Source organism: Tiliqua scincoides, chromosome 3 (genome assembly GCF_035046505.1).
Source record: "Tiliqua scincoides isolate rTilSci1 chromosome 3, rTilSci1.hap2, whole genome shotgun sequence".
NCBI lineage: Eukaryota > Metazoa > Chordata > Lepidosauria > Squamata > Scincidae > Tiliqua > Tiliqua scincoides.
In genome coordinates, this window is record NC_089823.1 from 90,054,697 (window position 1) to 90,115,644 (window position 60,948).

General features: G+C 42.8%; 1 protein-coding gene across 1 annotated transcript; it reads right to left on the bottom strand.

Moving 5' to 3' along the window:
- Positions 1-11,801: 11,801 nt before the first annotated feature.
- TSGA10 (testis specific 10) lies at positions 11,802-60,432 on the bottom strand. The gene is made up of 18 exons (XM_066620804.1): positions 60,228-60,432; positions 57,499-57,564; positions 48,723-48,884; positions 45,671-45,826; positions 44,146-44,319; positions 43,917-43,994; positions 41,220-41,371; positions 39,411-39,526; positions 34,444-34,598; positions 32,329-32,384; positions 30,595-30,763; positions 30,099-30,209; positions 26,886-27,071; positions 25,008-25,217; positions 23,788-23,990; positions 23,080-23,184; positions 18,816-18,950; positions 11,802-12,001 (listed from the first exon to the last, which is right to left on the bottom strand). Exons 1-18 carry the CDS (start codon positions 60,393-60,395, stop codon positions 11,977-11,979), a joined length of 2,427 nt encoding a protein of 808 aa, XP_066476901.1. The 5' UTR covers positions 60,396-60,432; the 3' UTR covers positions 11,802-11,976.
- Positions 60,433-60,948: the final 516 nt, after the last annotated feature.

Sequence of the window (60,948 nt, forward strand, 5' to 3'; positions counted from 1 at the left end):
CTTGAATTGGAGTCTGCTCCTGTGCGTGTCTACTCAGAAGTAAGCCCCATTAGAGTCAATGAGGCTTACTCCTAGAAAAGAGTGGCTGGGATTGCAGCCTTAGAGCCCACTTCTGTGGGTGGGGCTTTTTAAAAATATATATTTTCTTGTTTCAGAAAATGAGCAGTGGCATGGTCTTGCAGCCACCCCCTCCCTGACAATAGTTCTTTACCCAGCATGTAATTAGTCTGTGGAAACCTTTGCCACAGGAAGCAGTGATGACAACTTGCCTAGATGCCTTTAAGAAGGGATTGGACAAATTTCTAGAGGAAACGTTCATTAAGGGTTACAAGTAATAGTGGGTAAAAGATGTTAATGTACGAGTTGTTTTTTCTAAACTAAAACCTCAATATTCAGGTTAAATTGCCGTGTTGGCACCTTGTGATAAAATAGTGGGTTTTGGGTTGCAGTTTGGGCACTCGGTCTCTGAAAGGTTAGCCATCACTGGTCTAGCATATCATTTGGCATAAAGTGGAGCTTGGCTGTGAGAGGTTATGTATGACTGGGGAAATAATATGCTGCATTGTTTCATAATATGAAGCCATGGTTTGTTATTTTGTGCACAAGCAGGCACAAGTCTTGGGCTTGCGTGCGCCCCTTCACACACAAGGGAAAGAAAGTTTAACATTTCTGCTCATGGCTTATAATAATCTACAATGTCTCCTTTACATCCAAATACAGAAAATGTGGTTTGTACAAATACAGTTAATTAGCAAACCAGGATATCAAACAAGGTCTGTAGGAGAGGGCATGCCTGAGGCACACACCTGTTCATGCTCATAATCACAGTTTGCCATTAAATCCAAATCAGATCAGTATTTAGTTTTCCATGAACTTCACAAATAGCTTATTTCCTGATGAAGATTGACGCATCTAAATTGGTTAATTATCAAAGGATTTCAGTTTAACTGGTTTGAGGATCACAAGTGCTATCTGCAGAATATGAAACCTACAAGAATCCAAGGACATTCAAAATACAGTATGTTCCCTGAAAGAAAATAACATTGTTTCAAACTAGTTAATTAGACCAGCTTCATATATATAACAACTTCATTAAAATCTATTCATTTACAAGCTTAGTAAACTGATCCTATAAGTTTACAGAACATTGTAGTATTAACTTTGTGCTTTTTGCCATTTCAAACACATTTCTAGTGTATCTAATTTCACTTTTTCTTCCCTTAAATTGGGATAAAAGAAAATTGTGTTTGCCATCTTTATGCCTCCAGTGGTCAAGAAAGTAGTTGATATGCAAGTTTTATTCTTCCACACAAGGAAGAAAGAAGGTTATGCAATTTTATTTAGGTCTTTCTGAAACACATAAGCTTTAAAAAAAAAAAATCAGACAAGCACCAAACAATTTTAATCCCTGACTAAAAAACTCCCTTGAGGGAATCTGATTGTAGAATACTAGACAGACCCAACTGTAACATCAATCTGCCTTCCATAATGAATGAAGATAAAACCCCCATCATATGAACATAAGAGGTTTATATGATCAATCAGCAATGCAAAAAGCCTAACCATACATAGAACTTCAGCAGTTTACTGCAGAAATAAATCTTGCCAGAATGTTTGAGAGGTAGAAATTATTCACACCATACTTTTTCTCTCTTTGAGAGCAATTACAGGTATTCTTCAGATATTTAATTGGACATACAGTAAGGATAAAGATATGAACTTGGTGACCACAGATATAAGCAATTCCCAATAAATACATGGTTTCTCAATAAATGGTGCATGTCCACTTTAATACAAGAATTACATATCCACAGGTCAGCCAGACACATAGAATCTGAAATTCACCATGAAAATTGACAAGCTGATCCCCTAAAAGCAACCAAAATGGCATGCTTGGGGAGAAAGAGACAGAGCAAAGGACAGAGAAACTGGAAAGAAGAAAGAGATTGCATAATAGAAAAAGAAAAAGTAAAGGCAAAAGAATAGAAAAAGAAAAGTGCAGAAAGGTACAAAAGTGGCCTGGGAGCCCCACAAGGAGAATGCCCAGAGCTGATGAAGATGTGAGGCCTGAGAATGGTAGGCATAACAGCATGGTACTACTACTTCAAGGGCTAAACAGTCTACTCCTCTTCAGGGGTATATCCACCAGCTGAGGCAGGTTCAAAGGGAAGCTCAACTGACCCCCTCCCTGCATGGTTGCCTCAACAGAGGCTAACATAAGCAACACATTTGAATCCAGGACAGACCCTATGTCACCTCACCTCATGGGCTCTCTGGTACTCTTAGAGAGTGTACCCAGTGACAGAAGTAGGGAGAAGAACAACTATGCAAGTCCCAAGGTGATAGAGAACAACTATGCAGGTACCAAGTTGAGAGGCATCTGAACATCACAGGGTGAAATAATCCAAGGGGACAGTGAGAGGTAACACCTCTGTTTTACTGAGTCCTATCTGGCAATAAAGATTGGGCACAAAACCACTCAATGCCTAATTTGTGGTGTTAGGCATCTGGGCATTACATTCAAAAATCCCTTTGATGTGGAGCTTCCCCTCAATAATGATGTAAACCAGGGCCTTCTAAACTCCAGCCTGGGGGCTGGGTTCGGAGTTTGACCAAACTCATCTGCCCTGTGAGCGGATCTTACTGTTCTGCCGGGTTGCCACATGTCTTCCTCATTCAGGGGACAGGGACACTCTGGGCAGTTTGCAGCATCCTGGGATGCAGGGCAACAGACATTATTGCCCAGAGTGCTCCTGTCCTCCAAAGGAGGAGACAATAAGACATGTGGCGACCCGGTAAGATGCGGAACGGTAAGATGTGGTCCGAACGGTGACCGCATTTTTGTAACACAACAGTCACAAGTTTGGCGATCACTGATGTGAACTAATAATTCAAATATGCACACCACATTCACAATTGATACTCCTATTTGTAAATTAAGTAGGTTCTTTTGTATTCAATTTCAAAACGTAATGTGTGATTTAGCCCTTATCTGACTGTAGAAGTAGAGCACAAGAAGCACCTCCCAGGTCTACCAGACATGTTTGCAAAAGTTCACCGTAGTAGACTTCTCAGAAAAAGAGGGAGTGAACCATCCTGTCTTTCCTCCCAGATCCCCAAAGAGCAACCAAGGGGTTTTATATATATACTTCACAACAAATGCTAAACAGCTCTTCCCCATATCTGTTAACCACATTGCAATAAGAAGCCAATCGAATAATCAAATCTCACATTGAACAATATACACTAAAATAGAAACAAACTGAAGGTATATAGCCAGTGAGTAGTCCAATTTCACTTGAGAGGCTTTTATAATGTCTTCAGTTGAAAAATATCTTTAATGAAAAGTAACTTACAACTTTCTATAGTGTTTTGTTGTAAACATAAAATTGATTTCCCAACAATACAAGGAAGGGAAATGTCTACAGTTCAGTATAAAAATGCCTTCTTCCCTCTTGATAAGCCTACAAAGATGACAAGCAGTCTATCAAGGATTACAAAACCAGAAGGCAAGTGCATAGAAGAATATGAAGCTTTTATCTAATCTTTGCCCTGCAAACACTGCTGATAGAGAGTTCCACTCCAGAATTTACATAAAAACCAACTAATGTAGCTCTGTGAAGGTCAAAAAGCTTATCTGCAATCCAATGAGTTCTGTAGCAAATATTTGGACACAGTAAACTGCATTACAGTGCTGTATATTGTTTTCTTAGAAAGTAGATACTATTGGTAGTTAAACTCCAAAGACACAGCAAACACATACACACAAAATTATATTTCCATTATTTTGCAATTAATTTTTATACTGCAAGTCATGTTCAAAGACACTACTAACCAAGGTGTGATGTGACCTTTGAACCACAGTAAATCCTGGATAAACATGAGAATGGTTTTCTGCCTCATTATAATGAGCATTAGTATTGTAAGTATCTTGCACCATTTAATGGATGCTTGATGAAGATGTGAACTTGATGAATCATGCCATATTTTATTTAACATGTCACTTATTATATTTAATACAGACAATAAAGCTGTTACTTCTGAGTAAACATCTATAGGGATTGCTCTGTAACATAAATGGGACTACTACTTCTCCCAGTTATAATTTCCTGACATAACACACTCTTAAATCCTAACATAACACACTCTTAAATCCCATTAATATTGTGCAGTTGAGTGTTAAGTACGGTCACATAATTATGCTAGCATCCACATAATAGTGGGATACAAAATTAAGGGACCAAAATTAAATAATGATGATTCTTCTAATTAAGAAATATATGAACAAGTTTTGTGTATAGCTATATGAGGATATATTTTAAATATACAAATAATGCTGCAGAACCTTTTAAAACCTTGCCAGGTGTATTTCAGACTGCAGTCCTTCACACACTTACTTAGAAGTGACACTGAAAACCACCAAGTTAACTTCTAAGTAAATTGCACGAAGGAATGGGACATTAATCCTGGGTCATAATAATACTATAACCATAGATATAGCAAGGAAAAACAGTCAGTGAAATCATTATTAATGAACAAAAAGTGTACAAGAAATAAGAACATTCCTATAAATTAATTACTATCTCACCACAATAGGTCAAATGGGACTTACTTTCAGTTACAATACAATCCAGTGCGTGTTTATTCAAAAGTCAGATCTACTGTGTTCCGTGAGATTTGCTCCCAAGCAAGTATTAAAGAACTGCATTCTTAAGTGTGTTTAATGTACATCAAGGTGTACATTATTTCACCCCTTCTGCACCTCTCTGGCTATGTGCAAGTTTATTTTAGATTTCCTTTCAACAAATGAGGTGGGCACTTCTATTTTTAGTTAAAACTACGGTAACTGCCACTCTCTGAATACACGCACATAGAATACAAGATTATATAAGATCTGAATACAAGATCATAGTATACAGATTAGTTACTCCCTTGACATCTACTTACAATCAACATGGACAAAAAACATTTTTAAAAAGTTGAATTTTTCACTCACACTTTCATGTGCTGGCAGGAGGGGATTTTAAATATCCAGGTAAATTATCAGGAGTATGGATCAGTAGTGTTTGCTGTGCAGTTTACTCACTCCTGTACTGTACATGTTTACTCAGAAGTAAACCTGTGCACCACAGGAAAATGCTCAGTTCTGTGAACCCTTCAAAAGGTGCAAACACCTCTTGGTCACCCTCATTAAATGTAACACACTGTTCATTTTATTCAGCAGAGTTTACTCTCAGGTTGACAGTTTTGCAGCCTCAGAGTAAACATTTATGATTTCAGTACACAGTGCCTGGTTCCTTTTACGCAATGATTTACGCCAGATCAGGCCATCATCTCCACTTTGCACACAAGCATGTGTTTTGGAAGCGGAAAGAACAGCAACAACCCCATTACTCCTCCACCACTCAGACTGGTTAATACAAAAGGGGATTTCCAGGGTAACTAATCTGGATTACAGGATCTTGAGTGTACAACCTGAGCAAGCACCTGGCCTTACCTTTCTGGGGGAAAGAAGAAGCTGCCTTTCTCCAGCTGCTCTGCTGCTACTCCTTGGGGAGGGGGGTGGAAGAGGAGGGAGGATCATCTCACACAGCAGCTTCCTGGTAATGGGAGAGCTGAACGCCTCAGCACCCAAAGCAAGCGAGTGCCAGCCTGAGGAGGCCTTGCAGAAAGTGGGCTGCAAGAGTTCCTTGGACCCAGAGAGTTGGGAGTGCGCAGCAGCTGCTGCTGCTGCTGCTCACACTGGCCTGCCTGCTCACCTGGGCTCTGAAGGGCGCCCACACTCCAGGCAGGCTCCTCCTCCCCCCTGGGCAGAGGAGGCAGGTGCGTTGCCACGCCAGGGAGCACTTGCATGGGAAGCCTTCCGCAACTCCAGCCAGCCGAGTCCCTCAGAGCTGGCCCGCCTCTGCGTGCCGAGACCCGGCTTTGGCCAGAGCCAGGCACCTGGCGGCAGGGCGAGGAGGAGGAGCGCACCCCCTTCCTTGGCTGCTGCCAGGAGAGGCCCTCTGGCACTGGGCTCTGCGGGGAGGGAACGTGCCAGGCTTCCTCCCGTCGGCCCCGCCTGTCTTGGGAGCCCTGGAGACGGAGTTCAGCTCGCTGGGAGGCAAAGGGCTCCAGGCTCATGGGGGTGAATACCCTCCGCTGTGCTGGGGGAAAGATAAAGCCCCCCCCCACTGCACCTGCTGCTCCTCTAGCAGTCAGTCTGCAAAGTTGGAGAAGGAAAACTCCCTCCACAACCATGGAAGGACAAGCCCAAGTTTCCCCACCCCCCACAGGCGCTTTCCTGAGCCCAGACCAGGCAGTTTCCACTTTGAAGGACATCAAGGAGCAACCAGGGAACATCATGCGCAGGGATAAAGGGCCCGATCCTATCCAATTTTCCAGTGCCAGTGGGGCATGCGCTGCACCCTGTGGTGGGAGGGCAGTCACAGAGGCCTCCTCAAGGTGTGGGGACACTTGTTCCCTCACCTCAGGGTTGCATTGCGGCCGCACTGCATCGGTACTGGAAAGTGGGATAGGATTGGGCCCTAAATGGGCTCTGGCTTGTAGGGCTTGTGTCCTAATAAACTGGTTGAGGCTTAGCCACGAACACCTAGTTAAAACCCATTTTTGCCCAGCCCACAGGTGTACACATTTGATCCCTGTTGCGTATATGCAACGTTAGGCAGAAATGGATTTCTTGCATCTTGTTGTTGGCATCCTTCAGTCTCGGAAAACTATGGTATCGCTCTGAATAGTGGGTCTGGAAGTGTCCTCTCCAGTGTGCAAAGCCTGGGTAGAGTAGATATGGAGGATAGTTACCCATGCAGCAAATCCCCCCTTTCCACGTCACTGGAATGGTCCACTGGAAAGGCAGAGGCCAATACGGTTGGTTCCAGCGGCGTCGCAGGAGTTGCCAGAACGTGACTGTGTTCAGCCATGAACTGCCTCAGGGACTCCGGCTCCGGATTTTGCCTCAAGGTTGACTCCTGAAGCCTTTTCCATAATTGGATGTAGCCACAAGGCAGTGGAGGTTTGGGATCAGAGTTTTCCTTCTCTCAGATGAGCTGCCTTCCCAGGCTAACGACGAGTCCCATCCATCTATTGTTTCTTGCATCTATCTTTTTGGCATTTACACGGCATATTTCTGACAGCATTTTTAGCCTGCTTTTTCCCAGTGAAGAGAGAGAGGGAGCAAGGAGGGCCTGTGGTGTACTCTGCTACCTTTCAGCAGGAGAAGTCAAGGATTGTGCACAAGGACCTTCTCTATGCTGAGCATGTGGTTAAGTTATGGCTAGAGGTGTTTGTTTTTGTTAAGCCATTTCTGCCCAATGTTGCATATACGCAACAGGGATCAGAAATCCGTGGGCTGGGCAGAAATGGTTTTAAAGACACATATAAACACAAAACACCACATTTTATGTTTAAAATATCCAAATAAAAACACAAAACACCACATTTTATGTTTAAAATATCCAAATAAAAACACAAAACACCACACTTTAGTGTTTAAGATATTTTCCAGAAATTAAAATATACATTTCCAGTTAGAAATAATACTGTGACTCCATCTTCTGAGACTATATCACCTAATACACTTTGGAAGTGTTTAAAATGAATAAAAATAAGAACGTGGATTAAAAACACATAGCACCACTTTCTGCCTTTTTCATTTTTTTTTCAAATCACAAAACCTGCAAAAAAATAAAACTATTTTCAAACACCCCTCATTATGATCTTGCCCCACTTGAGACTAGACTTAAGCCTCAGAAGGAGGGAGTAGTTTCAAGGGTGGATTAAATATTTCTGCGTAGTAGTTGGACACAGTTCTGAAACAAGGGAACTCCCATGTTTAAAGCAGGGGTTATTTCCTCAAAACAAAGAACATCAACATTACTCAAGAGCAACTTCTTTTTAGCCAGAAGGGGGAATGTGTGATCCTTGAAACGACTGGAGCTAGCTCAATTGCATGCAAGCTAATTGCCCATAAAGTCAGAAGAAAGTTGCCCCCCAAATACACAAACACTATCTCGCCTATATCACAATTGTTTTTCTAATAAAGTTGACATGTCTCATTATCACATATTTATTTACATTGGCCAAAACAAAGATGTAGGACTGCATGGAGAACAGTAGTTCCCTACCTTTAGGAGCCCATGGACCACTGAGACAAAAACCAAAATCATCGTATACCACATGCAACACCCCCCACTCTCACCCCATACAAAAAAAATTACATTTTTGATAGATTTATTATTTATAGAGAAGATTTGTGGGTTGCTGCTTTTGTTGCCGGCTGTAGATGATCTGTTCTCTGCCCACTCTGGTCTTCTGTGGGGGAACATTCATTCAGCAAGATGCTGGAAGTGATTAAAAGCTTTTTCCCCCCCCCTGAAACCTCATAAACCACTTCACAGGGTCTTGTGGTCCACCTGTGATCCACAGATCACAGGCTGGGAACCAGTGATATAGAAGGTCTTTTTTTTAATGCTACCAAAGAGCCCTCATCCAATGTAGTACATAAGCTAACAGATAAGGGAGAAGGCTGTGCTAAACGTTTCTGATATAGCACTTAGGGTTTTTCACACATGGGAGAGGATGACTTCCCCATTTACAGTCTGAATGTTCAGAATTCAACCAACATTTGGTGTGGAGTTGCCAGGTTGGATATATCCCAAAAAACCATGAGATTTTTGAAGCATGGCTGGATAATGACACAAACTACGAACCCTTGAGGAAGGGGGCGTAATCTGGGTACAGGTTAGAAGTGGAGCACAGTAGCAAGGCTGTAACCAGTGAACTCTTATGTAGGTTCATTCATTCAAACATCCAAAGGTATATTATCACACCACAGCAACTGGTCTGCTGATTTTCACACGTATTAAAAACACTTGCATTTCCTGTGTAATATAAATGAAACATACATAACTGCTAAATTGTATATTCACTTTTAAAGTATTATCTGCTGCTTTTGATACCATGTTGGCATTCATACAAATAGTGTGAAAGAGATTTATAACTCAATCCTATTGAGCTGGTCCTATTGGGTGGGTGTTCTTCTGGTGCTGGCTACTGTAAAGTAGCCATGAAGTGCTTGCTTTCAGTATCAGAACTACAAGGCAGGGGAATGGTTCAGCTTGTCTTATCCAGATTCACCTTGTTTTGAAAAAGTATACTTCACCCTCTGATTTAGACATTAATGAGGCACTTAAAGAACAAAAGTGACTGCCTTTTTCACATCCCGGTTGGCTCTGCTGTGCTGTTTGGTCCATATTTTAAAAGGAGACAAGTTATTATTATTATTATTTATTATTATTATTAACAGTATTTATATACCGCTTTTCAACTAAAAGTTTTGAACACAGGACTATGAACCAAAAAAGAATTGCATGTACTTCAGCTCATTAAAATTGCTGGATTGTGCACCAAGGAAATCTTTCATTCATTGGAAACACTGTTTACCATACACCTATACATAAATTGTTAGTTGCTATATAAGGTACTGCAATTTTAAAAAGGGATTAAGGTAAACTATTTAAACACAATGCAAAAATCACAGGCCTAAAAAGCTGAAGGTATTTGTATTATCTGTACCTAGACTTGTCTGTGATTGTTTTTTAGATTGTAAACTTATAGCCAGACCAGTGTGTGCTTAATGTGTGATTAACTTGTTATGAAGCAAGTTATGAAGACTGTCGGTCATCCATGAACATTTGCAACTTGTGTTAGTAGAAATAGGGCCTTCTGAGTAAGGGCACTAATGTTATGGAACTCCTTCCCCCTTGATTTATGAACTGCTCCCTCCCTGGAAACGTTCCAGCATGGCCTGAAAACATTTCTTTTTAGACAAGCCTTCTGAGTTTTTGGCCTTTTTAGCAGCTTTTAACATTTTTTTAAACATCTGGTTTTTACAGGCTTGGGGTTTATAAAATTGCTGCTGAAGCTCTTTTTATTGTATCAATGTCCAATTGCTGTTTTTTAAGATGCTTTTAATTGTGATGGTTTTAATGTTTTCATTTGTTTTAATTGTGATTTTTGCTTTTGTACTTAAGCTATGCTGTAAGCCGCCTTCGGTCCCTTCAGGGAGACAGGCAGGATAGAAATACAAATCTTGGCTTAAAACAAGCCAGAATTTACTGTGGCATCCAAACCCAGCAAATCTTGACTTGTTTCAGCCAGAATCTGAAAACATGCCAGGATACAACATTTTTGATTTGGCTTCTGTTAATTTGGGATCTCTTAATTATGGGTTTCATGTAACATATAGGTTTGTTCTAATGTTGTACATATACTTTTATGGATAAGAGCCTACTTCATGAAATGTATATACTGCATTCTCAGTACTGAATAGCAGCTTCTTTGGCTGTTCCTAACCCACAGAGCAGTAACAGTGGCTATCTTACTCTCTCTCTCTCATACACACATATGCGTACACACACAGAGAGAAACTACAAAGATCTATAGATAAAATAAAAAAGACAGGTTCTATGAGCAGTAAGCAAAAGGACACAAGATGTATTGATTTAATGAAGATTAACTTAACAACACTTGATTTTTTAAAATGTTTAATTAGTAGTAATTTAGATATCACAGGGGATATAGGGAACAGAAAAAAAATGAGAAGGGCATAAGAATTCCTTTGGTCATCCTTTCAAAAACGATATGCTACGAACATATGAAGCTCATTTACACTGCATTTCTCCAACTAAGTCCATACTATCTACACTGACTGACAGTACCCTTCAGGTTTTAAACAGGAGTCTTTTCCAGCCCCATCTGAAGTTGTTAAGGATCGTCCGCATGCAAAACGTAGCATCAAGACAGCAGCTATGGCCATTCCCCAGATACTAAATAAAACATAATTAGAAATCACTATTAAAAACAAAAGAAAGATCCATTGAAAAACAATCTTTATTTTAAATTAAAAATTGCGATTAAAAAAATACAAGATCCACTGAAAAACAATTTTTATTTAAAATTAGAAATTGCTATTAAAAAATACAAGATCCACAGAAAACAGTCTTTATTTAAAAAAGGAAATGTTTTAAAACAAAAGGCTTCTAGTAAGAAAGAAAAAATGAACCAGTTCATGGTTGACAATATGAAACAATATAATAAAATTTGCAGTGTCTGAACTTATGAATAAATATATGAACAATACATGATTTGGTTATGCATTACCTGTAAATATGTCTTTGAACATATATGATTATAATTATGTGACTATAATACTTATAAACGTCATTTGTAAAAGGCATTACAAAACATTATATTAGAAAGTATTCATAACTACACGATATTGCCCAATTAATGGTCTATTTCATAAAACCAGACTTCCCAGCAAATAAGTGCGTGGGATGGATAGTTCAACTGCATAATTGGGACAACATAGCTGCTGTTATATAAACATTTGCAGCCCAACACTGCTATTTCTAGATAGACGGTTGGTTTATTAACTGGTGTTAGTATCAAATAGCAATTTAATTTCAAATTTTTATTCAAAATCAAGCCATATATTTTAAGACGGTATTCTTCATTTTAAAGATGTTTATTCCCTCAAATAAAAATGTTAGAAAATATGCAAATTACAGTAGATGGAACAAGAAGTAAAGGCAAACTTTTAATTATTTTCCTTGTTCTCTTTACACTGTTTAAATGATATTCCTTTGACTGTGTGGTAACAACTATACTTATCTTTGTCATTATGACATTTTTAAAAAATGGATATTAATTTTATAAAATAACATACCAAAATTGCTTTTATTCAGGAGGTCCAAATAAAGTATTTGTCAGTCAAATAAAGTGTGCGCTTGTGTGTGTGTGTGTGTGTGTGTGTGTGTGTGTGTACACGTGAAAGTTTCCTGAGTTAATAAGTACTTTGAACATTATCCAGTATCAATTGGATTAAAGTAACTGTTTTAATAAATCCTGAGTTCAGTTTGGCAGAAGAACTTGCATTTTTCTAATAGTTGTCAGACTTTTTCATATCTTCCTCGATCAGAAGTCCTTCGAAATAGAATTTCTAAAAAAGAGGGAAAATTGTGGTGTTTAACTGTTTCATCCAATGATGGTAACTGCCCCTAAAATCAATAAGTACGTCCAAGTCCCCTCCCTTGACTCCACCAATAATGTCCTCAACAAATGACTTTTCAGGCAATATGCTCATATCATACCCTGACAAGTCCATCCATACATAGGTTTTCTCACAACTCTTACCAGAAGAAAGCCCATCATAATTCTCATGCAATGCAACCAAATGCATATTTAACACAGAATTTCCATTGTGTTCAATGGGGCTTACCCTCAGATAAGTGTATTCAGAAGTGCAGCCTAAAGGATGCACACAAAAATAAACTCAAGCAAAGTAACTCCCCAAATCTACCCATATGAAGAGGATCCAGTCTAATGTTAGGGAACTGGCCTAGTCCCTGGCTCACTTTATATGTGACAGGCCCAAATCCTAACCCACTTTCCAGCACTGGCATCGCTGTGCCAATGGGATGTGTGCTGCATCCTGCAGTTGGGGGACACTCATGGAGGCCACCTCAAAGCAAGGGAATGTTTGTTTCCTTACCTAGGAGCTGCATTGCCCTTATGTCCGTGCTGGAACATGGGTTAGGTTTGTGCCCTGTGGCAAACTCATCTCACTTTGATCTTTGAGGGCACAAGCCTAGCCAGGTCTACTCAGAAGTAAGTCCTATTTTGTTCAATGGGACTTACTCTTAGGAAAGTATGGTTAGGATTGCAGCCTGAGTGACTTAACCCAGTGCTATTTTATATGTGCCTAGCTTAAACAAATTCTGAAGTGTCAGGAGTTTTTCTATCGTTTTTCATACCTGCTTCTTCTTCTCTATACCAGGAATTCAAGATAGTAAAATTGGCTAGGATTGCTTCATAAGTTTACTTAACTTGTCTAATGTATTAACGGAAACCAGATACAATAAGTTGGTAAATTAATTTTATTGTCTAGGATGCATGGGGCATTTTTCTTCTCGAGCTAGGGACAAAGTTAGGGAGAAAGTATGGCAGAGACATCATCATGATTCTGATATCATGGCGGAAGAACGTGGTGTTCATATGGAAATGTTCACCTAATACAAAATTACATTAACAGGAATTCTGTGTACAGACATTACATGAACTTCTAATAGCTTGACACTTCAAAAATATTGAAAATCAATACAGTTACTTTAGTTAAAGGCAACTCAATGCCTTTTATTAACATTGAGTTTTGAGTAGGGTGACCTGATGTCCCAGTTTGCCCAGGACAGGCCCAGGTTCTGTGTGCTATCCCAGTGTCACAGAAGTGGGTTTTCCTTCTCTGTTACACCCTTTCTGAGGGGTGAGTGGAAAATGGTTAAAGCCATTGTGAAAAGAAAAGCCTTGGCTCTTTGGGGTAACAATGTTACACCGGGCATTGTCCTAGAGTTGAGGCCAAGTCACCAAGTGTTGCACCAGATTGGTGCCTGGCTTAAAGGAGTTGAGCGCTTTTTCAACCCAGAGCAGCAGTGCTTCCTTGGTCTTATGACTTTCAGCCAGCATCCGGTGTCTGGAGCATGCCAGTGCATTCCTTTTGTTACAGTTTTGGCAGAGGCTTTGGGCTTCTTTGTTTTTGCCTCACTTCAGGCCATTGCCAGTTGAAGTGGGGCAGTTTTCTTTGTCTCCTTATTGAAGGAGGAGAGTTTGCAGTTTTCTTGCACTTTTTGCAGTTCATCCCCCTTCTCTTTTTCAGTGTTTTGTATCTTCAGTACAAAAGTTCTCCCACTTGGTTGGTTGTCTTGTAACACTTCGGTGTTGCTGTCTGCTTCCACATAAAGGAAATTCCTCCCCCTTTTAAATTCTGTCTTTTTTCTGTTGTGTCTCTGGTCTGATTGATCTCCCCTTTAGGTTATCTTATTACATTGGTATCTGGTACATCACTGTCTTACTTTTCATAAAGGGAATTTATTTGGTACTTAATTTAAAATACTACGTTGGTTAAGCTTGTCTATCTTATTTGGAAGGTTGTAAGGTTTACCAATAAATATTTAAATTAGTTTAAAGTATGCTAATATATATCAAGAATAATTATCCTGCTTATATTATTTTTTAATGTTAATATAATCAATATAAAGATTTTTTAAAGACCAATTTGTTGGTGAATAAATACTTCAAAAATCATATAATTTTAATTATTTAATTAGCTCCCCCTTTCAATCTCAAAAGTGTACTAGTCTGGAGAATAAATTATATGGTCACCCTAGTTATGAGCGTCTTCCAGTCTGTGCACTGGAATTTTATGTTCTGTGCACATTAATTTAAAGTTTACAAAGAAACTAGGATACTTCTCAGGCAAAGTTATCAACCACCTACTTAGATATGGTGCAGCTACTTAATGGAACTTGGACAGGAATTCTTAAAAAGATGTGTTGAATGCAATGGCTAAAAGTTGCTTTTCTGACTCCAGATTTCATAGTCAATCCACAGCAGTTTTTAAAGAAATGAGGTTCCTATCTTAAGCATGGAAGCAAGTCCCAAAATTCTTAGGGCCTTACAACGTAAAATTCCTGTAGTAATGGAGTAGAAGTTATATGTTAAGTCCTTAGTTGTGGAATTATTTTAGAAAGAATGTTATGACAAAGGCAGATGAAGAAGATTCTTTAGCTTAAGTCAACCACAATTCACCTTGGGAAAGAGATCTAGGATGCAATCCTATACACCTGAGGTGTTCAATCTGTGCGTCCCACCTCCCTAGTGAGGTGTGGCTAGCTTCCAGGGGCATCACCAGGCATCTTGGGGAGAGAGGTGTCCGGCAGCTGCTCTGCTGCTGAGCTCTGCTCAGCTCAGCTGCACTGGCTTGCTGCTTTTTGAGGCTGAGAATGAGGTGGGTGGGGCAGTGTGAAACATGATGGGGGGAGGTGGGAGAGAAGGCTGGCTGGGCAGGGAGAGGTGCCGCATCTCATCATGGAGTTCTCTCCATGTGCAACCTCGCCCCAGGGACTACATTTCCCAGTGTGCCCCTTGCCCTGGGCATCCTGGGATTGGTCAAGGCTGGAGGAGAGAAGAGTTTGGAGGTGCTGCATCTCATCAGCACAGGGGCACTCCTGGCAGTCTTTAAAATGGGAGGGAAGAGTAAGTACAGGCAATGCAGTGCTTTCCTCTGCTCCTAGTGGGGGGGGCAAATGCCCCAGCCTGCATCCTTCCGTCTTACCTGGAGGAACAGGGGTGGCATCTGCATGCTGGGTATATGTGTGTGAGCAGCCCCCGTCTACTTTGGGGTGAGTTGTAATCTTGCTGTATGTGACTGCAATCCTTTCCACACTTTCCTGGGAGTAAGCCTCATTGACTCAAATGGGGCTTACTTCTGAGTAGACCTACATAGGCTTGGGGGGTCTGTCAGCTTAACCCAGGATCTTCACCTTTCTCTTCCCCCCCCTTCAAAAAAGAAAAAAAGCCACTCTTGATGGCTTTGTCTCCAAAAATCGATTAAAAATAAAAATCCCCATTTCTTTTTAGCCATCCCCCTTTTTCCTCCTGCCTCCTTTTTTTGGGGGGGGGGGTACTCTGTTGGCTACTATTGTAAGACAAAACACACAATCCTAGCTAGGTCTACTCAGAAGCAAGTCCTATTGTGTTCAATGGGACTTACTCCCAGGAAAGTGCGGTTAGGATTCCAGTCAAACAGTCTCTGGGTCTCAGTTTGCATCAGTTTGCAATTAGCAGATACACACAAAACAAAGTCTTCCCCTGCCCCAGCAGATTCATAAATTCCCCACTCCCTTTCCAAAACCCTCCAGGTGAACTGCTAAAAAACTCAGGGCTCAATCCTAACCAGGTTACTCAGAAGTAAGTCCTATTTTGTTTAATGGGGCTTATTCTCAGGTAAGTGTGGTTAGGATTGCAGCCTCAGAGTGCTGGCAGCCTTGTTTCCAGTGTATAATTATAACACCTTCACCCCCATTTTGGGGGTAACTGAGGTGTTGTAATGGGGACCCGTGGCCAATGGCTATAAGGATCGGGGAGGCACGAGCCGGAAAAGTTCAAGAACCACTGCTATACACACTTTCCTGGGGAGTAAGTCCTACTGAACATAGTGCGGCTTACTACAGAGAAAACATGTACAGGATTGTGCTGTTGGTGGATTAATTTGTCTGAATTTACACTTTTTTCTTTAATATAAGTGCGGGTGCGGGTGCCTGGGTTCCATGGCTCAGTGGTCTCCCTGACCGCCGGGCTGCAGAACAGGGGATAGGGCATGGTCGAGGGCATGGGGGAAGCATGTCAGGGGGAAGAGGCGGGTCCACAGAGTCGAGCTCCGCAGGATCCAAGGCACTTGGGTAGGGCTGTGCGCCCTACACGAGCGCCTTTACTTTAGCGGTGACCAAACAGTCGCCACTAAAGTGAGTAGCCCCATTGCAGGGCTGCTTCCCTTACTTGGGGGAAGGGGACAAATGTCCCTTTCTCCTGAGGAGCTTCCCGTGGTAGCGCGGGAGGTGCTGGATCCAGCGGGAGCCCTCCATGGGGCCACCGGGTCCGGAGCTCCGGGCAGCTCAGGATTGGCCTGCGAGGCAGTTGTAAGAAAAAGACAACCCAAGTTGTTTCCAGGTTGTGGTAAACCAGTTTAATGAATCCCAACTCCAATTGCTGGATTTGATACAGACGAGTTTAACAATTCAAGAACTTCAGTTCCAACTGCAGTTGTATATCTAATGCTGAATGTTGCTAAGATCAGCATGTGTTGCTGAATTTCATACAACCAGTTTTCCAGAAGCTGGATGGAGTTTGCATGGGCTAATTTCTCTGTAGTCACTAGGCCAATCAACTGACACCAAAGAACAATCAAGACATTTGGAATCTGAATAATAAGATTAGGGGAACTGGTGGGTGGTTTATGATCATTTGCATCTTAATTGAAATCTGTGGAGAGACCTGTTAGTGAAAAATGAAGGATGATATCATGTTCCTGCATGAATGCTGCTTTATTCAAATCTATAATTCCACAATGCCGAAGAATTACATTTGAAACAGATATAATCTTTTAGGGTATCTTCTGAAATAATGTCCCACACATCTGCGTATCTCTCTGTCTGCCTTCTGCGCTTGAGGTGCTTAGATGATGTGGATGGAAGAGATGCTGTTGAAAATCTGAGGTGGGAGGTAACAGACTGTGTTTGGGACACTACAAGGTTTCAGATGGGAAAGAATACGATTAATGCCTCCTCCCCCTAATAACTGCATAGGGGGGAAACATGGCTTTGCTCTGCTTTAAGTGAAGAATCTGTGATTTTTATGGTATTAGCCATTACTCCACTCCCCAGTGGGGTCACTAGGTTTGGTGTCACCCAGTGTGGTATGGTGTCACCCCCATTGCCCTGTAACTGTCCGTGCACCATTCCCCCACGACAAGCCTAATAGGACTTTATACAGTTGGGAGGTGACACCAAAATGTAAGAGTCCAACACAGGAAGGAGCAGATTGGTGATTTCTACTCCAGCAGGAGCTGAGGGGTGTAAGAGATATCTGTGTGGGCTGCTGATACAGACATTCCTTGTCCTCCTCGACGCCCACCAGAGTAGGAGACTCTAATCCACACACACACACCCCATGCTGGGCTCCTACAGCAGTCATTTTGGTGACACCCCCAATTATGTCTAGTCTGACACCCCCACACCTCCCGAGTCACACCACTGCAGCTCTCCACCTCATCACAGGCTTAACTGCATGTTTTAACTGCTCATACTAAAGAAAGGGTGCAAAAATTAAAAGGTCTGGAAGCAAAGGGTTAATATGAATGTGGATGTACAGAGATAAGCAACAACCAGTAGCACTAACTGTTTGGAAGCAAAACTTAGAGACAATGTGGACCTTGGAAAAACAAGGGCATATTCTCCAAAACTAGGAATCAACGCCAAAACAAAATACCTAGCCTCTTCTAGGTATAAGAACATTTTCATCTTGTAAGTTGTTTCCATTCCATTCGTATTTTACTAATACAGCTATTGGGCTACACCTGAAAAGATAGATAGGAATTTTGGAATAGAGGTTGAATTTTGAAGTTAACATTTAGATGAGACTGGGAACAGCGAAAAGCATCCAAACTGATGGAGAGAAGGAAAGCAAGGACTAAAGAAAGCAGGTTGGAAAAAAGTTAGGACAGGCACCCATCCACCTATAGCCTATCTTTATGGCCAAAAGTTCCATACACATTCCAAATCTTAGGTACTCAGAATAGATGTATTCAATTATTTCAATATAACATCCCCTATTACAGTTTATCAGTAATACTGTATGAGAGATGTTTTGGATATTCTGAAGAGCAAGGAGAGAGAGAATGATTCATACTTTCTCTCCTCATGCATCCAGACCACAATGCAGGAACAAGACTTTCATCTCCCAAAAGAAGTTTTATCTCCAACCTTCATGTGACAGCAGAATTAAAGAATGACATACTGCAGTGTGAATGATTCAAACACACCATCTCTACTTCTTTGACATATATGAAGCAGAAATTAAAGTAGTGAGAGTACAAGAGCACAGCACACCCTCCTGAATAATCCTACTAATGTACCTAATGATATTTCCTTTTGTTCACATGAACACAACCAATATTATATGAGCAAGGCAAAAAAGTTAAGAACACTGGTAATACAAACTCAGTCCTGAATTTGTAACCAAGCAAGACATATTTGATCAAACTCTTGTTCAACTGCTGAAACTCCTCTCTACTATATAATTTTTAATGCCAATATGACCACCCCAGATATTTCACACAGTATAAGGACGACACTATTTCTTTTTGCCCATAGTTTCAGAACTAAGATCACATATTGCTTCACCACTGAGCAAAGTGCTCTCACCCTTCCAACGACCTGTTCAGACTTCTGTCAGGAGACCGGTGGCGGCAACGTTCAGGTGATGATGTCCTTATTGTAGAAGTTAAGTGGTATGAAGATGTAAGACTCTGGCGGCGAAGTTCTTGGACAGCACGCTCCCTAAAACCATTGTAAAAAGGAGACATGGAGCCCCACAAATTTAGTGTATGTCGTAAAATTTAATTCTGCATGAGAACCAGAACTGGGGTGAGGTTATAGAAATCTGGGTTAGCTGAATTCTCAAGGACTTCTATTAGGTCCAATTGAACAAAGTAAATAGACTGCAGTCTGGGACACAGTTGTGGGGGTGGGTGGCTTACTTCTCACTCCAGGCACTGGGAACATCACGGGAGAGGGCGCATTCCATTCCAATGGTAATCCTGAGTGCATGCCATTAATTTTGCCTACAAGAATGTGTTGTAGTCATTGACAAGTGGGAGAAAGTGAAATGCTGCACTTGGAAAGTGCTTCAGTGGGGAAAAAATTGCCAGCCATCCCTTGCTCTAGGTGGCCCAGTCCCAACAAACAAGGACCTGTACAATGCTATGTATCTCTATATGCAGAAACAGTGAAACCTAGGATAAGACGGTCTACAAGGAGTGATGCAATTATCTTTAAGCTCAACATTACAAAACCCATAACACAGGCCTACAAAATTGAGGGTCAGAAAGGTTTTTCCCAAACTTTATGGTGGTTTGATATGAATTTGAGGTGCCGATTCCAAAAATGGCATCCATTTTGCCCTATCACGTCTAGTTTTGGAGATATAGTATAGCCTCATTAGTGAATGGTTCAAGCAGCTTCCTCATGAGGAAGCCATGGTGTAGGTTTCCCCATGAGGAAGATGCTTGAACCATTCACTAAAGAGGCTATGCCATGTCTCCAAAATGAGATGTGATAGGGCAAAACGGATGCCATTTTTGGAATCCGTACCCCAAATACACCGAGGAATTGGTGTAACATTTAAGGAAGCAAAATCTGTGTAATTGTCATATTTATATACCACTTTACAACAGAAAAATGTTTACAAAGCAGCTTAAATAGCAAAGTAAGTTTTAAAATGGTTCCCTATCCCATAAGACACCATAATGCATAAGACACCAGCAAGCCACTAGAAGTACTGGTGTTCTGGAAACATCTAAAACTCTAATTGTCCACATTTGTATGAATTTTGATCTTTGAAACTGATTATAAACTGCTGGTCTTTTGTACAAACAAGGAAATAGACAGCAAGGACCCAGTTCTGAGTAAGTCTGGACTCTGGGCAAAAAAACAGCTAGTACATTTTAAATGTGCAAAAACAACAAAATAAAACTACTGGTGTGCCTATAAATAGGTTTCATATACAGGTTTGCACTGCTTAATGACAAGGATCCATTCTGAAAACTCTGCCATTGGGCGCATCCGTCAACACCTGGACAATTGCTAATGGCTGCCGAATCATGCCCCAGAATGACTTGTGACAGTTCTTTAGCACTCCAGAATGCCTTGCAGGATTGGGAAAGTAGAAAGAAGGCAGATCGCTGCCAAAAGCATAACAGAAAGCATGCAAAGTGCCAGTTAGCTGGCTCAAGGAAGGAAAGAAGCTAGTGCAGCGAGTTTGGAGGGACCACCTTAATATATGCAGTTGGTCATTTGCTGGAACATTGCTCTGCCTGTAGTGGAAATTGACATGCTCAAAAATGCCCTAAACACAACTAGAACTAGTGTTAAAAACTATTACACATTCTTCTCTTTTAATTCTTGCAAATTAAATTTGTAAGAATTTAACTTTGCACTTTTCCTCAAAGAGTACAGGCAGGCCCCGGTATCCGCGGATCTGGTGTCCACAGTTTCAATTATCTGCAGATCTGGAGGATACCAGGGATTCCCTTTAAAAAGATAGGGAAAGTGAAAGAAAAATCCAAAAATAGCTGTGCTTACCACAGCACTGTGTTTTTACAGCTGCAGGCATTCTACTGAGCTGTTTGCAGCCTCTTCCTGGTCGAACAGAGGCTCCTCCCTTCCCCCAATGTGGCCCAATAATGCATTGCAACCAGGAAGATAATGCATCGCGATGCATTTTGGGGCAACATTGATTGAAAGGAGGAGCCTTAGTGTGACCAGGAAGAGGCTGCAGGCAGCTCAGTAGAATGCCTGCAGCCCTGAAAACATAGCAGTTTCACTTCAATATGGTAGGCACAGCTATTTCCTTCACTTTTCCTACCTTTTCATAAAAGTGTTTCTGGTATCCATGGACTTGCAGTATCCACAGGAAGGGGTCTGGAATGGAACCCCCACAGATACTGGGGCATGCCAGCATTTATTAAAAAACAATCTATAGTGTATAAACTATGTGGTTGCTTTTTTTCTAATAAGAAAAAAATGGCACACTCTGATGAATCCCCCTCCCCAGGTTTTTTGCCTAGTTTTCTGTATTTTGGGACAATTTTAATCTCCTAGAAGCCTATGTGAAGTTTAGCACCTAAAAACTGTTGAGCTATCATCTTGGAGATAACTTTTGTCCACTGTCCATGTAAAACTCCACTGAGAGAGAGAGAGAGAGAGAGAGAGAGAGAGAGAGAGAGAGAGATGGGTTTGTGGATCTAGAGAGAGAGAGAGAGAGAGATGGGTTTGTGGATCTAGCTGGTTTTTACAGGCTTGGGGTTTATAAAATTGCTGCTGAAGCAATTTTTGTGCTTGGGGTTTATAAAATTGCTGCTGAAGCAGGGTTTGTGGATCTAGCTTCTCTTTCTGTCTGAGATGGCTAACCCCCTTCTAGGATTGGCATGTGCTTAACGATTGGGTAGCCAAACCTGTTCACGGTCAAGAGGATGCGATGGAGTGACCACGTGTGTTCCACTCCTCTCATCAGGCACCTTGAGGACATAATATATGCCAAGTTATAAATTTCCCAGCCCACACAAACCTATTATGTTCTCTACCAAACACCTGAGCGACCCATTTGGTAGGAGCTCAGAGAGGAGCAGCCACTTGTTCAATGGCAAGTGCAATGACTAGGGAGTCCTTGCCATGTAAGTAGTTTAAAGCAAGAACTGTCTAGACTACAAACAGGTTTTGGTTTTGTTTCATTGTCCCTCCAGCTATTTCCTGGGCTTTAACACTGAAGCCTGGGGGAAGGAGTAGTGGGCTGTGAGCATCATCCCAACTCCATCTGCTGGGTTTTAATGGATTGTATCACTTCAGTGAAAATTTTTCTTTATGCTTTCCAGTCAAGCTCAGGCATTTTCCATCTGCCTGCTTGTATTTTACTACCCACCACTCTTTCCCTATTTTGTTTTTCCCCTCCCCTTTTCATTAGATTTTTAATTAACTAATTACATTTTGATCCTTTGTCTGCCTGGTCCATGTTCACAGGCAATTCAGTGGATTGTCATGTCTCTTTACCCCACAGACACTCCTGAGGGTTTAATAAGAATTCCTAGAGTTCAGTGCTCAATCAGACAGCTCTCCTCTACCTGGTCTCTGCAGCATGAAATGGCGGCAGCAGATAAAAAACTACCAAGGCTTTTCTCCATTCAGCTGCTGGTCCAGTACAGAGAAAGTGAGAAGCAGGAATGGTGAATGCATGATATCCACTAGGCAAGATTCACCTTGGTCAGTTTGTTTTCTTCCAGGAATTCCTTTCCCTGACACATAAACAATCAACTTGCTGAAATACAACTTACACAGCTGACCTGCACCCCTGCAGGTAGTTTTTGAATACATGAAGAATGTGTGTTACTTGAGAACAGTAACACACTGTTCTAACAGTAGTACTTATTTGTAAATATGCTTTGAATTGCAGCTTTAGTTCTGCTGGATACAAGATTACTGCCTTGATGCTTTAGCAAAAATCTCCAAACTGCAGGACTGATGCATCTAGACAACACCTTCCCTGTGTGGCACTGCACTTATTGTTCTATGCCACAGCCACTTATCTTTCCAGCTGATCACCCCAGAAACTCATGCCAAGCAGCCACTTCCTTCCATCACTCCAGCAGACCATGCACCCAGATTTCCAGGTGGAAGCAGCTGCCCAGCATGAGTTTCTGAGGAGATTGGCTGGAAAAATAAGTAGCTGTGGCATGAAACAGTAAGTGCTGTGCAAGGAAGGCATTTTTTGGACGCCAGATCTGACCTGTGGGTTGGGGTTTGGTGCCCGCTGCTTTAAACCATAAAACCATGAGTGTTTGTAAATTAGCATAGCAGAATGCAATTAAATTGGGAAGAACCTTTTAAAAGATTAAAAACGTGAACACACACTTGCCTTTCAAACCGTTCTGTGCCCAACTGTCTTTTGGTGATATCTAATTCAGATTCTAGTTGAGTTATTGTATTTTTCAGCTGCGAAAAATCTCGACTGTGGGCAGCACTAGAAAAGACAAACACATTTCCTGAACTGAAAGGATGTTCTAACTATGGCAAATATGATAAAATAAATAAGGTTAGTATATCAAGAGCAACTTCCAGTATATTCAATATAAAAATAATTTGAATAAGCATCTGAAAACAAAACAAAAAATAAGCTGAATATTACTGTTGTGTCAAAAAGTCCTGAACACCTTTACTGCTTAAACTGCCAAACTATAATAAACAACAATGTATCCACAATGAAGTAGAGACCTGCAAAATTTAGGATATGTTATTTATAAAACATTGCTGCATGCACCTATATCCTAGCCATATGTGTACATAATGGTTAGGTTCCTGGGGTGCAGAATCAGTTTTGTGCTCAATTGCCCTGTTAATTTTGGGGGATTTTTATAATGTGCAACCTTCTTCCAGCCCCAAAATATTTTTCTCAAAATCCGCAAGATGCCTGTTTTTCAACACTTCTTCAGTCAGGTGGCTACCACTTCTGTTCTCTCTAGAATCCCTCCTAATCTGCTAATAGCACAAAGACAGGTAGACAAACATTAACACAACAATGTTAGATCAGACTGGACAGTATTGTTACTTTTGATTATTTACTCACATTTTGTCCTCAGCCAGAGATAGCTGTTCTTTAAGAAGCTGAATTTCAGAATCCTTTTCTTGGTTTATCATCTGAGACTGAAATTCCTTTTCTCGATTAGATGCTAACAATGTTTCCAGGTTTTTTGCTGAAATCCTGTCATTCATAAGTTGTTTTTTAAGGAGCTCTATTTCTGAGCAAGAAGATTCCCATTCATTCTGCAACTGGAATCCAAAAATTAGACATGTTAATTGTTCTCTAAGGTACAATACATTAGAAACTGATAATATATTTTTTTTCTAATTTTGTAATAACAAAAAGAAGAAATGATGGATTACATCTCAAACAGGAAACTACACCATCCCTGTTCCTGCTTTATACCACCCTCCAGATGTCAAATATCCAACTTCTTCCTATCAACTCGTCATGAACTATAACTCCCACTCTGTGAAGAATATTTTCAATATGGTTGTCTGAGAGGCTAGATTTTTGTACTAACAGATGAAAATAAATATATAGGGCCATGATTCATCCAAATAGAAGCACTTTTACTTTCCACTTTATCACCCTTGGGCAAAAATGGGCTATAGATTGTGCCAATTTTTTTTTCTTTTTTGACACTATATTGAATTATTTGGTGTCCTTTCCAGTATCAGAGGGCATGGCCCCAAATTCCATGGAATTCTAGTACACACAATGCTCTGCAAGAGCATAAGCCGCCATGTTGTTCCCATATATGCTTGGTAATGTTATGTGGACCAGTTCAGATGAAACATCCAATTAACTCTTCCATCATAGAAGGAAAAGCGTATGCAAACATATCCTCTCTACTCAGTATGCTGTCCTGCTGCCACACACTTACATGGGGAAGAGGAAACCCGAACTACCTCTCACAACTTAATTACCTATTCTTAATTCTAGTACCTCTTACTAGAATCATACAATATTAAAACGGACCTTGAAAGGCATCTAGTCCAACCTATTGCTCAGCGTAGGCAACTACTACAGCATCCCTGACAGGTGGCCATCCAGCCTCTGACTGAAAACCTCCAATGAGGGAGAATCCACTACTACACAAGGCAGACTGTTACAGTTAGGTCATCCTTCCTTGCATCTAACCTAAATTTACTCCCCGGTATTTTCAATCTATTGATGCTAGTCCTGCCTTCAGGAGACACAGAGAGTAAGTCCTCACCTTCTTCTCTCTGCTCCAAACAATGCTTAGATTATATTATGCTTACCCGTTCTACTTCCCTGGTTGCATTGCTTAGCTGCCTGGCTAACAACTCTTTGCTAGCATCCAATTTAATGCACAGTTCACGGGTAGATGCCAAATCTGAAAGTACAGACACTTTTTCCAGTTGGACTTTGTGGAGTTCTTCTTCCATTTTCACAAGAGATTTACCTAAAGTAGAAATCTGCGACTTGTAGGCTTTTTCTGATGCTAAATGCTGTCAAAACATGTAGTAATAAATAAATAATACAAATCATTTATATGAAATGAGTCTAATAACTTTAGGAAACAGTTAAAGTTTCACTTATTCGAATGCACTTTACAGTATTAACATTTTCTGATAAAGATCATTTAAAATATTTTATTGCAAAGTTCAAATATAAAAATTAAAGTAAGACATTAAGGCCCAAATCCTAACCAATTTCCAGCATTGGCATAGCTGTGCCAATTGGACATGTGCTGCATCCTACAGTTGGATGGCACTCATGGAGTCCTCCTCAAAGGGAATGTTTATTCCCTTGCCTTGGTGCTGCATTGCCCTTATGTCGGTGCTGCAAAGTGGGTTAGGCCTGCGCCCTAAATGTATTGGGCGTAAACCAGCAAAACTCATGAACCTCAATTTCATTAAAATCTGTGGGATTTAATAGATTGTTGAGTATCATGGCTTACAGGCAGAATGATGCAAAGTTCCACATGCATTGAAGTGTATCCACAGAACTCCAGTTTATAGAAGCTTTCCCCACCAATGTGGGGAAATAGTCCCTCCATGTAAATAAGTAAGGATGCCCTTATCGTTTGGGGGCCCAGATAAAAATGGAAGGATCTGTGCTGAAATTAAAATGCCACCCCAAATAAGTGCATTTTTAGGTCCTGTCAAAAAACATCCAGGGAGGACTCATTAGGGATGGGAATTCCACAATTGTGGCACCTCCTCAGAGAAGGTCCTACACCTGAGACCTGCCCATTCAGCCTCCCTTGAGGGCAATACACATATAAGATCCTCAGAGACAAGTCAAACTGTATGGAAGGAGGCAATCCCTCAGATACCCTGGCTCTAAGCAGTGATGGAATTTAAAGATTAAAACCAGCTCTTTGAAGTGTGCCTGGAAGAGAACAGGGAGTTCTGTTTCTGGGTTTGGTGACTGAGTGAATGGTGGTGTCTCAGCTCCAGAGGATCCTGGATGAAATATATTATTTTGATCTTTTTCAGTCCGGTTTCAGGCTGGGCTTTGGAACAGAGCTCAAATCTGTCCCAAAACTCTGTCATCACTCCCAGTGCCATGATCCCAATGCAATCACTCCCCATTAGGTGCTTTGAAATAAAAAAAAATCAAATCAAATCAACCATATAGTGTCTTCTGGATCTCCTGCCTTGTGAAGTTTGAACTTTAATTTAAAGAATGTGGAAAACAGGGTCAAGGATGGAACTTCTTAGATCCTTACAGATAATTTAGCAACTATCAAGCATCAAGTACCAAATTCTTTTCAGGTTCAAAATCTTTGCTGAGGAATTTTGTCAGCCAGTAAAGGCAAATACAAAGTCTATGAGATACAGAACAGAATCTCTTATATCTCTGCAATACAATGTCAGTCTGTTTTGCTGAAGTTACGGTTCTCAAGGAATCGCAGCAACCTCAGTGCTGAGCCTGGGTCTAGAAGCCTAATTCTGGCCAACTTTCTTAGCTAAGACCTTGCAGGTGTTATTGGATGACTCCCCCAAGACAGGTGCTGCACAAAAGAGGCACAGCCTTCACCAGAGAATTCCTCCTTTAAGTTGTTGCTCCCATTCAAGGAGAAAGTCAAGGACAGAACTATGAAGGCAAATAAAAGGAATAACTAGCTGCTAAGTATAATGCAAAAATAAACTTATGCTTTTCTAACTTACTTGCGCAATCTCTGTCTCAAGGGTTTCGGTTCGTTCTTTAAGCCTATCACTCTCAGCTTCTACATTAAGAAGCTCCAATCGGATGTAGTTACAATCTGCTTCAATTTGGTGGAACTTTGCTTCCCATTTTTCTGCCTGTTCATTTGCCCTATGGTAGTTTCCCAAAAGGTCTTCTTTTTCTTTCTCCTGAAATTAAAAACTGGGTTTTATTTTTGAAACTTAGGGTCGATTTACACATTTACTGGGTGACCATAAATATAGTGGGGAAGCAACAAAGAGATATAGCAATGTTACTTTTTTGCAGCAAAAACAAAGTTTGAAAGTTATATCAATAAACATCTTGCAGCATTTTAAAGGCTAACAAATGTATTTCCGCATGAACTCTCATAGATAATAGTCCACTTTATTAGATGCCCAAAACCAGGGCTGTGGAGTCAGTACACAAAACATCCAACCTTGACCCCACCCAAAATTGCTTCCATCTTGGATTCCACAGCCCTGCCTGACACATCATCCTCAGCTGGTAGGTGAGTGTGTTTTCCCAGATTTACTGCATTTTTAGTTACGAAAATATTTTTAAAAATCAACTTTTTGCTAAGAAGGCAGAAAAGAACAAAACATTTGATTTGGCCAAAGCCTGTGAGAAATCTACTAAATAATAATTAGTTAGGGTTATAGATTACCGCAGATACTTGCCAGCAAGTCAATCTCACAGATAAGTCGAGGGCAAGTTTTAAGTCAAAATCACATAATTTTCCTATGACCCTCAGATGTCGGGGGGGGGGGAGGTTAAACTTAGGGGGTGCCTGATTATAATTTTGTCTGATTTTACCCAAGGCCAGATCCTGAAAAATAACCTACCAGTAATTGTTACCTAAGAACTGTAGTCTCTAATTTATTAAAAATTTAGTAAAAAATCCTAAGATACATTTGATTCATTAACGTTTAAAATTCTGGTCTTTATAACCTTTTTGTAAACACTATCAGATTAAGTGCACTGTAAATAACATACCAGTAGAACCATTAACCAAATCCTTCTTAAAGGTGCCTGGTGTGTTAGGCCAGAGGCTCTACAAATAACATACAACTTATAACTCATAACTGGGAGTGTGCAATTCAGTTCACAGTGAAGAGCCAAGCAACACAGAATGAGCATGAGCAAGCACAGTTACACATAGTTGCAACCCTATTTACTCAGAAGTAGACCCTCTGCTTTCCCTGGGTGTTATTTTGGTGCACTGCCTTAGATTTTGTTTCAGATGGAAATGAAGATTACATCCTGGTAATCCAGACCCCTAAATTTAAGGGTGTGTGAAATTATTTGAAAATGACTTGCCAGGAATTATTCTGAGGCAGCAGCAAAAAGAAAAAAATGGAGGCACCTTCTTCTCCAAACTGGAAAGGAGTTGAAGGTGCTTACAGGAATTGTGAGGAGGCTATAGTGCAGCACTTCCATAGCAGCAAGCCTCAATTCCCATAAGTGCCTTTACTTCTCTTCCTGTTTGGAGAAGCTGAAATGACTGCCTCTGAATACCATAATTATTAGCAAAAATTCTTCTTTTTGCTCCACCCCCCGTGTCCTGTTTCTCAGCCCAGTTCCACCACCCCCCACATCACCAGACAGCTAAGCTTCCCAGAAGCTCCCACTTCATTTATTGTACAGATCTGTGTATAAGTTGACCCAGGTTTTCACAGTCAATTTTTTGGGTATAAATTTTTTTACTTATATGCGAGTATTTATGGTGTTGGTTAGATTGTGTAAGTAGTCACCTACAGGGGCAACTTTGAAAAACTATCCCCATCTTAATTATAGACATATATTGCCCTTTTTCAAGTTAGTCATCCCATTTTCAGGCATATCACAGTGCACTGTTAAATTAATGATAGAAGCCAGGACCTGAAATGCAATCTTTGAAAAGATCAGCAGGCATGTGGATGTCAGTGAACATACTAATGCTATGTATACAGACTTTGAGAAAGTGTTTGACACAGTCCCTCACCTAAAACTCCCGAGAAAGCTCCACAGTCAGGGAATAAAACGCAGGTCCTCTTATGAATTAGGGACTGGTTGCAGACCAGGAAATAGAGAGTGGGTGTCAATGAGCAATTTTTACGACAGAAAGAGGTGAAAAGTACTATGCCCCAAGGATCAGTCTTGGGACCCGTGCTTTTCAGTTTGTTCATAAATGATCTGAAGTTGGGAAAACACAGCAAGGTGGCCAAGTTTGTGGATTACACTAAACCAGTGTTTCTCAAATTGTGTGTCGGGACTCACTAGGTGAGTCGCAAACCAATTTCAGGTGGATCCCCATTCATTTCACTATTTTATATTTAATATATTAGACTTGATGCTACCATGGGATGTGACTGCATTTGGGGAAATGTTACAGACCTGTACTTTTAACAAGCTACTATGTATATTCTTTTAACAATGATAGAACAGGAGACTTACTCCTGGATAAGTGTGGGTAGGATTGCAGCCTAGGATTGTTAAAAATTTTCCTGTTTGATGATGTCACTTCCGGTCATGTCATCACTTCCCATGTGTCCTAACAGATTTACATTCTAAAAAGTGGGTCCCAGTGCTAGCCACCCAATGTGAGAACCACTGCACTAAACTTCTCCACATGGTAAAGTCCAGAAGGGACAGTGAAGAGCTCCAATCCACAGTCCTAAATCTCTTTGAATTGGGAGAAAGGGCAGCAAGTGGCAGGTGCGCTTCAATGCAAGAAAATATAAAGTGATGAATGTTGGGGTAAGAATTATTTCCCCTTACCCCTCGTAACCCTCCCATTTGCCAGTGGGTCTCCTTGGACCTGCACCAGCTCTTTAGGAGGAAGAAGTCCAAGGAGAAGGGGTGGGGAGGTTGTTAAAAGAGAGGGCAGGATCCAGTGTACAGTACTGCTGCCAGTCCACCCCTCCTGTAGCCTCCCTTGTTCCTCCCCACCCAGATTTGCCCACTCCCACCCCCTCAACCCTCATTCCTATCTTACTTTATCTGGCAGGCACAGCAGGGTCTGTCCGTAGGGTCACAGTGCTGCCACCTCTAGTAGCAGCACTCACAAAATGGCCACCAACAGAGCAATCTACACTCAGTTTGCAGCCATTTTACAACAGCAGAACTCTGTTCCACTGTTGTAAAGCCAACAGTGCAGTAGTCCAATCCTGAATAGGATTGGGCTGTAAGAAATAACTTTTCAAATATTCACTTACTTTACAGTTCAGTATGTTCTTTAGCCTGGCAATATCTGTATACAAATCTTCCGTTTTCAACTTCATATCATCTAGTTCATTCTGACACGTAAGCAGTTTTTGATGCAGAAACTGTCAAAGAAATGTGATGCGTTATTTTATCCACACATTCATATTCTATGTTTAACTATATTTTATTAGTAGGTATTAAGTATCTGTTTTAAAAATTATAGTTGCATAATAAGAGTGGGCCCTCCTGATTTGCGGGCATGGCACCTGTGGATGCTGAGCCAAGGCTTCAAAGGACCAAGTCCACACAGAACACTGAAAATAGGAAGTGCCTTTCCAACACATCCAGGAGGCATTTTGAGGCCCAGGGAGACCATGGGGGTCCTGGAACAGATCCTTGTGGATATCAAGGGCTCATTGTATTTTGCCTAATGTTGCACATAACACAATGTTACTATATCTGATGTGCGTGTATGTCCCCTTCAGTCAGTTATTCTGTAATATATACCTGATTTTCTTGCTTAATGCTACATAGTTGTTCCTGCAACCTCCCATTCTCCCGAGCTAATGCTTCTCTCTCCCTGCCAGTCTGAGTAAGCTCATTATTAGCATCATCTAACAGTTGATGCAATCTGATAATATCTTGTTCACACAGACGGAGTGCTTCAGAAGACTGCCTGTGAAGAAAATAAAAAATACACAAAACACATTTTTAATAGAAAAAAATATTAATCAAAAACAATGAAAGGTAGGACATAAGATCACCTTATGCTAATGACCTACACTACATGGATAAAAATATATCAATAATCAAGCTAATAAACTATTCACAGAAATGTAGCATTATAATAATACACAAAGTCTAGTTTACGTTGACAGACTACCTTACAATAAATTTTCATTTATAGTTTATTTATATAATGTTATCAGTCTGCACTGCACTTTACACAGAATGGAAAGTCAGCTCCCTGCCTAGGGGACTCAGGGTCCAATTCTGTCCAACTTTCACCATTGATGCCGCTGCAGTGCAGATCTGAGGTTAAGGAAACAAATGTTCCCTTACCTGGAGGAGGCCTCTGTGACTGCTCCCAGGCAGGATGCAGTGAATGCTCCATTGCATGACTGCATCAGCACTGGAAAGCTGGATAAGACTGGGCCCTTATCATGCACCTATTGACATAAGGAAGACAACTGGGAAGGGGAGGAAGGGAATGGAGGCAGGGATAATCAAAGGAATCATTTGTGAATGTTTCAGTTACACATACTTATGCCCCAATTCTATGGGGGCTGGCTGACAGTGGAATACGCATTGCACCGATGGTGAATAGTTTCTGGCTGTCATAAAGCAGCTGCTGCTTGACCATTGGCAGGAAGGTCAGGGTGAGGGTTAGTGAAGAATGGGGAGGAATGGCGAAAGCGGGGGAGGGAGGGAGGATCATGTCTAGGAAGGGGACAGGTTCAGTGGAGGCAGTGCCTGCTGAATCTTAACCCCCTTCCCAGGTTCAGTCCACCTTCACAGGTCAATGCAAACTTGCACCAGCTACAGAACTGATGCAGGTCTAAGCCAACCCATGATGGCTGCTGGGGCTTACCCTGAAGCAAGGGAACAAATGTTCCCTTACCCCAAGGAAGCCACAACATGCCATAACTTCATAACTCCTCTGGAGGATATAGCAGAGGCTGCGTTGATGTTGCTGTATCACCACATGGGGAGTTACATAGGATCAGGCTGTTAATTTAGGCTGCAAACATAGACACACTTACTTGGCAATAAGATTCATTAAACGTGATGGGGCTTACTACGTATTACACAGTTACAATAGGGAAGAGGACTAAGGTGTAATGACAAGGCTTCGAAGAGAAGGTGGGTTGTAAGAAGAAATTTGATGGAAGTATCCAACAGGTGTTCTGAAAGGCGGTTCTAAGCATAAGGGGCAGCACAGGGAAAAGGACAGAATTGTTTGAGTGGCCAGGAGACCTTCAGACAACTGAGGGTGATGGAGCTGGTAAAGAAAAAGACATGGACAAGAATGTAGCAAGATATGAGGGCTGAGAAGGAAGGAGGGGCATATTTTCAAAATGACACAAACTCAGAACGGTTTTTAATACTGTTGAAGAATCTTTTATCACACAGGCTATAGGTGTAGGTTAAGTGAATTCATAAATGTTAATTCTGATAGAATAGACTGATCAATTAAAAAGGTACTTTAAAAGAAGAAACTAAATTAAGAGTGAGTCTTACTTTGATGAATGCTCCATATCAGAAAGTATGCCCTTCAAATCTGAAATGGTCTTTTCCTTGAAAATAAAAAAGTAAAATGTGTTTCTCCTTAGTTAGCAACTAGAGATGAATAGCATGAGAAATGACGCTCATTTTATTCAGTTTGGGGTTTTTTATATCAATTTCTAAGGTCTAGCTTCACCTTTTAAAGTTCTGGAAAATTATTCTTCAAGCACTGCAAATTAATGGGGGAGAGACTGTACCTTAGTGGCACAGGCATGATTAGCAACAGGGCTCTCAGACCCAAGTATAAAATACAGTTGTAACAAAGGAAATTTGTGAACAGTAGTACTAAGGGAAGGGCTTTTTCAACCCTTTCACCAATCTGAATGGTCTTTCTAAGGCTATTAAACTTCCAGCAGAAAGAAGACATGTACAATACAGGTAAGCTGTCTTTTTCACTGTGGGTCTAAACAGCAAATTTTGGGGTAATTCAGATTTAGAAAATGGTTCAATTGAAGAGGGTGAACTCCTTCCTCCCTCTGAGCTGCTCCTTCAATAAAAGTTAAAATCCCATGTGGCTGCCCTAAAATGGAAGAATCTTTTTTGGTCAGGACATCGAAACACACTTGTGTTCTACCACAAAGCCTTCTTAGGAGTCCCCAGAGGCCACTTCTGGGTCATGCCAGGCCCACAAAACCCACTCCATGGGCCCTAGAATGCCTCCTGGAAGCCATCAAACATTGCAGACACAAACCAGAAGTAAACTAGAAATCAGTTCTGGGAGGTGTTCTGGGGCACACAGAGGCCAAGTGAAGGGGTTGCAGGCCTGGCATGATCCAGGAGTGGCCTCCAGGGGCTCCCAGAAAGTTTTTGCATGCAAAGCATTGAGTTTCGGCTTGTGACCCACAATTTGAGAAACACTGTTCAAGAGGATTGTGCTAGGATTAAATGGAAATTTCAGGACTGGTGTTTGCAGTTTGAACAGACACTTTATCTTAAAAAAAGACAACAGATAGCATTTCATAACCAGAATGTTTAACTTTGGTATTAATCCTCCATTGTTATGAATTCACACACTGGCATATTAAAACTGAATTGTTCAAATCATAAATTGCAGTAAAAATTGTAGTTCTCTCAACACTAACATCACTCTCAGAGCGCAATCCTATCCTGCGCTGGAACAGGCACGCCAAGAGGCTTGCGCTGTATCCAGCACAGGATTGTGGCCAGAAACGGCTTAGCCAGAGGCAAGGGGAAACTTTTCCCTTTACCCCTGGGTAAGGGCTACTGGCCCCAATGGGTCTCCTCAGGCTTGTGCCACCTTTGGAGGTGGCACAAGTGCAAGGAGAGTGGAGCGGCTTGAAGTCACCCCATTCTCCCCGGAAACGGGGGTTGGGATCTGGCATAATCGCCGGATCCCAGCCCCGCCTCCCTCTCCATGCCTGCCCACCCCCGGGGCCACCCACCACCTGCCCTCCCCCTGCCCAGGAATGTCTCCCTCCCTCCCCCACACCTACCTTTTGTTCTTGCATTGACTTATCCAAGCCGATGCAAGTAGCTGGGGGAAGCCGGCGTGGAGGCTTAGGTCAGCATCCGCAGGCTGGCACTTCTCGGAGCACCGGCCCAGCTTCCCCTTGAGAAGGTGCAAACATGCTTTACAGCACGTTTGTGACCCTCCCAGGCCGGCCCAAGGGACTTGGGGTTAGGATTGCACCCTCTGACTAATCAAATAATGGAGGTTATACCTTTTACTTGCCTACTTGGATATGCCTACAATGTGTGCTTTCAAAAACTACACCCAAAACACTAAATCAGTGATTTTCAACCTTTTTCATCTTGCGGCACACTGGCAAGGCAATAAAATGGTCAAGGCACACCATCAGCTTTTTGACAATTGACAAGGCACACTGTGCTGTCAATGGGGGCTCACATCCCCCCATGTTCCTATTGTTAAATGACCCTCTCCCAAATTCCCGCGGCACACCTGGGGACCATTCGCGGCACACCAGTGTGCCATGGTACAGTGGTTGAAAACGGCTGCATTAAATTGTAAGTCTCCTTCCTGTGTAACTACAAAGCATGTTATAAACCTGTGGATCTAAATCACATAAGCATTTTTGTATCAGAACCTACTTTAATAGACACGCTTTCTTCAAGGGTGAAAATTTTTTCTGTTTTTTCCTCCAGAAGGTCTTGTAGAGCATCCTTTTCTCTGTCTAGTTCAGCTATTGTTTCGTTAAGTGTACAAATATCTTCTTCTTGAGCAAGGTTTTGTTTTGAAAGTTTTTCTGGAAATATAGAGATCATTTTACAATAATTTTTTGCACGTAGGCAATGCTTAGTCAAAATCTCTGACTAGCATACAAAAGGTACTGCAATCAATATTTTTGATTTAGAAAGCTACCTCTACTTTCTGATTTAGGAGCTCCTCTTTTGCAAGCTGCAAACTTCTTCTTTAAGTTCAGGATAGTTCAGATGATTGTTGAACTTCTTTAAGTGTTTTCTCACATACTCAGTGAAGATGCATGCACTGCATACTATGGGGGGGGTGTGTGATCAGACAGCCTGCAGGAGATAAGTGAAAACCTTTTGTACTTATCTTCTGGTAGGCTGACTGATCACCAATGGTTCTCCTTGGACATACACAATCTACTTTGTTGGCATATATATGATGAGACAAAAGGGGCAGGAAAGTTTTAAAAAGAGGGTATAAGATTCAGTATACACCATTACCACCAGATCCACCCCCTGCCTCCTCTCCAGCCCTGGTTCCTCCTCCTTTCCCACCTAGAAATGCCCCAGACCTCCCACTCTCTCCCCCTTCTCTCCCCCCCCCCACAGCCTGCTCCCACCACTAATTTACCAGTGCTAGGGGATCCAGGGAGGCCACTGCCATACAACTGGCACCACTGCGTTTTTGGCAGCAACCTAGTTGCACACTATAGAGCATTGCATTTTGTGTTCCCCTAAATCAGGCCCCACTACCAGAATGTGAGTTCCGGCAGTGCAGCCAAATGATAGGATTGGGCTGTAGACTATGATAGATAGGTGAGGTGGTACCAAAATCCATCAAGTTAAATTCAGCATAAACAAGTGTGAATGTTCATGGCCCTCTAACCTAGAAAGGTGTAGCAAGCTGGTGAAATGCATTGCCTTGTGAAGTGTGCACTGTGCAGAGGAAGTACCTGGTTCCAATTCTATTTCAACCTTAAGATTACTGTGTAAATTTAGGTCTGCCTCTGCACCTCAACCCTCCATCTATGATATAGAGATAGTACTACTAGCCTACTTTATAGGCTTTTGTAAGGATTATTGAACAATCCTGTCTGAATTAAGAGCCCAATCCTATCCAACTTTTCAGGACCGGTGCAGCAACAGTGCAGCCCCGAGGAAAGAGATAAATGTTTCCCATATCTTGAGGAGGCCTCTGTGACTGCCTCCCCACCACAGGATGCAGTGCATGCCCCTGGCACGACTGCACTGGCACTGGAAAATTGGATAGAATTGGACCCTAAAGAAGACGTTCTTATGATTTGAACAGGTCCAGGCATGGTAAGTAAATGGGAAATTTGTTACTCATCATATTTCCTTTTATCTGGTTTTTGTGCTGTGTCCTAAAGAACCCAAGATGATAAAAAAAAAACTCATGCAAAAACAGGAGAAACATAGACTATAATTAGTCTATGGAATTCCTTATGGAACAAGGCATTTAGGATGATTTTTGGATGAGCTTGGAATGACTTCAGAATGAGTTAGAACAGTGGTTCTCAAACTCTGAGGGAGCTTTACTCCCTCAGTAAGTTCTTGCAGGTGAGGAGCTAGGGCAGCACCGTGATCCCCAGGAGGGCAAGTGCTTGTGACTTACTTTCAGAAGACAGGGCTGCAGCAGGCTGCAGGGAGCCCTGTGCAGCCCTGCACAGCACTCGCCGAGGCTTGGAACGTTTGCTAAAAGTGGGCGCAAAGGACCTCCTGCAAAATGGAAGTGCTTTGCGCCCACTTTTGGCAAACATTCCAAGCCTTGGGGAGTGCTGAGCAGGGCTGCGCAGGGTTCCCCGCACCTCCTGTAGTCTGCTGCAGCCCTGTCTTCTGAAAGTAAGTGCAAAGTACTCCCCTTGCCCCCCTTAGCGACGTGATCCTGGGGATTGCATCGCTGCCTCCCTCCCCTTCCCTTAAAGGGATGGGGGAACTGGTGGGTCATGACCCAACAGTTTGATAACCACTGAGTTAGAATTTTCTCCATTTCAGTTAATTTAATAATTGTACTTGCTATCTGAATTTTTGCTATGATGGCAGTTTTCAGGAACAAATCAGCTACAAATAACATGGGAAGAGTGCACTCAGAAAAGCTCTGTGGGGTGGTACTGCACAGACATGATAGTAGAAGTGTTGTGATTTCTTTTGCCTCTTGTGATGTTACTTCCTGCTTCCTGGAGACTCTTCTGGTTTCTGCAGCTCTGTTTCTAGAGCAACTGTCTGTAGCAACAAATTGTCTGTCCTGGTTTATCAGACAATTCATTACTATAGACAATCAGAGCCATAGATCCCAGAAGAGTTTTTCAGCTATTTTCAACTGCTTGCTCCAAACTCCCATAGCACACCTGCAGACCTTTTGCAGTTCACCAACGTGACCATGGCACACTGGTTGAATATCAGCACAATCCTATCCCCCCTGAGCTGGCATAAGTCTTTTGTGTCAGCTCCCGAGTGTCACAAATGTGCCGTAAAGCACTTTGTGGCTATTCGGAGGTCAGGCTCAGCCAGTGAAAGAATGTACACTGGCTCAGTGGAGCTGGGACAGTGTGAGTTTGTGCCAGTGCAGGTGGACTGTCACAGGGGAGAGCAGAGGGGGGAGGGAGGGAGGGAGGAACGGAGGTGGGAAGGGGGAATTTCTGGGCAGAGGAGGGTGGTTCTGGGGGCAGATCAGGAGGAGGGTGGGGTCAGCCACAGTGGCGCAGACTAGATACCAACCCCCATCCCCATCCTGAGCAGCATTATTTGGGCCACTCAGATTTGCGCCCACGAAATTGCAGGCATAGATTTGAGTAGTCCCATAGGGCTGCTTGGGGCACTGCTTAGGGGTAAGGGGACTGACAACTTCCTACTCTAAGTTGTGCCCCCAGGCCAACCAAACCTGCTCTGGATACAGTGCAGGCCAGTAAGTGTGCCTGTTCCTGCACAGATTAGGATTGTGCCCTGTGTTAATAGTGGTATGAAATACTAGCACAAACATAGTATTGTTTTCTTTTCAGAGATTTAAAAAAAAAGGGAACATTCGTTCATTTTTAAATTTCATTCATTAATTGAACTTTTTCAGAAAAGAAATGTGACAAAGCAAAGAGAGAAAGAAAACTTCCACTAAAGGTGGAGCTAGGAACTTTCAAACAAAATAATTACAGGTTTTAAAAATTTAAATATGTTGGGTGTCAATGGACAATTTTCACAATGGAGAGAGAGGAAAAGCAGTGTTCCCCAAGGATCTGTTCTGGAACTGGTGCTTTTCAACCTGTTCATAAATGACCTGGAGACAGGGTTGAGCAGCGAGGTGGCTAGGTTTGCGGACAACACCAAACTTTTGAGTGGTGAAGACCAGAAGAGACTGTGAAGAGCAGAAGGATCTCTCCAAACTGGGAGACTGGGCAGCAAAATGGCACATGCCTTTCAATGTACGTTAGTGTAGAGCAGGGGTACCCAAACCCCGGCCCTGGGGCCACTTGCGGCCCTTGAGGCCTCTCAATGCGGCCCTCAGGGAGCCCCCAGTCTCCAATGAGCCTCTGGCCCTCCTGAGATTTGTTGGAGCCCACAAATCTGATCCTGACGCAACTGATCTCAGCGTGAGGGCGACTGTTTGACCTCTCATGTGAGCTGTGGGATATGGGCTACCTCCACTCCTTGCTGTTTCATGTCTGTGATGCAGCTGCAGCAGCAAAGGAAAGGCCAGCCTTGCTTTATGCAAGGTCTTTTATAGGCCTTGAGCTATCGCAAGACCTTCATCCGTTCATATAAGTTCATCTTTAATATATTCATTGATGTAAACTTATGTAAATTTATTCAAATTTTAAATGTAAATTAATTCTTTTTTTCCCCGGCCCTCGACACAGTGTCAGAGAGCTGATGTGGCCCTCCTGCCAAAAACTTTGGACACCCCTGGTGTAGAGTAATGCACATTGGGGCAAAAAAAATCAAAACTTCACATATAGGCTAATGCGTTCTGAGCTGTCTGTGACGGATTGGGAGAGGAATCCTGGGGTGATGGTGGACAGCTTGATGAAAGCGTCAACCCAATGTGCTGCAGCAGTGAAGGCTAATTCCATGCTTGGGATCATTAGAAAAGGTATTGAGAATATAACAGCTAATATTATATTGCCATTGTACAAATCGATGGCAAGGCCACACCTGAGTTTTGCGTCCAGTTCTGGTCGCTACATCTCAAAAAGGATTTTGTGGAAATGGAAAAGGTGCAAAAAAGTGCGACTAAATTGATTACTGGGCTGGGGCACCTCCCTTATGAAAAAAGGTTATGGTGTTTGGGACTCTTCAGTCTAGAAAAAAGGCGCCTGAGGGGGGACATCATTGAGACATTCAAAATTATGCAGGTGATGGATAGGGTGGATAGAGAGATGCTCTTTTCCTTCTCACGTAACACCAGAACCAGGAGACATCTGCTAAAATTGAGTGTTGGGAGAGTTAGGACAGGCAAAAGAAAATATTTATTTATTCAGCGTGTGGTTGGTCTGTGGAACTCCTTGCCACAGGATGTGGTGATGGCATCTAGCCCGGATGCCTTTAAAAGGGGATTGGACAAGTTTCTGGATAAAAAATCCATTACAGGTTACAAGCCATGATGTGTATGTCCAACCTCCTGATTTTAGAAATGGGCTATGTCAGATGCAAGGGAGGGCACCAGGATGCAGGTCTCTTGTTATCAGGTGTGCTCCCTGGGGCATTTGGTGGGACTGCTGTGAGATACAGGAAGCTGGACTAGATGGGCCTATGGCCTGATCCAGTGGGGCTGTTCTTATGTTGATGATAATATCAATTCTACTGTGTATTGTAATCTAAGGAGACTCCCTCGAATATAATTTAAGGAATTTGTAACTTACCATTTTTTTCATCCAGACACATAATTTTCTCTTGAGTGAGTTGCAATTCATATTTTTTCTTTGAGAGTTGTCGTTGGGCCTCTGAAAGACTATGCTCTTTTTTTTCATTCAATATGCTGAAGATTAACAAGGAGGGCAATTTAAAGGCATGCATGCATATAAACTGTGCAATATCACTAAAACAGGGATAGTAATAGATGGCAAATAAGGTACAGTTCATAATAATATAATAAAGCGATCTTATGAGTCTGTGAGTATCCATTAAATGCAAGTTACTGAACTCTTTCAAAAGAGTCAACTCAATTGTACTGGTTTGAATCAACTAGTGTATGATGTGAACGGTCACATCCAGCTAACTAAAGAACAAAAGCCAATAATAAACATATCAGAAAATATATCATGACAATTTTAGACTGGACACTAATGGTATTGCATTACACAAGTAAATACAAGTGCATTTATACAAGTAAACCTTGTAAAGAACAAATTTTGAGGCCCCAGAAAGTTAACAACCACAAAGGACTGTGGAGAAGCCTGCATCTAGATGTTTATAATTACAACAGTTGCCACTCAAAAGACACAAATTTGTTACACAATATACAGGTGCAGCCTATTTATCCACGGATTTTTTATCTTCGGATTTGTCTCAACACAAATGGGGGTGGGGGAACCAAAAGTCACACACACCTTTGCCTCCTTTGCCCTGCGCTGGTCTCTCACTCTCAGTTTCCAGGCAGCCCAAAACACTGCAAAAAGGCTCCGCCTCACCCAGGCAGGGAATAGCCCTGGAAGAGGTTCCCCTTGCAAAGGAACAGTAACATTCCTGGAGTCCTGAGCCAGCCGAGGCTGAAGAAGGGGGAGAAAAACCCTGTGTAACCAGAACAAGTGCAGCGAGGTGGAGCTCTCTCTCTCTTACTCACACACACACACAGGGGCAGATGTGGTAGCAACAGAGGGGATTGCCTTAAAAAACCCAGGGAGTGTTTGCTGAATTCCCCCCCCCCAGATGGTGCAGGCAATCACAACACAAGCAAGCCTTCCCACCAAGCAAAGCATGAGATTTAGCCTACAATCCTCTCCACACTTTCCTGAGAGTAAGCCCCATTGACTGGAATGGGGCTTACTTCTGAGTAGAAACACATAGCGCTGGTCTCTTAAAAGCTCAGCATTCCAACTGTGAAAGAACCTGGGAGGGCTCAGGAGGGGGAGGCAGGAGGAGGAAGAGAGGCGATTGCTTTAAAAAACCCAGGGAGTGTTTGCCGAATTCCCCCCCCCCCAAGATAATGCAGGCTCTCCTGGCTCCAGCAAGCCTTCCCAAGCAAGCCTTGGGAAGTCTGCGAGAGACAGGTGAGGGTGAGCAGAGAGCCAGACTACAAGTCCCAGAATGCTCCGGGACAGAGAAGCTTCCATGATGGTGGCCAGGGAGGGCTGCAGCAGCAGCAGCGGCAGCGGTGGCAGTGGCGGCGAAGAGGAGGAGGAGAACCTGCAGCGCTGTTGGGAGGCTGTCTGGGACACAGAGGATGAGGCTTCCCAAGCAAGCTCAGCATCCCAGCTGTGAAAGAAGTAGGACAGCTGGCAACAGGAGGGCTGAGTGCTGAAGGGAGGGGATTGAGAACAGCTGCCTTAGTTTCCCTCCATCCGGAAGTGTCAGGCTGCAGCGAATTTGCATAACTCTATGGCATTTAGCACAACGCGTTTTTTGTTAATTGTGCCGAGTCACGGAACAGAACTAATGCGGATAAATAGGCTCCACCTGTGGTATGTAATTTTAATTTAAATGTAATCTGTATTAAATCAGATTTTATTTACCTTAGCGAAGCATTAGCTGCATTTTGTCTGTTCAGCTCACTTTCAGAGTCCACTGCTCTTCTTGCCAATGCTTTCGTCTCCATTTCTAGGGATGCGATGGTCTCCTCCATCAAAGACATCTTTGATATTTGTTCTAACCGTTCATTGTCAAGCTGAAGCACAGGAGTGACAAGGTATTATTATTTAGGTAGAAACCTAAATTTTATACAACATTTCTTCAACTACTTCAAATTCTCTATGCTGCCTCTTCTGATTAGGAAAGTTTCCATCTTCTGCAGCTGGAGTCAGTTTTCAAATAAATTGAGGAAAAAGGGTTCCTGCAACAAAATAACAACTGTTTGCCTGACCTTAGTCAAAGTTGTTTTGAGTCAATATTGCTGAGCACTTTCAAGTTTTGAAATAGCACTGCAGAATATCATACAAACAGTGCAATCCTTTTACACTGTCACTTCAAGAGAAACTAAAAACTATTAAAAATGCAAACAAATTGATAAAAGATTGGTTCTACTAAATAAAGATTTTATGCAACCTGAGGTCTGGTTGAACTTCTTTAGGGCACAATTCTAATGCGTACATGGGCTAGCGCAAGTCCCTTGCGTCAGCCTGGGACTGTCACAAAGGTGCCATAAGGCACATTTGTGCTGATTTGGGAGTCGGGGAGGCTGGCACAAGGATGCATGCCAGGCTCCCCACACCGATGCAGGCTCCAGGCCCGATAAGTTTGCGCTGGCCTTTCCAGGCCAGCAGAGAGGTCTAGGGGAGCATGGGGAGGGTGGGGAGGAGGCGTTTCAGGGTGGAGGAGGGCAGGTGGGCGGGGAACGGGAGGCAGGACCAGAATCCAACAGTTATGCCAGATCCTAGCCCTGCTCCCAGGAGGTGAGGAGCAGCTCCTAGCTGCTCCGTTCTGCTTGGATCTGTGCCACCTCATCAGGTGGCGCAGTCCGAGTAGACCCATTGGGGCTGCTTCAGCACAACACAGAGTAAGGGGAAAGTTTCCCCTTGCCTCAGGCTGGGCCACCCCTACCACTAAACGTGTGCTGGATATAGCGCAGGTCTGCTGGCCTGTCTGCTCCGTTCAAAAGTTCTGATTTGGTCCTTAGTTTGTTAACCATCCCAGAAAAATTCCAGAACCATAACTGACATTTTAAATACAGTAGAAAATTTTCAGGGCAACCCAATCCTCTTCCCTCCTGACACTTCTAAAGAATAAGCAGCTTGCATAGTAACACTTATTGCACAGGCCTTCTAGAAATGAACAGGGCAATGAAAGTCACCTCTAAGAGCAAAATCTCACTGCATATCCTTTCCAATCCAAAAGAGTGCCAGCATTAATTGCTGGAAGCCTGAGAAGCAACACTAAGGATGAAGCACAAAAGACCAATAGCAGCTTTACATTCATCTTTGTCTTGAAAAAGACCTTTCCACAGCACTATTGTGCTGGCTCTTCTCTCACTATTACACTGATAGTCCATAGGGCTGATCTGCTGGTTGAACCAGCATTCTGCTATCAGACACTCCTTATGGAAGTCATAAAAACCACTCTGGCAGCATGTAAAGTGGGAAGGCTGCAGAGGCCCACCACACACCGAAGGATGATGGAGCACCCACCACTGCCGAAGAGCTGGCAGCGGGGGTAGGAAACATGTCAGGAGGGAGTAGCACCTGGCACGTGTGACTTGAACTAGATGCTATTCCCTTCCTTGCCTCGCAACACGGCTGCTTTCTTTCTTCGGACTTGTGTCAGCTGAAGAGCTGGCACAGGTCCAAGGAGACCCATTAGCAAGCAGAAGGCTTATGGGGAGATAAGGAGAAATATGCTCTCTTACCTCCCCTCCCCCCCACACACCTCCCAATCCACAGGATGAAGCCCAAGCCTTTTTGGTGCAGCTACATCAGCGGGAGAGGAGCAGGGGAGCTATCTGAAAAAGTAGCACTGTGCCTTCTGGTGTTTGGTGAATCCAAACCTATTGTTAAATATCTCCAAGGTAGGGAGAAATCTGGGGCAGCTCTACAGTTTCTATTATTTAGGATGAGTGTGAGCTTTGGAGACAAGTATTGTTTTTGTAGTATTTGTGATATTTACAAATATATAAGCAGAGCAAAAGCAAATAAACCCCTAAACCAGGCAGCACAACTGCTGATCGTGCACCATCATATGCAATCCTATCCACACTAACCTGGGAAAAAACCCCAATGACTATCACTGTTAGAAGCAAACACAGTAGCCTGTTAAATGTACAGATCTGTAACATTCCCCCAAATGCAGTCATTACCATGGTAGCATCAAGTCTAATATATTAAAAATAAAATACACATTGAAATGAATGGGGACTCACCAAAAACGGGCTCGCAACCCACCTAATGGGTCCTAACCCACAGTCCAATAACACAGGAAACAATGTCCTATGTTATTTCCCAATGACGCTGCAGCAGGATGTTATTTTAAATAGCATTATTTCTGGGATTAGTGCTTTAACAATAACATTCCCTTTCATAAAGCTCTGTACTGTACAGATTAAGAGAGCATAAGAATTAATGCATACAAATATCTGCACAGTCCAGGAATAATTTTATGAAATGTACATATTAATGCAAAAGAAAAAAACAATGCATCTTCACACTATCTCTACCCTTACATAATTGTAACCACTTGTTCAGTATAAATGCCAATTTATATTTTCCTGTATTTTTCCTTACACTCTGAACATTTGATTCCAGTTCCTCAATTCTTTGTTCCAGATGTGCTTTCTCATGAAATGCGGTGTCCTGAGCAATCTATATCAAAAAAATTAACAAAAATATAAAGTAATTTTTAGTAGCATAAAATTTAATCTAACATTTTTTACTTTAGATGTCACTGAGCAAAACTGGTCACTGTATTATACTATAAAGATGTTGCACAAACAAATCTGAATAAAAATCAAACCTTTAACCTCTCTCTCAAGCTATCACGTTCTGTCGTCATCCTCCGGAAATCAGAAATAGCTGCATCCCTTTCTGTCTCCACACGTCTTAAGACAGCCTGAGCAGTCATCGCACTTTTAGAGGCTTTGGGGATTTTGATAGCTTCTTTTCGCAGTTGATTTATTTCTTCTTGTGCCTGTTATTTAAAGTTAATATTTAAATGTGTCCCCATAGGTGTATATATGTAACATCAATTTGAATCAACTGACAATTTCAGATACTTAGGGTCATTTTTTTGATCTGATTTTTGGCTTGTGAACAGTTTAAATGGTTTATTTTTCACTTCTTTTTTTTCCAAATTTGCAGCACCACGCTGTTGCATTAAAAAATGAGGTAGACTATTACAGGGGGTTTCTTGGCCATGTCCCGTTCTACACTTCCCTACTGCCCCCCTCAATAAAATTATACAGTAGTTAAAAACTGGGGATTTGTTTTAGGTCTGGGTCTACCCTTTGTACTTCAATTGGACTGAAACCTTTTAGAGGAAGATAAACACCTGTCAATTATCAGTGTCAATTGCCAACTGTCAATTGTCAAACACCTGTCAATGATAATGTTGCCTTCAAGCAACATCAGGAGTAGCACAGCAAACAAGATAAGGTTCTTCCTATGATTGCACCTATACTCCTTTTGTGTTATTTCAGTCCTAAAACATTCACAAGTGACATCTTGACATTTAGGAGCAGCACAGGATCATTACATCTAAACTGAGTAGAGACAATGTGCTTGGGCTTTTTTTTTTTTTTTGCCAAGTCTATTTTCAAGTCTTTTGTTTCCCCTTTCAGTTAATGGTAGGTGATGGAAAGATCTGCTAACTAACTGCCTCATGCCCTGAGGCTATTCAAAAATCAAACAGCTACAACTGATCTACAAAGAGCTCAGCTCCTTCACTTTGCAAGGCTTCCACAGCTGGTGTAAATATAGGGAGATTTTTAAAACAATTTTAAAGTTCCTTAAAAGTATACAATGCGGCAGTCTGCGGGGTCTCGGGGGGGGAATTTAAGAGTTTGAGTATTTCTAGTGCGAGGTCAAGTTTTTGAGTATTTATTAACCAGAACTTCAGAGAGCCAAGAACCCTCAACAAGAACTCCAGGTGCAAAGTCTGCGAAAAATTCTCAGATTCTGAAAATTTTCTCAGTTTTTTTTTCTGGTGTGCAATATGTCTACTAAGTGATTGAATGACCATCATGCTGGTCATTTGTGTTGTAACATTACTGAAGGTCTACAGTTTTTGCCTCCAGTACGTACATGCATATTGTCTGAAATGAACTGCAGGTTTTGTAGGATTTAATCTTGAATATGTAAACAAATTATATTTTAGCAATGCACACAATTTAATACATTTTTCTTAGTTTCGGGCATTATGGGAATTTTTTGGTCACTCTCTGGGAATAGCAGGCACCCCTACTTCACATCACTGCCACTGAGTTTATATTAAGTTTAAAAATTGTTCTCACCAAAATGTTCCATACTCCTGAAAAGATTACCTGATGATAAAGACAGATGATTTTGTCTCTTTCTGCAGTGAGAACCTTGATGTTGCCCTGAATTTCTGCCATATGACGTTCATATTTGTCCAACATTGACTTAAGTTCTTCACGTTCTTTCAAGATTTGCAGAAATTCTGGATCTGAAGTACTCCCCTAAAAGTTTGATGAAGAGAAACTAATATCATTTTTGAATGAGTTAGATTTACAAAAAATATCTAAACACCAACAGATCACAAATGTAGCCATTTGATTTGATTATACGATTTTAAATTCTCTATGAGGCCTGTAAGTTCAGTGCATATTGCTCATAACACTGTTAGCTAGCTACTCTGAAACATTCTGTAGTTAGATATTGTTCAGAATGCTATGAATTCTATCATAATGAAGCTAACCAACAAGTCAAATAGGTATCTTGGACATAGTAGGACAGGTACACCGTGTTTCATCAGAGAGTTTGCCTTGCCAGGCTGACTCCTGAACCCTCAGTACCAGTGCCCAGTGTGCCATCAGGGGATGCGGGATGCCGTCATGAAAGGCATGACACAGAGCTTTGCTCCACAGCCTCTAACAACTAGTACAGTGGAAATGACCCAAGAACATGTAGCCCAGTCTTTGCTGAACTGTAGAACCATCCTCTCACTAACCTACCACCAATCAATTCTTGCAATCTAGACCAGGGGTCACTAAACCCCGGCCTGGGGGCCAGATGTGAACTGCGACAAGCCTCTGGTCTCCTGAGAATCTCTGGCCCACTTGACAGCTCCGGTGCTGTCCAGAGGGTGTTCTGAGGGCCAGAGAGTCTGCACACATCACTTCTGGTTTTCAGGAAAACCAGAAGTAACTTTTTGTGCCCTCTGAAGGCCTTTCTGGGGGTCGGGGAGGCCTCCCCAGTCCTTAGAACACGCTTCAGGTGCTTCCTGTGATGTGTTGGTTCTCAGGTATTTACTCCTGTATATTTAAGTAAGCTGCTTGGGAGGTGGGGGAATGGGAGTACATTTGAGTGTGTGCTTTATTTCTGTGGTATGCGTTGGTGCTTGGAGAAAACATGGAAATTTGAGCCCATTCATTCATCTATTCATTCATCTAAGTTCCATCTGTAATGTATTTATTCAAATTTTATATTTAAAGTTTATATTTTTTCCGGCCCTTGACAACCGTGTAACTGGTTGAGGACCAGGAAAGAGAGAGTGGGTGTCAATGGACAATTTTCACAATGGAGAGAGAGGAAAAGCAGTGTTCCCCAAGGATCTGTTCTGGAACTGGTGCTTTTCAACCTGTTCATAAATGACCTGGAGACAGGGTTGAGCAGCGAGGTGGCTAAGTTTGCGGATGACACCAAACTATTTCGAGTGGTGAAGACCAGAAGAGATTGTGAAGAGCTCCAGATAGATCTCTCCAAACTGGCAGGATGGGTAGCAAAATGGCACATGTGTTTCAATGTAAGTAAGTAATGCACATTGGGGCAAAAAAATCAAAACTTCACATATAGGCTAATGCGTTCTGAGCTGTCTGTGGCAGATCGGGAGAGGAATCTTGGGGTGGTGGTGGACAGCTCAATGAAAGTGTCAACCCAATGTGCTGGAGCAGTGAAGGCTAATTCCATGCTTGGGATCATTAGAAAAGGTATTGAGAATAAAACAGCTAATATTATAATGCCGTTGTACAAATCGATGGTAAGGCCACACCTGAGTATAGCGTCCAGTTCTGGTCGCTACATCTCAAAAAGGATTTTGTGGAAATGGAAAAGGTGCAAAAAAGTGCAATTAAAATGATTACTGGGCTGGGGCACCTCCCTTATGAGAAAAGGTTACAGCATTTGGGGCTCTTCAGTCTAGAAAAAAGGCGCCTAAGGGGGGACATCATTGAGACATTATGCAGGAGATGGATAGAGTGGATAGAGAGATTTTCCTTCTCACATAACACCAGAACCAGGGGACATCTGCTAAAATTGAATGTTGAGAGAGTTAGGACAGGCAAAAGAAAATATTTATTTACTCAGCGTGTAGTTAGTCTGTGGAACTCCTTGCCACAGGATGTGGTGATGGCATCTGACCTAGATGCCTTTAAAAAGGAATTGGACAAATTTCTGGAGGAAAAGTCATAAGAACATAAGAACATAAGAACAGCCCCACTGGATCAGGCCATAGGCCCATCTAGTCCAGCTTCCTGTATCTCACAGCGGCCCACCAAATGCCCCAGGGAGCACACCAGATAACAAGAGACCTCATCCTGGTGCTCTCCCCTACATCTGGCATTCTGACTTAACCCATTTCTAAAATCAGGAGGTTGCGCATACACATCATGGCTTGTACCCCATAATGGATTTTTCCTCCAGAAACTCATCCAATCCCCTTTTAAAGGCATCTAGGCTAGACGCCAGCACCACATCCTGTGGCAAGGAGTTCCACAGACCGACCACGCGCTGAGTAAAGAAATATTTTCTTTTGTCTGTCCTAACCCGCCCAACACTCAATTTTAGTGGATGTCCCCTGGTTCTGGTATTATGTGAGAGTGTAAAGAGCATCTCCCTATCCACTCTGTCCATCCCAGGTTACAAGCCATGATGTCTATGTGCAACCTCTTGATTTTAGAAGTGGGTTACCTCAAAATGCCAGATGCAAGAAATGGCACCAGGATGAAGGTCTCGTTACCTGGTGTGCTCCCTGGGGCATTTGGTGGGCAACTGTGAGATACAGGACGCTGGAGTATATGGGCCTATGGCCTGATCCAGCAGGGCTCCTCTTATGTTCTTATATTTGATGTGGCCCTCTAGCCAAAAAGTTGGAGACCCTGATCTGGACAATGGTATATCACAAACACTGAGTAGATCACTGAGAAACATAACTGGATTTTGTATGTGTTAGGCTCCTTAAATCTTATTGAATTCAGTGGAATTTAAGCAGCTTGTGTGTGGAACTGCAGTACTTTTTTCTTAAATATGCATTATTTTAAATAGCAAGTCATCAGCTTAAATAAACATACAAATTCTATTTTTAAGAAATTTAAAGATATACTGCATCTAAATGGGAGAAGAAACCATTAAACTCACATGACTGGGACTGCGCCTACGACTTGAACATGTGTTTCGGAGCATTTTCTTCAAATGCTCAGCTTCAGCTTTATAGTGATCTCTGTCTTCTTCCAATGCCTTTATAAACTTGTCACGCCCTGAGGGACACTTCTCATGTGATTTTTCTGAATCCAAGGCATCCTTTTAAGTGCAAAAGAATTATTATTATTAATGTATAATATTAATACATATTTTATAACTAACATTTATTTACACACTTCTCTAGAAAAATTACTGCACAAGATTCTATATATTTTATTTACTCAGAAGTCAGGAGTTGGCCTGTTATAAAAACACTAAAGAGTGGTGAAACTGCTTTTCTACACACACTGAGAAGGTTGGCTGGATAAAGCTTTTGCCACAGTAAAGGTGGTGCCTTGGTATCCATGGAGGATCTGTTCCTGAACCCTCCGCGGATACTGAAAATTGCAGATAATTAAACCTGTGATTTTTGGCCCACCTGGGCTCGAAACGCAACCTGACCCTTGCTCAGTCCATGTCCGGAGTCCTTCTGAGCCTCAGAGAGGCTGTACGTCGCTGTCACCCAGAGACTTTCTAACAAGACTAAAAGGCTCCAGGCGGCATTTTGAGCCTTGCAGAGGCCAGGTGCAGTGGCATGCACCCTCTTTGAGGTTCAGAAAATCTCCCAGATGCAGCCAGAATGAGGTTCTGGCAGAGTCTGGGAGGTCTTTGGCGGCAGGGCGATCCAGGGGTCCACGGTAATGCAAATACGCAGATGCCATATCCACAGATAAAGAGACCCCATCTGCACTATTGAACCAATGGCCATTCCTGTCAGCTTTGATGGGATGAAAAAGGGGAGATTTGAGCTGACCTGTGAATTCCCCTTCTCGGTGGTCTCCATGGCAGGGTCAGTCCTTGACAACTGAGAAGCTCCTCCCTCTCAGGCAGGCAGATCAGGTTACAAAGTCTTCCTGATGGGAGGGGCTCCCTCGATTCCCCAGACTACAAAAGCCTCAATGGCCCCTCCCCAGATCAGCTCTGTCTTGGACTTGCTCAGGCAGATGTCCATCCTTGAAGTTCAATGTGTCGAAAAGCCATCCGGATGAACTCCGATGACCTAAAACTCACCATTCTGAACCAAGAAAGGCTGGTACCATACTGTACCCTAATTCAGGGACCTAATGTGGACCTGTCAGGGACATTTGTCCTTATCTTCTAACACCTCACTGTTTTGGGTTTGCTGTCTTTTTTTTCCATATGCTTCAGGCTGTGAGGGTGCGCAGACTGACCCTGCCATGGAGACCACCAAGAAGGGGAATTCACAGGTAAGCTCAAATCTCCCCTTTCTCCATGGAATCTCCATGGCAGGGTCAGTCCTTGACAACTGGGAAATACCCAAGCCATGTCTCCTCAAGGGTGGGAGCTGCCTGAAGCATTTGAAACTATGCTCTACAGCACACGCCTGGCAAAGGCTGCGTCCCTGGAAGCATAGGCATCTGCCTAGTAGTGCTTTATGAACATATGGGGGGAGCTGTAGGTGGTTGCTCTACAAACCATCTCCAAAGACAAAAATGCCCTGAATGGCAGCGGTAGCAGCATCCCTTAACAAATGAGCAACTATGCCCTGAGGCGGCTCCTTTCCATGAGCCCTGTAGGCCTCAACTATCGCATCCCTTATCCATCTGGAGATGGTGGATGGTGAAACCTTAAATCTCTGTTTGTTTGCCTTATGCAGCAAAAACAGTTTTTATATGTCTGAAGGTAGAGTTTCCGGAGATATATTTCCTGTCCAGCACACATCCAAAATGTGCCAATCCCACTCTCTAGGTTGAAAGGTTTGGAAAGAAAGACAGGATCTGGGAAACACAGAATTAACCTTGGGTAGGGCTGGCGAGGAGAACCACCCTGTTCTTTTGAAACAAACACAAGTCCTAGCTACAGAAAAATCTGTCAATGCAGACAGCCATCTAGATGATGTTGTTGGCAACCTTCAGTCTTGAAAGACTATGGTATCACGCTCTGAAAGGTGGTTCTGGAACAGCGTCTAGTGTGGCTGAAAAGGCCAATTCGGGAGTGACAATCCCTTCCACACTGGGAGCAAGTGCAGTCTGTCACTGGTCTGTCTCCCTGGCTATGGGCCTTCCTTCTTTGCCTCTTAGCCTCAGACTGTTGGCCAAGTATCTCTTCAAACTGGGAAAGGCCATGCTGCACAGCCTGCCTCCAAGCGGGCCGCTCAGAGGCCAGGGTTTCCCACTTGTTGAGGTCCATTCCTAAGGCCTTCAGATCCCTCTTGCAGATGTCCTTGTATCACAGCTGTGGTCTACCTGTAGGGCGCTTTCCTTGCACGAGTTCTCCATAGAGGAGATCCTTTGGGATCCGGCCATCATCCATTCTCACGACATGACCGAGCCAACGCAGGTGTCTCTGTTTCAGCAGTGAATACATGCTAGGGATTCCAGCACGTTCCAGGACTGTGTTGTTTGGAACTTTGTCCTGCCAGGTGATGCCGAGAATGCATCGGAGGCAGCGCATGTGGAAAGCGTTCAGTTTCCTCTCCTGTTGTGAGCGAAGAGTCCATGACTCGCTGCAGTACAGAAGTGTACTCAGGACGCAAGCTCTGTAGACCTGGATCTTGGTATGTTCCGTCAGCTTCTTGTTGGACCAGACTCTCTTTGTGAGTCTGGAAAACGTGGTAGCTGCTTTACCTATGCGTTTGTTTAGCTCGGTATCGAGAGAAAGAGTGTCGGAGATCGTTGAGCCAAGGTACACAAAGTCATGGACAACCTCCAGTTCATGTGCAGAGATTGCAATGCAGGGAATGACCTGTGTTTTCTTCAGGCTGATCGTCAGTCCAAAATCTTGGCAGGCCTTGCTAAAACGATCCATGAGCTGCTGGAGATCTTTCGCAGAGTGGGTAGTGACAGCTGCATTGTCGGCAAAGAGGAATTCACGCAGACATTTCAGCTGGACTTTGGACTTTGCTCTCAGTCTGGAGAGGTTGAAGAGCTTTCCATCTGATCTGGTCCGGAGATAGATGCCTTCTGCTGCAGTTCCAAAGGCATGCTTCAGCAGAACAGTGAAGAAAATCCCAAACAAGGTTGGTGCAAGAACACAGCCCTGCTTCACGCCGCTTCGGATGTCAAAGGGGTCTGATGTGGAGCCATTGAAGACAACAGTGCCCTTCATGTCCTTGTGGAAGGATCTGATGATGCTGAGGAGCCTGGGTGGACATCCAATCTTGGGGAGAATCTTGAAGAGGCCATCCCTGCTGACCAGGTCAAAGGCCTTCGTGAGATCTATGAAGGCTATAAAGAGTGGCTGCCGTTGTTCCCTGCATTTCTCCTGCAGTTGTCTAAGGGAGAATACCATATCAGTGGTGGACCTGTTGGCTCAGAATCCGCACTGTGATTCTGGATAAACGCTCTCTGCAAGTACCTGGAGCCTCTTTAGTACAACTCTTCCCACTAAAAAAGGGCAGTTTTCTGGGAAAAAATTATTTCAAGGACAAGTAGCCATAGGCCTGAAAGGAGGCTGTGTTAATGCTTTGAGAACTAGACCCAAGTTCCCCAAAGGGGCCCTGGCCACCGGAGGGGGGTTGATCAATGCCACTCTGCTAGTGAATTTTCTAACATGAGGGTAGGAAGACAAGAGTCAACCTGAGTCTTACCCCAAATACATGAAATTTTGAATACTTATCATAGTGGCCATACTCACACCCTTATCCAGACCTGACAAAGTGACCTAGTTGCCTTAGGTAACAGTTTAGGAAATAGGACACTGGTAAAAGCCTGTCCAGGGAATTCTGTGTTAGCAGCTTCCTCCTCCAAGGGATATCCTTCCTCCCCAGAGGATATGGAGTCTGTTGTGCCCATTTCAAGAAGCCAGTTACCTTTAGCAGTTGGAGCTCTCTTATGTTGACTGCCCTGTAGGAGCTTTGGGGCGGCATGGAAGATGAAAAGGATGAGAGACTTGCACATTTTAGCGGAGTCCCCTCAGAGTTAGAGAAACTAGAACCCAATGAAGATTGGGAGGGGGGAAAGGTGAACTCTGGCGCTTGAAGCTATAGGACTTAAGGTCCTGTCCTCTCACCCCCTGCTGAGTCCTCATGAGCTGCCCCAATTTGACAGCCACAGTCTGATTCACAAGCCCTAAAACCCAGCTTTGCACTAAATTCTGTGCTTCCTGGGACACTGGCAGGTGCCTGGGAAATCCTGTCCTGGGGGAGAAACAGCTGCCCTAGGATGTGCCAAATCCCCTCTCAGGCCGATCTCGAGTCAAACCAGCACTTTCCCCAATGCTCTGGGGAAAGGGAACTTGACCCTGCATACACCAAAGCAGAGACTCAGGCATCTTGTTGCATCCCTGGAAGCCATGAGGGAACCATGACTCACAAAATGGAGTCTTTAAGGCACTCCTCAGCAAATGCTATGGAGAAAAGGCAAAGCTTGGAGCATGGGACAGCCTGGGCACCAGATTTCTTTTAAGTCTACCTGACCCTCAGCATGCCAAAGCATAGAGCACGGTCAACAGGAGGTCTGCAAGCTCCTGAACCCTCCACCTCGCTGTTTGAGATGTGAAGGGATAACACAGCCCCAGCAGGATGTGGTGCCTCATCAGGGATGACTCAGTTGGCAGCCTCATGATTTCTTAGGAGTGCAGCCTCCACGCTTGATGGAACAGGCTGAAATCCCCCTCAGCCAAGATGCTGAGGAGAGGGATGTGCACAGGCAGGAGCCAAACAATCCTCTAACTGCAATAGCAGCTACTGAGGGAAAAATTATGAGGTAAATATCCCCCCCCCGACATTGAGGAACTTAGTACTTGGGGGGGGGGGAGAAAGCTCAACGGCCAGCTCAGACTTGGAAGGCATCGAAGCCACATGGGCCAGCTATCTCTGGAGGGTCGCCACGGCTGTGGCCAAGCTGGAGGAAACATTGGCCTGACGCACGGCTGTTAATTCCTCTCAGTTGGTAGAGGCAGAGAGCCTGGACTCGGGGTCTCAGGTGCCTCTCTAGAGGGGCTTGCCCGCTTCCACAATCACCCTCTTATTGAATCAGAAAACGCCTCACCTGGCTTCTGGAGGTCTGTGTCGCCCTCTGCCTGGCCCTCACAGTGTCTCGGCAGCACCTTACCTGCTGTGTGGTGCTTTGGCAGGAAACAGGCTTGTCTTGTCAGCACCGCTGTTTGAGCAGGAATCGGGTGAGTAGATCTGCCTTCTCCACACAGTTTCTGGGCAGCAGCCTACTGCTGTCGTGCAGTTTTGGCAGGCAAATACCGCCTACTGCTGTGGTGAGTTTTGCTGTGGTAGTTTTGGCGGGAAAGGACTTGCGCTGTCATCCACCGCCAAGAACCGCCCTGCAGCCAGGCTCCTATGCTGTTCCCAAAACCAGGGGGAAGCATGAGCCCTATAGTTGTCCGGCTGCTTAAGGGGCGAGAAGCATCCCCATTTTCTGCACCAACAAGGACGGCAGTCAGGGGAGCATGGCCAAGAATCGCCCTGCCGCCAGGCTCCAATGCTGTCCCAAAACCAGGGGGAAGCATGAGCCCTATAGTTGTCCGGCTGCTTTAGGGGCAAGAAGCAACCCCATTTTCTGCCTCATCAAGAACGGCAGTCAGGGGAGCATGGCCAAGAATCGCCCTGCCGCCAGGCTCCAATGCTGTCCCAAAACCAGGGGGAAGCATGAGCCCTATAGTTGTCCGGCTGCTTTAGGGGCAAGAAGCAACCCCATTTTCTGCCTCATCAAGAACGGCAGTCAGGGGAGCATGGCCAAGAATCGCCCTGCAGCCAGGCTCCGATGCTGTCCCAAAACCAGGGGGAAGCATGAGCCCTATAGTTGTCCAGCTGCTTTAGGGGCAAGAAGCAACCCCATTTTCTGCCTCATCAAGAACGGCAGTCAGGGGAGCATGGCCGAGAATCGCCCTGCCGCCAGGCTCCAATGCTGTCCCAAAACCAGGGGGAAGCATGAGCCCTATAGTTGTCCGGCTGCTTTAGGGACAAGAAGCAACCCCATTTTCTGCCTCATCAAGAACGGCAGTCAGGGAAGCATGGCCGAGAATCGCCCTGCTGCCAGGCTCCAATGCTGTCCCAAAACCAGGGGGAAGCATGAGCCCTATAGTTGTCCGGCTGCTTTAGGGACAAGAAGCAACCCCATTTTCTGCCTCATCAAGGACAGCAGTCAGGGGAGCACGGCCAAGAATCGCCCTGCAGCCAGACTCTGATGCTGTCCCAAAACCAGGGGGAAGCATGAGCCCTATAGTTGTCCGGCTGCTTGAGGGGTAAGAAGCAACCCCATTTTCTGCCTCATCAAGGACAGCACTCAGGGGAGTTCAGGCAGGACGGTTGCAGTCCTTTTCCTCACAACTTGTTTAAAGGTAAAGAAGGGGCCAAAGCCCCAGAAAAAAAACAGTTTTGAAGGTCAGGTAAACTGACCAAGAAAAAACCCAACCTACTGTGCCTAGAAGCAAGGTCAGACTGGGGAATCGAGGGAGCCCCTCCCCTCAGGAAGACTTTGTAACCTGACCTGCCTGCCTGAGAGGGAGGAGCTTCCCAGTTGTCAAGGTCTGACCCTGCCATGGAGATTCCACCGGAGAAAACAACTTTTTCAGTCACCCTCTTCCTGCTGATCTTTTTGAAGTTAATTCACCAACTATGAAGGTAACATTAAAAGATTTCTGAACTGAAAATAATGTCAAAATATATTATCATGGGCAGGAGGTCTGGTCTAGAGGGTAGAGCCTCCGTTTGCCTGAAGACAACATCTGCAGGTCGCCAGTTCGAGGCCACCAGCACCGTGCGACCTTGAAGCAGCTGACATGCTGAGCCGAGTTATTCCATCAGCTCTGAGCGCGGGAGGATGGAGGCCAGGATGGAGGTCAGATCAGAAAGAAACATCTGAATTGTTGTGGCTCTTGAAAGATAGAGCCTTCTTTCAATTGTAAAAATCCCTACAGGGATTTAAATAGCCTGCCTATGTAAACCGCCTTGAATAAAGTCTGAGGAGAAATCTGAGGACCTAGAAAGGCGGTATATAAATACCTGCATTATTGTATTATTATTATTATTATATTTTTTGTATTTTCATACTCAGAGGGCATCTGTATGTATGTGCATAATGAATTTCTATGCACAAGGAAGAGGATTCCCCCAAGGCATTGCTGAGCTCTTCCATACTCCTCCCCTGCTGGGGAAGACTAAGAGGGCGTTAATAATGCCCTATGAGTACAGGCAGTTTAAAACAGTTTTATTTTTTTTATGGACAGCGGTGTTATCCTTAAAAAAAAGGTTGAAAGTGATTTTGTGTTTTTATTCCAAATTAATATTTTAATCAATTTTAAAGCATTTTTATCAGGTGTAATCGCTGTCATATAGCTTTTGGGATGATCCACCAATGCTCCACAGTCACTTTAATGGGCACATGGCAGTGTTATTTCATTAACTGAGCAGGATATCGCATTTTATAAGCCCAATTTTTATTATTTTATTATTTACCATTTCATTTTATTATTATTTGTGTTATTTCATTTTTACCATTTTAGACTGCCCAGAACTATGAGGATCCTTCCACAGAGATGCAAGCTGAATTTCACCTCCTCTGAACATTGCAGGAGACCCATTGCAGACCGGGAGGCTTACAGATAGATAAAGGGATTAAAACACTTGCCTTTGCCTCTGAAGCCTCCTGATCTGCCCTCCCCCGCACCCCGCTGGACACAGCACACTGTTATTGATATGGCTGCACCAGATGGGGGATAGAATTAGGTTCTGAATGGATCCCATTTGATCAGCCCCATTCCCCTGCCTCACAGGCCTCAGCACAGGCCCACCGCCAGCAAGGGAAGATCTACCTCCATCACAGGCTGAGTAAATTTCACTTGTTGAGTCCCACTCCCTTGCCTGAGAGGCCTTCCATGCTAACTTGGCAAAGAGGCATCTTTTAAAGTGGTGGATCTCTTCAGTTTAGCAGGAGGAAAACAATTGTTCCTATTTAACCCAGAGCAATGTCTCTTCTGGTGGCTGTCTGGTGGCTGGTGTTTCTTCTGAATCTCTTTAGACTATGAGCCCTTTTGGAACAGTGGACCCATTTACATATTTATTTTTGCTGTGTATTTGTTGTAATAATAACTGTTGTCTGGTTCTCTTAGCAGGTGCTATGGAATGGGCTCTTTAGCAGTTATGGGACTGAAAAGGAAGCCATGATGGAAAGGGGCAATAGTGTGGCTAAAGGGGGTAGGGGGGATACACTGCCCTGGGTACCATACCTTGAAGGGGGTATCAACCCACACTCTTAGCAATGGATCCAAGGCGAACAAAGCCTCCAGGAGGACTTCTAAAGCTTGGGCAGTCAGAAGTGCCTTTCTAAGACCTCCAAGAGGCCTTCTTATAAGATGTGCAGTCTCATCATGCCTCACATCCAGAATTATTGTATTAATGGCATTCTTGTCTCTCTTATAAATTATTCTATATCTTTTGTGAACTACTCTAGTGAACCCAGTGGGATAAGAGAGGGATAAAAATTTCTTAAACACATGAGAAATGGGGTGTACGGCATCCATGCTTTTCTGTATTACATGCATACGTGTAGATCAAAACAATGCATTTTGATGTAAATATGGAAAAGACTTATGGAATGCAGAATAAAAGGTATGGAGCCATGCATGTATTCTACACATTACAACCAAGCAATTTAACTTCATTTTTAAAAGTATGAAGTTGTAGCAGTTTGAAATGATTTTTGCAATATACAAATAACATCCATTTTTGTAATTAAAAAGAGAGAGATGAACAATTTACAGATCTAAGACTGTTGATTGTATGCTCCAGTCTCCTTATACTATTTTGTTGGCATTTAATCTGAGACTAAAAAGAAAAGAAAAATTACAGTTAGTCAAATGACAGAGTCTTTGTCAAACTTTTCAACAATAAAACAATGCATCTTGACTACTTCTCAAGATATGCTGAAATATACTAGGAATGAAATATCAGTCACTTAGGTCAAGTATTGTCAGTTGATATCTATTTTTTATTATTGTCAAATATGATCAAATATTTCACATAGTCAAAAACACTCTTGTGGAAGGGGCAGCCGCAAATACATATACAGGTGTGTTCTCCCCATATCCGCAGATCTGGTTTCCACAGTTTCACCTATCCAATGATGCGGGGGGGGGTCCTTTCCGCACCCCACGGTGCCCATTATCTTCATTTTCCTTTAGTAATAACTGAAGTATGGGTATTTCTTGCTTAACTAAGCAACCTTCCTGCTTCACGGAAGAACACAACATGCAGGCAATCAGCCCACACTTGGGGGAGACTTGTTCTGCTTCCTGTTAACATTCAGCTAGTCTCCTCCCTGTAGTGTGCAGGCTAGTTGCCTGCATGTTGCATAAGAACATAAGAACAGCCCCACTGGAGTAGGCCATAGGCCGATCTAGTCCAGCTTCCAGTATCTCACAGCGGCCCACCAAATGTCCCAGGGAGCACACCAGATAACAAGAGACATGCATCCTGGTGCCCTCCCTTGCATCTGGCATTGTGACATAGCCCATTTCTAAAATCAGGAGGTTGCACATACACATCATGGCTTGTAACCATGAAGAACTGCATTGTTCAGTTAAGCAAGAATATTGCTTTAAGCAAGAAACACCCATGCTTTAATATCTATTTACGGAAAATGTAGGTAATGGGTACGGGGATGGGGCAAGGGGGCTGCTATTTACTTATGGTTCCCCTTATCCCTAGTTTCCATATCTGCAGGAGGGCGTGCAGAACAGAACCCTCACAGATATGGGGAGGGCACCTGAATATGGCATCATTCTATCATCTGGCAATAATGGCAGGAGTAAACCATTCCTCCTCATTCCCCAGTTTTGCAGAAGTTAAGATCACTGCAGTGATCTCCAGTGTAGTGCTAAGAAGGACCACATTCCCCTCGGAGATCCTCAGATCTGAGACCCTGAGATCACATCAAAACCACATGCCCCAACTGCACATGAGAGTAGATTTCCACCACCCCTAGAAACACAGTCACATTTCCACTCCTTGACCCTGCTGATGGTTTGTTCGCCATCTGACAGCCCCCACACTGATTTTCCTGAGAAGGAGAAAAGAGGAGGTGTGTCTTGACAAACTTCCCTGCTTTCTGTCCCTATCTTTTATTTAATTTACTTCATTTGTACCCCACCTTTCTCCCCGAAGGGAACCAAAGCGGCTTACAATATCATTAAAAACACAATTAAAAACATGAATTGAAAACAAGATAAAAAATAGCAAGAGCATTCTTAAAAACAGCAATCAGATAAAAAGATGTAAAAGGGGCAAACAGCAGCAGTTTATAAAAAGGCCCCAAGCCTGTAACCTGATGTTAAAGGTGTAAGAGATATTTAAAAAAAGATTTTAAAAAGGCCAGAAACCCAGGTTTGTCTGAAAAGAAATGCACATATTTCCATACAATCACACACTTAGTTCTTCTCTGTGCAGTACGCAAAGCAGAGTAAGGCCATCAGAGATGGAACCAATTTAACCGCTTTAACCCCAATTGCCCTATGGGTTAAAGCACTAGGCAGGTTCATTTTAATCAAATAAAAATAGATTCTTGAGGATTTAAATGAAATAAGGAAAAAAACAGACAATCCAAATCAAATCAAAAACTTGAGATCAAGAGCTAAAGTTCTAAAATAAAAACAAAGTAACTGAGATTCCTGACTTAAAGCATCCACTTACAATCTCAGTATACCTCCTGACACCAAAGAGGAACACTTTATTTTCCTATTAGTTAACTGTTTCCTAGCTCTATGGTCTCATGACTTGTATCTCAGCAAGCAGTGTGCTGCAGTGGAGGGAAGGAAATTGTCCCTGGAAATTGGACACTGGTACTTTCCATGAGTTCTCAGAAGATACCCCTGCCTCATTTCTAGGAATTGCTTTCTTGCACTGCAGCCCCCAAACCACATCCCACACTATTCCCAGGGGGTCTTCCAGTTCCAACATTCAGGATCACTTTCTCGAAGAGATGCAATGGGAAAGAGGAGGCTCTTAAAATTCCTTATGAAAGCTATATTTCATTCATGCATGTTTTAATCTAACCCAGGGGTGCTCAAACTTTCAACTTTAGGGATGCTGGACCTTTAACAAGTGTATAGAAGAGAGAATTTCAGCAGGTGTAGCTTGTCATCTGTGGGATGACAAGTTGCACCTGCTGCAATTCTCTCTTCTATACACTTGTTAAAGGTCCAGCATCCCTAAAGTTGAAAGTTTGAGCACCCCTGATCTAACCCACTATCACTAAAATGTTTAACATTTACATTTCTTTAAATGTTTCAAGTAATTAAAAAAAAATTAGTTGTTAAATTATCTGAACCCTGCTCTTATAATTAGCTGTGAAATCTACACAGAACATCTAACAAGGCCAGGCATTATTATTATCACATACATTCCTCCAATTTATCATACATATCTAATTTTTGACTATAGACTATAAAAGCACTACATGTAGTGAACATTTCCTCTAATAATTCAAATACCTGGGTTTCTGCAAGTTCCTTGTCAACACTGTCCAATGCAAATTCTTTTTCTTTTTCCAGTTGAGCAGCTAACTTGTCTACCTGAGCGAGTTCTTTACACAGATATTCATTCTTACTGGCCAAATTGTCCACCTGAGTTATCTCCAATTTACTATCAAGTAGTTTCATAACATGTTTCTCCAAATCAAGATTTTTTGTTTTCAGATGTTCAACCTAGTCAGTTTAAAAAGCAGAAAACTGTTTCCCACTTAAATCTTCAAAATAAAACATTTACTTACATAATGTATAAAATAAGTAATAAATGAGCACAAGTTTTCCTGTGTGTATGCCTTAGAACAGTGGTTCTCAAACTTTTAGCACCAGGGCCCACTTTTTAGAATGGGAATTTGCCAGGACTCACCAGGAGCTTGTGAATACCAGAAGTGACATCATCAAGCAGGAAAATTTTTAACTAGATTGCAATCCTATCCACACTTACCCCGGAATAAGTCCCATTTACTATCATTATTAAAAACATATATATAGTAGCTTGTTAAAAGTACAGATCTGCAACATTTCCCCAAATGCAGTCAAATACTACGGTAGCATCTACTCTAATATATTAAAAATAAAATATTGAAATGGAAACCCATCTGAAATTGGCTTGTGACCCACCTAGTTGTTTCTCAGTTTGAGAAACACTGCCTTAGAATTTTCAGTGTTTGATCGCAACTGGGCAATA

What these genes read in the sequence shown, in the direction of transcription:
- TSGA10 (XM_066620804.1), bottom strand. Translation starts at nt 60,395, where the DNA reads ATGAAACTACTTGATAGTAAATTGGAGATAACTCAGGTGGACAATTTG. An exon ending in GCATTAAGCAAGAAAATCAG is followed by an intron (nt 30,210 to 30,594) that starts GTATATATTACA and finishes TTTCTTTGACAG; the next exon opens with TTTCTGCATCAAAAACTGCT. An exon ending in GGCACAGAACGGTTTGAAAG is followed by an intron (nt 18,951 to 23,079) that starts GCAAGTGTGTGT and finishes CAATGGTTTTAG; the next exon opens with GGAGCGTGCTGTCCAAGAAC.